The sequence below is a fragment of the Abramis brama genome, assembly GCF_963993115.1.
Source record: "Abramis brama genome assembly, chromosome: 20".
In the NCBI taxonomy this organism is placed as follows: Eukaryota; Metazoa; Chordata; class Actinopteri; order Cypriniformes; family Leuciscidae; genus Abramis; species Abramis brama.
In genome coordinates this window covers 29,000,608-29,068,656 of record NC_139982.1, presented here as the reverse complement: position 1 = coordinate 29,068,656, position 68,049 = coordinate 29,000,608, and the positions used below count along the sequence as shown (strand labels likewise).

General features: G+C 40.8%; 2 protein-coding genes and 1 long non-coding RNA gene across 7 annotated transcripts; 2 read left to right on the top strand and 1 right to left on the bottom strand.

Moving 5' to 3' along the window:
* The first annotated feature begins 17,498 nt into the window (after positions 1-17,498).
* Positions 17,499-32,960, top strand: LOC311070837 (N-acylneuraminate cytidylyltransferase B-like). Its single transcript, XM_084094910.1, has 9 exons — positions 17,499-17,574; positions 17,697-17,906; positions 18,181-18,323; positions 20,102-20,257; positions 20,548-20,681; positions 30,532-30,626; positions 30,699-30,870; positions 31,368-31,533; positions 32,625-32,960. The coding sequence occupies exons 2-9, from the start codon at positions 17,701-17,703 to the stop codon at positions 32,837-32,839; spliced, it is 1,287 nt and encodes a 428-aa protein (XP_083951036.1). The 5' UTR covers positions 17,499-17,574; positions 17,697-17,700; the 3' UTR covers positions 32,840-32,960.
* A 3,838-nt stretch (positions 32,961-36,798) lies between these two features.
* Positions 36,799-46,344, top strand: LOC311071352 (N-acetylneuraminate-9-phosphate synthase-like). Of its 4 annotated transcripts, XM_084095728.1 has the most exons (8): positions 36,799-37,820; positions 38,078-38,201; positions 38,405-42,786; positions 43,394-43,609; positions 44,728-44,827; positions 45,297-45,451; positions 45,570-45,836; positions 45,923-46,344. In XM_084095728.1, the coding sequence occupies exons 3-8, from the start codon at positions 42,655-42,657 to the stop codon at positions 46,109-46,111; spliced, it is 1,059 nt and encodes a 352-aa protein (XP_083951854.1). In that variant the 5' UTR covers positions 36,799-37,820; positions 38,078-38,201; positions 38,405-42,654; the 3' UTR covers positions 46,112-46,344. The 4 variants fall into 4 exon arrangements, with proteins under 4 accessions (XP_083951854.1, XP_083951853.1, XP_083951852.1 ...); XM_084095727.1 differs by having other exon boundaries at positions 38,078-42,786; XM_084095726.1 differs by having other exon boundaries at positions 36,799-38,201.
* Positions 46,345-49,097: 2,753 nt separating this feature from the next.
* LOC311070984 lies at positions 49,098-59,533 on the bottom strand. Of its 2 annotated transcripts, none has more exons than XR_014603732.1 (5): positions 59,372-59,533; positions 50,462-50,549; positions 49,940-49,984; positions 49,568-49,751; positions 49,098-49,233 (listed from the first exon to the last, which is right to left on the bottom strand). It is a non-coding gene; the product is annotated as an uncharacterized lncRNA (long non-coding RNA). The 2 variants fall into 2 exon arrangements; XR_014603733.1 differs by having other exon boundaries at positions 57,010-59,524.
* Between the last annotated feature and the right edge of the window lie 8,516 nt (positions 59,534-68,049).

Here is a 68,049-nt window from a genome sequence, read left to right as displayed (position 1 = left end):
GATTCATCCACCAAGAAAAGTTCCTGTAGGACAAAATAGTTGAAGCGATGGAAAGCATAAACAGAACCAACAGAGTGGGTGAACAGCATGGTAACAGTGGTGAAACAGAACAAGGTAGGCTACGTAGGCTATATGTGGATCCAGAAAACCTTAATAAAGCAATAAAGCGTGAACATTACCCTTTAATGACGGTGGAAGAAGTGGTCTCCAGCATGCCAAATGCAAAGATATTCTCAGTCCTGGACGCTAATCAAGGATTCTGGCAAATAAAACTGGATGATTCTCATTCTTCACTTAATGTATATAAAATACATAACAATTGCACAAGGAAATTTGAGTGAGTGTGTGGTTATTTGGACCTGACAACATTACAAAACTAGTTGTTTCGAATCGCGTGAAACTCAGCACGGTGGTGACACCTGCTGGTCAAAACTGTGTAAATGCAATGAGATCACAGACGTTCACAAAACCACATGTTTTCAGTGTAGGCTATTCTATTAAATATAGTATATATTCGAGACTATATATTAGCTATAGTCTTTAAATAAGTGTCTAGATAATGAAATCAGGTTTTTTTTTTCAGAGTTGGAAGAAGGGATATCAAGAAAGGCGGCTTTATCACTCGTATCAGAGGTTGCCTACTCACGCGCCCATCCCGGGTTTTGACGGCTGTTTCTCACACTGATGGATGGATAGAGTGTGCAATTTAAAAATAAATAAATAATAAGATTATAAAATAAAAATGAGTTAGGCCTATATCAAATTAAATAAGATAATACCATCATGTGTTTTTCAGTCTTTCATTGATGGAATTTGTTAGTTGTTAAAAAGGTCTTAGAATTTGCATTTCAGTTCATTTAAATGGCTTAATTAGTTTAAAAATCCCCACTTTTGCAGTATTAGGCCCTGAGAACACTGCAAAAGTTGTGTTCCAGCACCTCATTCTGGTTAAATTTTGTAAATGCAGGTTAAATCTGCTCATAACCTTGTATGGTTGGGACCCCAGTGTGGTTGTAACATGGGGAGAGTTGTAACACCATCAATTCCACCAATCAGGGATACGATAGGAGTCCTATGACCATTTAAGTGTTTATTTACCCAATTTATACCTGATCCCATCTGAAAGGCTGCGAAGGCTGGAAATAGGTGCATGCAGATTTTACGAAGAAAAAAATTATTTTGAGATAATAACTTTTTTCACCAAAACTATATTTTGTTATTTGTATATTAGATTGAATAGTATTTTCTTTTCTTTTTAAACTAATTTCAAACCATTATGCTTATATGGCTATACACTGGCTGACAGAGGTGTGGTGGGTTGTAACACCTTTAAAAAGTGTTATAACCATCTCCTTACATTATGAGACCTCAGACCATGAAATTGTATATATTGAGCCATTTGGCAACTAAAGTAAGTTGTAAGTAGTGTTACAACCTGGTTGTGGGATTGTAAAGGCACACCATGTATTTAACATTAACTCATAAGGGCTGTGATATTCTTACAGAGGTTTGAAATGGCTTTTGTAGAAAACAAATGTGGGTGCTTTGTACAAGTTTGAGCATTTTTGCTCAAAGATTCAGTTAGTTACAGAGGCTAAAGCAAAAAGTGTTACAACCATACCCAGTCTGCCCCTATATCCCCAAAGGGATATTTGTGTCAAATCTGTTCTTGAGTCAAGCTCTCTTTGAATACATGTCAGTACACAGTTTCTCTATATATCAAACATATTAAGCAATCATGTTGACTGTAAAGACTGAGTGAAGGTACTATTCATGAGAAACAATAACACCTGTAACTACCTACAGTGACACGCCCTCATTATTCTGTGTGTATACACTAGCGCATACAAACATGATTTACTGGTGACTGTGATTTTTAATGTTTTGTAAGCTGTCATTTGACAATTTTTTTTGACAACTGCTTTATGAAATGAACTCATTCAATAATTAAACAATTGATTATCTTTACAATGGAACTGAATCAACACTGAACTGACTTCAGCTGAACAACAGCCGAAATGCATCATTTTCCTGTTGATTTTACTGCTGTGTATTTTACACAATCCCAAAGCTGTAGGCGGTAAGTAGTTTGGGAAGCATTTTTTTGCTCCATTTTGACACTGTCACAGTGTCTGGTTTATGTTCCTTGGGCAGGGACGTGCGGTCAGGGTAGGCAGGGTAGGCAGTGCCTCACCAAAGGAAATGTTGACATTACATTTATTAATTCCAAGAACTTTATTAATTCACCGCATTATTAATTGCATTTATTTTATTCCAAATATTAATTTTTCTAAAAACTATAATTTTCAGGAATACACATATAATATACTCATTTTGCCATTGTTTGCTCCTAAAACCATTGTTTCATGCAGGAAATTCAAGGCCATGGCCATTGAGACAGAGGTTAGCAGTACTTCTTTGGTCCATAGAACGTAGTTTACGTAGGTTTGCGCATGCGCAGTCAGTTCTCATGCTGTCTTGAATTATCAACATTGAGGCAGAGACCGAGCTTGCTTCATGTCACGTGATCCACTCGCTCTCACTCAATCCGCACTTCCCGATCTAGCGGCGCCTAGCGTTGGCTGTCAACAGGCCCGGGGTGGGTAATCGGGAGAATTCCCGGTGGGCCGCTTCACTTTTGGGCCGGTCGAGGATTTTTGTTTTTTCACATTTGTCACGTTAGTTATATTAGGCTACACGCGTTCCGCATTCTGACACCGCAGCGCGCAGCCTCTGCATAGGTTGTACCATGTGAGGGAGTTCTCCCCTCCCCTCCTATAGAGTTGGTTGGGTCCATAGCCCGTCTTTTCCAAAACGTTTTCTCAGGTAACTACCGCAGCACCGCCGGCGCCTACCGATAGCTGGGCCGGCCCGGTAGCTATGCGTCAGGGAGGATGGATGGGAGGAAGAGGCCAGGAGGTATGGAAGCTTGTTTCCGCCACAGAATAAAACATTTTAAAAGATAATTGCGAGTTTACATCTCGCAATTCTGTCATTATTTCTCAGAATTGCGTGAAATAAAGTCGCAATTGCGTGTTATAAAGTCAGAATTGCGAGATATAAAGTCAGAATTGTGTGAAATAAAGTCGCAATTGCTTCTTATAAAGTCTAAGTGAATTATTATTTAACCTTTACATTATTTTTTGAACCATGGCATTAATACAAACTGCACAATAGTGACTAGGCTACTTGTCGGTTCGCTGACACCGCGCCGCCTCCCTCTCTTACTGTGTCCCGCACAAAACATTTGTTTGTTGTATAATATATCTATCATTAGATGTGTCCATTAATTTGATTATTAGATTTGATTGTGCATTAGCCTCACATATGACTTTGCTGTATGCAGGCAGCGATGTGATGATGCCTGATATGAACTTGGGTTGCTTCATTAACTGAATGAATATGAACATATGCCACATTGATAGGTCACAGCCTACCCATGACAAGATTTCACCGCACGTTACTGTCCTTGGGTCACCACTAGATGTCCTCCTTCCCCACGTTGTCCATCACACTCTTGAACTACATCCCCCATGATCCTTGTCTTTTCATTGCACTCAGCTGTCCCTTATCACTGATCATTGCACTCAGCCTGTTCCCCATTAGCATTGTCATTTCCCTGTGTATATATACCCTGTCTGTTTTAGTATGTGTCATGGAGTCCTTGTATTTATCACGCCACTTCTGTTTCTTCTGTGTTCCTGTTTATGTTCTTGTTTTGGATGGATTATGATATCGACTATTGCCTGGACTGGATTATGCTTATGGAATTCCCCAAATAAATAATTCATACTGCACTTGGATCTAACCCCTGTTTCTTGTGTGTGGTTTCGTGACAGAAGGACTCCGTCAACAAGGATCCAGCGGAATGTTTTTTAATGTCTTTTCCCCAGCCATCGAGCGGGAGAGGAGAGAGGGTTTTGAAGGAACCCGTCTAGTCATTTTTCGTGGGACCCGGGGAGGTCGCAGAGGAGTGGTGGGTCGAGAGGGAGTCCAACACCACTCTCCACCATGGCCCCCCTTCGACTCTGGGATGGTGAGGGACGAATTGGAGCCACCGTCGCAGACGGAGAGGGGGTAAGAGACGCACGTCTGCTGAGCCTGTGTCTTCGGACAAGATGGCCGCCGCCGAGCCTGTGTCTTCGGACAAGATGGCTGCTGCCGAGCCGGATAACGTGTCTGCGGACAAGATGGTTGCCGCCGAGCCTGTTCACGTCACGTCTGCCGAGCCTGTGTCTTCGGACAAGATGGCCGCCACCGAGCCTGTGTCTTCGGACAAGAGGATTGTCTCGGAGCTGCCCACCATCAGTCCTGCCACGGCCAGGAGGGTTGTCTTTCTCTTTTACGCAGTGGCGGTATTGCATGCGTGGAAGAGACACAGCAAGTCTGCTGATCCAGAGACTGTTCACGTCACGTCTGCCGATCCAGAGACTGTTCACGTCACGTCTGCCGATCTGTTCACGTCACGTCTGCCGATCCAGAGACTGTTCGCGTCACGTCTGCCGATCCAGAGACTGCTCGCGTCACGTCTGCCGATCCAGAGACTGCTCGCGTCACGTCTGCCGATCCAGAGACTGCTCGCGTCACGTCTGCCGATCCAGAGACTGCTCGCGTCACGTCTGCCGATCCAGAGACTGCTCGCGTCACGTCTGCCGATCCAGAGACTGCTCACGTCACGTCTGCCGATCCAGAGACTGCTCACGTCACGTCTGCCGATCCAGAGACTGCTCACGTCACGTCTGCCGATCCAGAGACTGCTCACGTCACGTCTGCCGATCCAGAGACTGCTCACGTCACGTCTGTCGATGCAGAGACTGTTCATGTCACGTCTGCCGATCCAGAGACTGTTCCTGTTCAGGAGGCTGTACCCGTCAGCCCTGCCACGGCCCAGAGGGCTGTCTTCACTTTTTATTTGGTTGCTGTCTGGCGTGCCTGGGCTGCACACACTACCAAGATGGCAGCCTCCAGTCCGGTTGGAACCCCGGACACTGCGCTGAAGCCGGTGTTTGTTCCTGTTCCTGAACAGGTGTCCGTATCTGTTCCTGAGCCGGTGGTGTCTGTTCCTGTTCCTGAGCCGGTGGTGTCTGTTCCTGTTCCTGAGCCGGTGGTGTCTCTGCCAGTTCCTGAGCCGGTGGTGTCTGTTCCTGAGCCGGTGGTGTCTGTTCCTGAGCCGGTGGTGTCTGTTCCTGAGCCGGTGGTGTCTGTTCCTGAGCCGGTGGTGTCTGTTCCAGTTCCTGAGCCGGTGGTGTCTGTTCCAGTTCCTGAGCCGGTGGTGTCTGTTCCAGTTCCTGAGCCGGTGGTGTCTGTTCCTGAGCCGGTGGTGTCTGTTCCTGAGCCGGTGGTGTCTGTTCCAGTTCCTGAGCCGGTGGTGTCTGTTCCTGAGCCGGTGGTGTCTGTTCCTGAGCCGGTGGTGTCTGTTCCTGAGCCGGTGGTGTCTGTTCCAGTTCCTGAGCCGGTGGTGTCTGTTCCAGTTCCTGAGCCGGTGGTGTCTGTGCCAGTTCCTGAGCCGGTGGTGTCTGTTCCAGTTCCTGAGCCGGTGGTGTCTGTTCCAGTTCCTGAGCCGGTGGTGTCTGTGCCAGTTCCTGAGCCGGTGGTGTCTGTTCCTGTTCCTGAGCCGGTGGTGTCTGTGCCAGTTCCTGAGCCGGTGGTGTCTGTTCCAGTTCCTGAGCCGGTGGTGTCTGTTCCTGAGCCGGTGGTGTCTGTTCCTGAGCCGGTGGTGTCTGTTCCTGAGCCGGTGGTGTCTGTTCCAGTTCCTGAGCCGGTGGTGTCTGTTCCAGTTCCTGAGCCGGTGGTGTCTGTTCCAGTTCCTGAGCCGGTGCTGTCTGTGCCAGTTCCTGAGCCGGTGGTGTCTGTTCCAGTTCCTGAGCCGGTGGTGTCTGTGCCAGTTCCTGAGCCGGTGGTGTCTGTTCCTGTTCCTGAGCCGGTGGTGTCTGTGCCAGTTCCTGAGCCGGTGGTGTCTGTTCCAGTTCCTGAGCCGGTGGTGTCTGTTCCTGAGCCGGTGGTGTCTGTGCCAGTTCCTGAGCCGGTGGTGCCAGTTCCTGAGCCGGTGGTGTCTGTTCCTGAGCCGGTGGTGTCTGTTCCTGAGCCGGTGGTGTCTGTTCCTGAGCCGGTGGTGTCTGTTCCTGAGCCGGTGGTGTCTGTTCCTGAGCCGGTGGTGTCTGTTCCTGTTCCTGAGCCGGTGGTGTCTGTTCCAGTTCCTGAGCCGGTGGTGTCTGTTCCAGTTCCTGAGCCGGTGGTGTCTGTTCCAGTTCCTGAGCCGGTGGTGTCTGTTCCAGTTCCTGAGCCGGTGGTGTCTGTTCCAGTTCCTGAGCCGGTGGTGTCTGTTCCAGTTCCTGAGCCGGTGGTGTCTGTTCCAGTTCCTGAGCCGGTGGTGTCTGTTCCAGTTCCTGAGCCGGTGGTGTCTGTTCCAGTTCCTGAGCCGGTGGTGTCTGTTCCAGTTCCTGAGCCGGTGGTGTCTGTGCCAGTTCCTGAGCCGGTGGTGTCTGTGCCAGTTCCTGAGCCGGTGGTGTCTGTTCCAGTTCCGTGTCTGTTCCTGTTCCTGAGCCGGTGGTGTCTGTTCCAGTTCCTGAGCCGGTGGTGTCTGTTCCTGAGCCGGTGGTGTCTGTTCCTGAGCCGGTGGTGTCTGTTCCAGTTCCTGAGCCGGTGGTGTCTGTTCCAGTTCCTGAGCCGGTGGTGTCTGTTCCTGAGCCGGTGGTGTCTGTGCCAGTTCCTGAGCCGGTGGTGTCTGTGCCAGTTCCTGAGCCGGTGGTGTCTGTGCCAGTTCCTGAGCCGGTGGTGTCTGTGCCAGTTCCTGAGCCGGTGGTGTCTGTTCCAGTTCCTGAGCCGGTGGTGTCTGTTCCTGAGCCGGTGGTGTCTGTGCCAGTTCCTGAGCCGGTGGTGTCTGTGCCAGTTCCTGAGCCGGTGGTGTCTGTGCCAGTTCCTGAGCCGGTGGTGTCTGTTCCTGAGCCGGTGGTGTCTGTTCCTGAGCCGGTGGTGTCTGTTCCTGAGCCGGTGGTGTCTGTTCCTGAGCCGGTGGTGTCTGTTCCTGAGCCGGTGGTGTCTGTTCCTGTTCCTGAGCCGGTGGTGTCTGTTCCAGTTCCTGAGCCGGTGGTGTCTGTTCCAGTTCCTGAGCCGGTGGTGTCTGTTCCAGTTCCTGAGCCGGTGGTGTCTGTTCCAGTTCCTGAGCCGGTGGTGTCTGTTCCAGTTCCTGAGCCGGTGGTGTCTGTTCCAGTTCCTGAGCCGGTGGTGTCTGTTCCAGTTCCTGAGCCGGTGGTGTCTGTTCCAGTTCCTGAGCCGGTGGTGTCTGTGCCAGTTCCTGAGCCGGTGGTGTCTGTTCCAGTTCCGTGTCTGTTCCTGTTCCTGAGCCGGTGGTGTCTGTTCCTGTTCCTGAGCCGGTGGTGTCTGTTCCTGTTCCTGAGCCGGTGGTGTCTGTTCCTGTTCCTGAGCCGGTGGTGTCTGTTCCTGTTCCTGAGCCGGTGGTGTCTGTTCCTGTTCCTGAGCCGGTGGTGTCTGTTCCAGTTCCTGAGCCGGTGGTGTCTGTTCCAGTTCCTGAGCCGGTGGTGTCTGTTCCAGTTCCTGAGCCGGTGGTGTCTGTTCCAGTTCCTGAGCCGGTGGTGTCTGTTCCAGTTCCTGAGCCGGTGGTGTCTGTTCCTGAGCCGGTGGTGTCTGTTCCAGTTCCTGAGCCGGTGGTGTCTGTTCCAGTTCCTGAGCCGGTGGTGTCTGTTCCAGTTCCTGAGCCGGTGGTGTCTGTGCCAGTTCCTGAGCCGGTGGTGTCTGTGCCAGTTCCTGAGCCGGTGGTGTCTGTTCCAGTTCCGTGTCTGTTCCTGTTCCTGAGCCGGTGGTGTCTGTTCCTGTTCCTGAGCCGGTGGTGTCTGTTCCTGTTCCTGAGCCGGTGGTGTCTGTTCCTGTTCCTGAGCCGGTGGTGTCTGTTCCTGTTCCTGAGCCGGTGGTGTCTGTTCCTGTTCCTGAGCCGGTGGTGTCTGTTCCTGTTCCTGAGCCGGTGGTGCCTGTTCCTGTTCCTGAGCCGGTGGTGCCTGTTCCTGAGCCGGTGGTGTCTGTTCCAGTTCCTGAGCCGGTGGTGTCTGTTCCTGTTCCTGAGCCGGTGGTGTCTGTTCCTGAGCCGGTGGTGTCTGTTCCAGTTCCTGAGCCGGTGGTGTCTGTTCCAGTTCCTGAGCCGGTGGTGTCTGTTCCAGTTCCTGAGCCGGTGGTGTCTGTGCCAGTTCCTGAGCCGGTGGTGTCTGTGCCAGTTCCTGAGCCGGTGGTGTCTGTTCCAGTTCCGTGTCTGTTCCTGTTCCTGAGCTGGTGGTGTCTGTTCCTGTTCCGTGTCTGTTCCTGTTCCTGAGCCGGTGGTGTCTGTTCCTGTTCCTGAGCTGGTGGTGTCTGTTCCTGTTCCTGAGCCGGTGGTGTCTGTTCCTGTTCCTGAGCCGGTGGTGTCTGTTCCTGTTCCTGAGCCGGTGGTGTCTGTTCCTGTTCCTGAGCCGGTGGTGTCTGTTCCTGTTCCTGAGCCGGTGGTGTCTGTTCCTGTTCCTGAGCCGGTGGTGCCTGTTCCTGAGCCGGTGGTGTCTGTTCCTGTTCCTGAGCCGGTGGTGCCTGTTCCTGAGCCGGTGGTGTCTGTGCCAGTTCCTGAGCCGGTGGTGTCTGTGCCAGTTCCTGAGCCGGTGGTGTCTGTGCCAGTTCCTGAGCCGGTGGTGTCTGTGCCAGTTCCTGAGCCGGTGGTGTCTGTGCCAGTTCCTGAGCCGGTGGTGTCTGTTCCAGTTCCGTGTCTGTTCCTGTTCCTGAGCCGGTGGTGTCTGTGCCAGTTCCTGAGCCGGTGGTGTCTGTGCCAGTTCCTGAGCCGGTGGTGTCTGTTCCAGTTCCGTGTCTGTTCCTGTTCCTGAGCCGGTGGTGTCTGTGCCAGTTCCTGAGCCGGTGGTGTCTGTGCCAGTTCCTGAGCCGGTGGTGCCTGTTCCTGTTCCTGAGCCGGTGGTGCCTGTTCCTGTTCCTGAGCCGGTGGTGCCTGTTCCTGAGCCGGTGGTGTCTGTTCCAGTTCCTGAGCCGGTGGTGTCTGTTCCTGTTCCTGAGCCGGTGGTGTCTGTTCCTGAGCCGGTGGTGTCTGTTCCAGTTCCTGAGCCGGTGGTGTCTGTTCCAGTTCCTGAGCCGGTGGTGTCTGTTCCAGTTCCTGAGCCGGTGGTGTCTGTGCCAGTTCCTGAGCCGGTGGTGTCTGTGCCAGTTCCTGAGCCGGTGGTGTCTGTGCCAGTTCCTGAGCCGGTGGTGTCTGTTCCAGTTCCGTGTCTGTTCCTGTTCCTGAGCCGGTGGTGTCTGTTCCTGTTCCGTGTCTGTTCCTGTTCCTGAGCCGGTGGTGTCTGTTCCTGTTCCTGAGCTGGTGGTGTCTGTTCCTGTTCCTGAGCCGGTGGTGTCTGTTCCTGTTCCTGAGCCGGTGGTGTCTGTTCCTGTTCCTGAGCCGGTGGTGTCTGTTCCTGTTCCTGAGCCGGTGGTGCCTGTTCCTGAGCCGGTGGTGTCTGTTCCTGTTCCTGAGCCGGTGGTGCCTGTTCCTGAGCCGGTGGTGTCTGTGCCAGTTCCTGAGCCGGTGGTGTCTGTGCCAGTTCCTGAGCCGGTGGTGTCTGTGCCAGTTCCTGAGCCGGTGGTGTCTGTGCCAGTTCCTGAGCCGGTGGTGTCTGTGCCAGTTCCTGAGCCGGTGGTGTCTGTTCCAGTTCCGTGTCTGTTCCTGTTCCTGAGCCGGTGGTGTCTGTGCCAGTTCCTGAGCCGGTGGTGTCTGTGCCAGTTCCTGAGCCGGTGGTGTCTGTTCCAGTTCCGTGTCTGTTCCTGTTCCTGAGCCGGTGGTGTCTGTTCCTGTTCCTGAGCCGGTGGTGTCTGTTCCTGTTCCTGAGCCGGTGGTGTCTGTTCCTGTTCCTGAGCCGGTGGTGTCTGTTCCTGTTCCTGAGCCGGTGGTGCCTGTTCCTGTTCCTGAGCCGGTGGTGCCTGTTCCTGAGCCGGTGGTGTCTGTTCCAGTTCCTGAGCCGGTGGTGTCTGTTCCTGTTCCTGAGCCGGTGGTGTCTGTTCCTGAGCCGGTGGTGTCTGTTCCAGTTCCTGAGCCGGTGGTGTCTGTTCCAGTTCCTGAGCCGGTGGTGTCTGTTCCAGTTCCTGAGCCGGTGGTGTCTGTTCCAGTTCCTGAGCCGGTGGTGTCTGTGCCAGTTCCTGAGCCGGTGGTGTCTGTGCCAGTTCCGTGTCTGTTCCTGTTCCTGAGCCGGTGGTGTCTGTTCCTGTTCCTGAGCTGGTGGTGTCTGTTCCTGTTCCTGAGCCGGTGGTGCCTGTTCCTGTTCCTGAGCCGGTGGTGCCTGTTCCTGAGCCGGTGGTGTCTGTTCCAGTTCCTGAGCCGGTGGTGTCTGTTCCAGTTCCTGAGCCGGTGGTGTCTGTTCCTGAGCCGGTGGTGTCTGTTCCAGTTCCTGAGCCGGTGGTGTCTGTTCCAGTTCCTGAGCCGGTGGTGTCTGTTCCAGTTCCTGAGCCGGTGGTGTCTGTTCCAGTTCCTGAGCCGGTGGTGTCTGTTCCAGTTCCTGAGCCGGTGGTGTCTGTGCCAGTTCCGTGTCTGTTCCTGTTCCTGAGCCGGTGGTGTCTGTTCCTGTTCCTGAGCTGGTGGTGTCTGTTCCTGTTCCTGAGCCGGTGGTGTCTGTTCCTGTTCCTGAGCCGGTGGTGTCTGTTCCTGTTCCTGAGCCGGTGGTGTCTGTTCCTGTTCCTGAGCCGGTGGTGTCTGTTCCTGTTCCTGAGCCGGTGGTGTCTGTTCCTGTTCCTGAGCCGGTGGTGCCTGTTCCAGTTCCTGAGCCGGTGGTGTCTGTTCCAGTTCCTGAGCCGGTGGTGTCTGTGCCAGTTCCTGAGCCGGTGGTGTCTGTGCCAGTTCCTGAGCCGGTGGTGTCTGTTCCAGTTCCGTGTCTGTTCCTGTTCCTGAGCCGGTGGTGTCTGTTCCTGTTCCTGAGCCGGTGGTGTCTGTTCCTGTTCCTGAGCCGGTGGTGTCTGTTCCTGTTCCTGAGCCGGTGGTGTCTGTTCCTGTTCCTGAGCCGGTGGTGTCTGTTCCTGTTCCTGAGCCGGTGGTGTCTGTTCCTGTTCCTGAGCCGGTGGTGCCTGTTCCTGTTCCTGAGCCGGTGGTGTCTGTTCCAGTTCCTGAGCCGGTGGTGTCTGTGCCAGTTCCTGAGCCGGTGGTGTCTGTGCCAGTTCCTGAGCCGGTGGTGTCTGTGCCAGTTCCTGAGCCGGTGGTGTCTGTGCCAGTTCCTGAGCCGGTGGTGTCTGTTCCAGTTCCGTGTCTGTTCCTGTTCCTGAGCCGGTGGTGTCTGTTCCTGTTCCTGAGCCGGTGGTGTCTGTTCCTGTTCCTGAGCCGGTGGTGTCTGTTCCTGTTCCTGAGCCGGTGGTGCCTGTTCCTGAGCCGGTGGTGTCTGTTCCTGTTCCTGAGCCGGTGGTGTCTGTTCCTGTTCCTGAGCCGGTGGTGTCTGTTCCTGAGCCGGTGGTGTCTGTTCCAGTTCCTGAGCCGGTGGTGTCTGTTCCAGTTCCTGAGCCGGTGGTGTCTGTTCCAGTTCCTGAGCCGGTGGTGTCTGTGCCAGTTCCTGAGCCGGTGGTGTCTGTTCCAGTTCCGTGTCTGTTCCTGTTCCTGAGCCGGTGGTGTCTGTTCCTGTTCCTGAGCTGGTGGTGTCTGTTCCTGTTCCTGAGCCGGTGGTGTCTGTTCCTGTTCCTGAGCCGGTGGTGTCTGTTCCTGTTCCTGAGCCGGTGGTGTCTGTTCCTGTTCCTGAGCCGGTGGTGTCTGTTCCTGTTCCTGAGCCGGTGGTGCCTGTTCCTGAGCCGGTGGTGTCTGTTCCTGTTCCTGAGCCGGTGGTGTCTGTTCCTGTTCCTGAGCCGGTGGTGTCTGTTCCTGTTCCTGAGCTGGTGGTGTCTGTTCCTGTTCCTGAGCCGGTGGTGTCTGTTCCTGTTCCTGAGCCGGTGGTGTCTGTTCCTGAGCCGGTGGTGTCTGTTCCTGTGCCGGTGGTGTCTGTTCCTGAGCCGGTGGTGTCTGTTCCTGAGCCGGTGGTGTCTGTTCCAGTTCCTGTGCCGGTGGTGTCTGTTCCTGAGCCGGTGGTGTCTGTTCCTGAGCCGGTGGTGTCTGTTCCTGAGCCGGTGGTGTCTGTTCCTGAGCCGGTGGTGTCTGTTCCTGAGCCGGTGGTGTCTGTTCCTGAGCCGGTGGTGTCTGTTCCTGAGCCGGTGGTGTCTGTTCCTGAGCCGGTGGTGTCTGTTCCTGAGCCGGTGGTGTCTGTTCCTGAGCCGGTGGTGTCTGTTCCTGAGCCGGTGGTGTCTGTTCCTGAGCCGGTGGTGTCTGTTCCTGAGCCGGTGGTGTCTGTGCCAGTTCCTGAGCCGGTGGTGTCTGTGCCAGTTCCTGAGCCGGTGGTGTCTGTTCCAGTTCCTGAGCCGGTGGTGTCTGTTCCAGTTCCTGAGCCGGTGGTGTCTGTGCCAGTTCCTGAGCCGGTGGTGTCTGTGCCAGTTCCTGAGCCGGTGGTGTCTGTGCCAGTTCCTGAGCCGGTGGTGTCTGTGCCAGTTCCTGAGCCGGTGGTGTCTGTGCCAGTTCCTGAGCCGGTGGTTTGATAATAGGATTACTGGTGGAACCATCGACAGTCTTTGCAGTTCTTGCAGGAATTATGGGATCCTTTAAACACTTTATATTCAGTTCTGGAGTCACCTTTTTATTTCCACGAGACCTCAAAGTGCTTTGGGGGAAATTAGAAGAACTTAAATTCTACAGAAGGGTTAGGCCTATCGTAAGATCTGACTAACTCCCCTGATGAAGCCTGGTTCTGCAACATCCACATAATAACCAGCCAACATCTCTGGGACCCAAAACTAGTAGCGCTCTTTCACCCGTTTCACTGTCTTGCCACAGAAGGGGCCTCCGCTTACTTGAAATAAAGCCCCACTGCCCGCCATCATGCAGCACACACACCAGGGTCAGGAAATAACAGGCAAAATTGCCACCAATTCATTTTAAAAAATGCTTCCAAAAACCAAGATCATGAGAAATATCACATGAGCAAAAGTGCTGTTTTCCTGAATATCAGCACATTTGCAAATTTGATATTGATTTTATACAACAATTCAATAAACGATAAGTTAATAGGCTTTCACACCTCACACAGAAGTCATTTTCACATCCAACAGCTGCCTGTTGGTCAACGTGGCGAATTCGCATGAGCAGCTGAACCTGATGGGAAATCTGGGTGGAGAAATCTTTCACTCACATTCCAGATAATAAATAACACTTTATGTGTGTTAATAAATAACACACATCCAGGTCACTTCCCTTGTTGCCATCTGGTCAACACTACAGATCACTGAGCACCAGAACAGCCAGGCACAAGAACATTTTTTTTCCTCATAAACAGTTAAATTACCCTATACACTATAGGCCTACTCATATATATTTAGCATAGGCTACATTTTATCCTAGGCTATTATTTTCAGGGGTGGCCAGGTAAGACCCAGTGATTTCATTGGGGTGGCAAAAAAGTAAATAAAAAAAAAACCAATCAAAATGCTGCGTGAACTCAACCAACCAGCATGTTCAGCGCCCAAGTCCCAACCCTGAAAGTTCCTGAAATTTGAAAAAGTTCTACCTCGCAAGCAGGGACTTTCACAGGGGGACATTTTTACATTTAGACCCTGGTTACTGCGGTCGAAAGACAAGGAGTACCACCCCAAAGATCCTTGTTCCTGGGGAACGTTTTTGCGGTGGAATCACAGCTTTGGAAATGACTTTGCTCCAAAGAGATGAACAACCAACTTGTACTCAGAGATGGGCATAAATACATGGAAATGTATTTAAAATACAAATACAAAATACTGTGTGAAAAAATGTATTTAAATACAAATATTTAGTATTTTGAAAATACACAAAATGCATGTGAAATTGGCCATCCAGTGCAGGTATAGGTCACAGTGAATGAAGAAACTACACAGGCGTACTGACTTTTCATTCCTAACCTCATCTCTGCCCTCTCTGTCATTCTTTCTTTCTTTCTGGCAATTACAAATAAACTTTGCAGCCATTTATATACTTATTTCTGGTTACAATGTAGAATATATTACTTGTGGTGAACACTATTAAAAAATTCATACTGTATGTAAAACTGTGGGAACCTTTTCTGCTATCTAGCAAAGAATATGGATGGGCGATATGACCAAAATCTCAATTTTACTTCACAGTAACAATATCATGGTTTCACAATTCTCAATATCAGTTTTTTATTGTTTTTTTTGTTTTTGTTGCAGGTAGTCTAATACTTTTAAAGTAATTTTATGTTTATTTTATGTAAAGTTTATTTTTTTCTATAAATTTATTAAAATTAGAAAGTGTATCTAAAATATAAAATTAGAATTAATTTAGATTCTCACTATTTACCCATTTTTTTTTTTCATTTTTTTTTTGTACAATAAAACTAAAAGCTGAAGATTTCTATGGTGTATCATTCATCAGTGTTTGTTTTTCCACTCCAACGTTCCAATAATTCCTGCCCACTAAAAGCTGCACAGATAAATTTGCTTACCCCACAAATAGGCCCATCTATGTAAACGATTTAGAAAAAGTTCCATCAATTCAAACTTTATATCATCACTATGATGTGTAGTGTCATATCACCCAGCCCTAACATGCAGTAATGTTTTAAACATATTTGACAAGATAAAAATCAACAACCGGTCAAGACTGATTGGCTTACGCTATTTTCCCACTTGTCTGTGCTCTTTTATTCTTTCATGTTAACTGAAGTGAATTTTATTTTAACTTTAATCAACAAATAGAATTGATCATGACATTCTCACCTTATAAAAAAGAAAAAAAGAAAAGAAAAAATCACTGATCCATTGCTGAATGTTTGAACTAGTTGATGCACAAAATCAATACCCTGATAAAGAGGCTGACTGGCAAAAAGTATTTTATGTATTTTGAAAATACAAAAATACTCATCTTAAATGTATTTAAATACAAATTACATTTGATATTTTCCAAAGGCTTTAAAATACAAAATACAAAATAGTCTGGACCCTGTAGGAGCTCACTATTCAAAGACATCCCTTGGAAACTTGCAGCACAGTCAGACACCTCTCTCAGTTTCTTCTTCTGTGGACGGTACACCTCATTGTGAGGTATATACCAAATTTGACCATCTTGACAACTTAATTGTGATGTAGGCACCTTGACTGTGTAACCTTTGCTTAGCATGTCATGAAGTTTTTGTACTCTTCATGAAAGGAGCGATTTTTTTTGTGTGTAATTTCCTTTCGAGATTTAGTGTTCGCTGGACAGCTGCACTTCGATTGTTAGGCATTTGGACAACCGTTTTCTTGATTGGGAGGTCTTATTTATTTATTTATTTATTTATTTATTTATTTATTTGACAGGGACATTGCACAACAAATGTGTTGCACAGACCAGAGATAGCTGCAAGCTGATTTTCATCTGTAGTCCCTGGGCAGAGGCAAAGTGACAGCAGGTTTATACAGTGGACAATGAGCATTCTTACTGATGAGTTCATTCACAATATAAAATACAGATACAGCACCTACAAAAGGATCACCTCAACTAACATGCAATTACAATATTTGCAGTATTTACAATTATTACAGTTTTTTTTTCCAGTTTTTTTCATATAAAATAAGAATAAGAATATTACCTTCTTACATTTTTAACAATACCCCAATTTACCAGTTTTGTGTTAATGATCGCAAATCTGACCGTCTTTCAACCACTTCTTCAGGTTACATTTACACTGTTGCAAGGTACTACTCTCTCGAACAGTAAATGGCAACAAGTTCCACATTCCTGCAGCTTTCACAGAGAAGCAATTCTGTCAGAGGACCTAAAGATGACATAACAATCTCCTCTGGAGGAGGCTCGCATTGTTCAAATACAGTAGTGGTACCACTACTGTAACATTGTGAAGAAATATAAATTATTAACGTTTGAAAATTTCGTTTTGTTTTCGAATGTTAGTTTAGTATATAAAATTCATCATGATTTGGCCCCAAGAGTGTTTGTGAAATCTTGTGAAGAGGCAGGACAGAACAATGCGAGCCTCCTCCAGAGGAGATTGTATGTCAACCTTTGGACAGAATGGATCACGAACCATCGTGAGGAACTGATTGGTTTTGTAACAGAGTGAGAGAATGGTCAGAAACACTTGTTTTGATAGAGTCAGAAGGATAAAAAAAAAGCTGGTGTTGCTGTTACCTGAAGTTTACGTCAGAGAAGAGGGTGAAGGCCACGGCCTCTGACACTGAACTCAACTGATTCTCTTTCCCATCAGAAACAGCTCTGAGCTCCAGTCCTTCATGTGGAGATCAGAGCAGATCTCTGTCTTTCAACTGCCTCCTTTATTTAGTCAATAACTAAAACTAGCAGCATTAATATTCTGTGCTTTCTGAGAGTATGGATATGACACCTGGATTCGAGAGGAGTATTTACTTAAACCTGTTGTTATAGATTTACATGGTGAACAAAAGTGTGCGAAATGTGTATGATGAGATTCATAATTAAACATTTGCATCTGTTATTAGTGCATGCATCTATTAGAGGATTTTGTAAACATTGTGAACATGCAAAGCAAAAACTCAATGCGTTTATAACTTTAATAACCCACCAAAAACTGCAGGGTGTTTCAATGTCAAAGTAAAAATTATAATGATACACAAATTTTAAGGAAATACAGTAAAATAATAGGGCAAAAGCAAAGTTAATTGATCATATAAATCTGTTTTATTTCAAGCACGTAAACACTGTTCTGTTTTGATTAAGCAAAAACTGTGACAATGCTGCTCTCGTGTGGTGAGTGTGAAATATAAATTATGATGTGAAACAAATATATTTCCCTCTCTCGATAGGGTTTTTGGCCATATCGATGGTTGCACCACATTAAATATGTTTGCTTAGTTTGGGCCTCTGAATAAAAATGTTGTTCTATTTTTTTTCCTCCTGGAATTTGAGCTTAATATTCTCACTATCCTATGGGCCTTGTAGGCTAGCTAATGAAATATGATAGGCCTAGTCTACTTAACAAAAAACAGGAATGGAAACGTTTTAAAAAAAAGATTTTTAGATATTCAACGAACTGTTCTATTTCTGTCAATTATAGCCTATGTCTGGGGCGTTACATGGTTATAATCTTAAAGCTTCCGCTAAGAAACATAGTCCATTACAACACTGCAACAATTACAATATTTGTTTATATTATTATTAATTAACTAAGCAATTAAAATAGATTTAGTAACAATGTTGATTATTAAACAATTTAAGTTACTTGTCTTATATCTTAAGTTCACTCTCATTGTGTCACAGGCTACAGATTTGTTTTTCTTCCTAGGGATGCTTTTTGTTTTCTTGCTTTATCTGGATATTCTTCAACTTCTATAGACTACATCTATCAGGAGTTTTATGTTCACTGTGACAGTTTTAAAACACAAGACATGTTGTAGGCTACGTATAGCCACGTCTCCGTTTAAAACGATCAGAGATCGCGGAGTGATACGAGAGATGTGAAAGTAGCACCGGTCGCTCTGGCAGATAGCCTAAAGACGATCTGTTTGTCAGAGAGGAAGCCCTGTAAAACAACTCTCATCGTTAAGCATATGGTTTTAAAAATATCAAACTAATAATCTAGTGAATATATAAAAATATTATTAGGCTATTGCCAATCTGCATCCCGTGAATCTCACTTCTCAGTTCCCTCACTGCGTCTCAGGGCGATGGAGAGCCACGGGTTCGCTCAGGCTCAGGCTCAGGTGAGTTCGGGTGTCGGTCCCCCGTCCTCTGGACTCCCTCACCGGGCGGCTCTGATTCTGGCCCGGGGTGGCAGTAAAGGAATCCCTCTGAAGAACATCAAGAATCTGGCCGGTGTTCCTCTCATCGGATGGGTGCTGAGAGCTGCCTTGGACTCAGGAGTCGTTGACAGGCAACTACATTTGAGCTCTTCTTAACTATTTTAATATTATGGCTTTAATATGATTTTTGGAGTTCATTATACTTTTTAATTATTTTGTAGGCCTATGAAACAAACTAAAATTAAACTGGTAAATAAATGAAATGGGCTATTGGCCACGTTTATTTACGCTTGTTTTAAATTTAGTCTTTTAACTAAGATAAAAATAGCCTTTTAGTCTTAATTTGTCTTTTGTAAGTAAAATTGAGTTATTTATTATTTTAATGGCTGATGTTATGTGTGGCAGTGTGTGGGTTTCCACAGATCATGATGAAATTGAGCGTGTCGCAAAAGTCTGGGGTGCGAAAGTTCATCGTCGCAGTCCTGAAGTTTCCAAAGATGTTTCCAGCTCTCTGGCGACCATCCAGGAGTTCATCCGACATAGACCCGGTGAGACAGACCTTACTTTCATTTTATGCCTAAAAAATGATCTAACTTGCTGACATATGAGGTTTTGAAATGCCATCTAACATGGAGGAAGATGCCCCTTAAGAACAATGTGGATTTACTTTTAAACTGTGACATAGGTATTATAAGTTTAGTATTTGCTGGAAAATGATGCCTCAGCCAATGTGTTATTATAGGTAATAAATAGAAATATTTGCTAATTTAGTTGTTATAGCACAAAATGTAAAATAGTAAAAGAGGGGTAAGATGGCCTAAGAAGCACCCCCTAAATAAACTTTGACAGAATGTATAAATTACTTTTGATATAATTCTTATTATATAAAATAAACCTATATTTTTCTAAAAGTCTCATTAATGTAAAATACTAAATCAACTATTTTATATAAAATTTTATTTTGACAATTTAGCTGATAATTATTGAATAACCAGTGGCAGACAAAGCAGAATCTCAGTAAAAGAGATTTGTCTGAAAGGTAAAATTACTCTTTACATATATTTAATTGCCCAATTTTAAGAATTAATTTGTATGAAGATATGTCATAATATAAACACTGTGAAATCAAATTGAATGATTTCACTCATTTAATTTAGCAAAGATGTCTGAAATGTACATCTAATTCATGGAAATATTACAAAATAATAACCCATATATAATAATAATCCATAATAACTATGGAACTCCCCCCCCCATGATTTAGGTGCTGAAATTTGTACAGAAAACAGAAGCATGTGAGATAGTAATAGTAATGCTTCCCTTTCTTAAGCACCACGAATAACATAGATTTTTAAAATAATTTAAAAAATAAATAAAATACTGCATGTGTGAAGAATGTATAATTCAACAAATTGTATCATTTTGAAATAAAAATGTCACGTGTAAAATAATTATGGAGGGTCAAATTGCTCAAAATGAGCATTAAATAAATGTTGAAATATTTAATTTATTAAATATATAATTAAATTATTAATAAAACAAAAATCATTCAATACATTTTTCATTTTTTATCATTTGAAACAGCAACAAAAATGTGCCTAAGCTATAAACCTTTCGAAATTGATCTATAGATTTATAGTAAAACACATTTTGCACATCGCAATTATGGATGATCAAGTTGCAGTAAAAGATCTGTTGTTGACCTTTATGGTTGAAGTTATTAAAATGTTGACAACAAAACGAAAAATGTGCCTAGAAACCTTTCAAACATGATCTTTTGATTTGTGTGTACGGGTGTGTGTGTGTGTACGTGTGTGTGTGTGTGTGTGTGTGTGTGTGTGTGTGTGTGTGTGTGTGCGTGTGAGTGTGTGTACGTGTGTGTGTGTGTGTTTGTGTGTGTGTTTGTGTGTGCGTGTGTGTGTTTGTGTGTGTGTGTGTGTGTGTGTGTGTGTGTGTGTGTGTGTGTGTGTGTGTTTGTGTGTTGGGGCCAGTGAAAATGTTAGTGAGGCAAGTAGAAATTCATAGTTTTTGTAATTTTAACAAAAAAAGAATATTAAAATGCTTTATTAATTTATTTTATTTTTTAAGTTTTTTTTGTTTGTATTTTTCTAAAAAAATATTTTTAGGAAGCAAAAATTATAATTTGCAGAGAAAATTATATTTAATAAAGAAACATTGTTGAAATTATGAGATATTTCATAAGCAGCATGAATTTGTGGAACTTAAAGAGGAAGAACTGAAATATAGAGCAATTACAAACAGTTAAAATATGTAAAATATTGAAGGGTTTGCCCTTATTGAAAACTGTTTTGTCGCTGTGTTTTAGAGGTGGACATCGTCTGTCATATTCAGGCTACGTCTCCATGTCTGCACCCTCATCATATCAGAGAAGCCCTACAGATGATCACGGGACAGGGGTGTGATTATGTGTTTTCAGTGGTGCGCAGACACCAGTTTCGGTGGCTGGAGGTGGACGAGAAAGGTACAGTATCACGAAAACATCTCACAAACTCCAATAAGGAGACAATTACAGATTATTGCTTTGTATGAATATAAGGCAAATAAGGACATTCCATTTGATGTTTATGCACAATCCTTTATGATCACTCTTTTTACACATGTAAAGTGTCACATTAAATATACTTTGATATCATATTATATCTCTATGTCCCCTAACCCTGTTTCTATGAAAATGTTTAGTGACAGTCATAATAAAAGCTTGAACTACATCTGAAGGTTTACTCGTTCTTCACTATCTTTCATTGTAATTAGAGGGTAAGAATCCGACTTCTCCGAACATCGATGTGGCGCACAGACCTCGACGCCAAGACTGGCCTGGGGAACTCTATGAAAATGGCTCTTTCTACATTTATAAGAGAAAGGACCTGGAAAACGGCCTTAAACAGGTGGGTAGTTGTTCTTCTCTGGCATGGAAAAGATTTTAATTAGCCTTGAAACACCATGTAACGACATCATATAAATTGTACATGTTTTTTAATTATTAGTGCCTGAAAAGCCCCTTGTCCCCTTTCATTTGGTACACCACTTATGACATTTACAGTTATTTATTTGTTCATTTTTATTACCTTTTTTTAGAAATATATCAGTATATCTGTATCGGCCGATATATGATCATTTCTAATGTTATAGTTATCGACCCAATAAGATAATTTGGCCACTATATTAAAGCCGATAAATAATTTCCTTCAGCTGAGACACTTCAGATGCGCGCTGTTTGCCATGATGGTTTGAATTGCTTGAAATATGATTGGAATCACTTCGAAAAGGAACATTTGCAGTGCAAGTCTGTCATATAGGCTACATAAAATAATAATTAAAACAATACTGTAAAATAATGTTGTGAATTCTTTATACCCCTATGTTTTAGCACGTAGTTACGGGAAGAGCGCATCCACAATGAAGTTACACCTTCATCATGACTATACGTTGGCTTGTGCATTCACAGCCTCTTGTTTTGTGCAATTGTAAATTGTAATATTATGTTTATTTTATATATATATATATATATATATATATATATATATATATATATATATATATACAGGGAACTACACTGCGACCAAAATGGTCGCATATGCGACCTTTTGAAATGCCATTGCGACCCTAATTTTTAATGGGTCGCAAATGTATCACTGATTATTTTTGTACCTATGTTTTAGGCAATATGCTATGATTTACTATGAGCATTCATTAAAACAGAAATGTGTATTTTAAGAATACGTTTTATAACGTGCTCTGAGCATTCAACACATCAAGTTGGCTTCAGCACCGCGACCGTTACTTAGATTAAAACGTACCAATGTATCAGTGCTGCGCGAGCGCGCTCTCTCTCTCAAAACACGGACGCGCGCACACAGAGAGAGAAGATAATTGTAAAATGAAAATTGACGGGCTATAGTTTAAATGTTGTTCTTGCTTGTTTTTTTCTGTCAAAATGTCAGAAAGCATTTTGTATTATCCATCCATCGTTTTTAAAATTCGTTAAATGACGGACGTAGGCTACTGTTAACACGGCCCTCGTTATATGTCGGATTCGTATAACTTATACTTGATATTATTTTTAGAATAAGTGATTCGTTATGCTATTATTGGACTCCTGTCTATTCATTGTCAACTGTTTTCTATAAATATGTTTGTATTGGCTAACATTTATGCATGACATTTATTCAGCTAATGCGTGTCCTGTTTAAAATGTGCAATGTTCAAACGCAAAGACAGCACGTCACAAATAGAAGCCCTTTTCCCGGTATCATATTTGGATATTGGAATAATAAATTAAGTAGCCTATCTTAATTGTACACAATGTTCCTGTTTTTTGTTTTTGTTTTGTTTTTTACTGTTTTCTAGGGGTTTCTTAAGTTTAGACAAGTTGACCAGCACACATTAAATGCAATGCAATGCAATATAATGCATGTGTGTCCTATGTGTGACATATTTTGCACACAGGTAAAGGTGCCCAATATCAGTCATTTCTAAAGTAAAAAAAAAAAAAAAAGTGTTTTGGAAATTATCTCTTTAATTGATTATCAGTAAATTTGTTTTCTATACAGAGATATCGGTATCGGCCATAACAGCAATATTAATATCGTTTATTATCGGTATCGGCCACAATTTTCACATCGGTGCATCACTACTTAAGAGTTCAGGAGTCTGCTCATCTGTGCCAACCATAGCATGTTGAAATCCATTTTGCACTTTATTGTGTAGGCCTACTGTATTTTCTATTGCAGTAAATCTATCCCAACCAATGTTAAAAAAAAACAAAAACAACAAGGCATGTGGTTTAAAAGATGGCAAGTAAAATAAAAAGCACATCTGTATGCAATATAGTTTCATTATTGTTCATTATTATCCAGAGCGGCTTACTATAAATAATTTGTGCGACCAAATCATGTTTTGCGCCAGTAACTGAAAAAGTTAGTAGCGCAAGTGCCACCAGTGGAAAAGGTTAGTGTAGTTCTCTGATATATATATATATATATATATATATATATATATATATATATATATATATATATATATATATATATATGTACATGACCTATCTCATATAGGATGCGTTTGGTTAAGAATTAATGCGTTTGTAAAGCGCACTAGTGATCATCGCTACATATTAATAACTATAACAAACTGTATTGTATGTGTATGATTTATGTTGAAGTGAAGTGGAAGTGCTTAAGACGTGGCTTTTAATGGTGAGCCTTTTGTTTTTGTAATCAGGCTCTCAAAAATGAAATAAAAATTTGGATTTAGATTTACCAGCCTATATATCGGTTATCAGCTTTCAAATATAAAGAAAATGATCGGTTATTGCCTCCGATCAGCCAAAATTTTAATATCAGTGCATCCCTTTTTTTGGAATGTTAAAGGAGAACTTTTTTTTGTAAATTTGGAGTGCTGTCAGTACAGAGAAAAACGACAAAAATCGGTGTTGCCTACACCGTGTTATCCTCTTTTTAAAATTTGCACCCTGTTGACATCAATGGGGCAAGTTTTAAACCTGCTTTTAGCCTCTTAACCAGTGTTGGGAACATTACTTTAAAAAAGTAATTAGTTATAGTTACTCACTACTTGTTCCAAAAAGTAACTGAGTTAGTAACTGAATTACTATCAAATAAAAGTAACTCGTTACCAGAGAAAGTAACTATTTGCGTTACTGTTAAAAAAAAAAGTTGCTATATGTCAAAGAATTTTGATTATTTTTTAGGAGTTTTCACAAGTCAGTTGAAATGAGTAGCACAGACAGGTGTTTGTACATAACTTTCGATATTTATTGCATGTCGACAGACAGCAAGAGGTTTATCCTGCACTTCAAGCATTATCTTTGTAAGAAAAGTATACAGTTACACCATATAAATTTAACTCTAGCAAATTAAATCAACCGCTCTCAACTTTTTATTAAAAGTTTTATTAATAAAGTAAAGGCATAGAACCAGTTTATTTGTAGTGCACTGACAATAGTTTTATATAATTAGTTCATTAATTAAATTAATAAAAAGACAAAAAGACCTTGAGATATGTTTGGTAATTGTACCTGAATGAATTGAAAATTAATTTGCTACATTTCAGATTAATAACGTTATATTTGTTTTCCTTAAAATTTTAATTAGCAGTAACTTAAACACTTTGCAGTTTGAATATCCGTAAACAAAATTACGGAGTATGTTTTTATGTTTCCACTGTTCGATCGCGTCCGCACCTCACACGCACGCATGCACTCAACAAATGTAAACACTTTGCGCCTTTTCGATCGCGCCAGCGCCCGCGCCTCTCTCTCTCTCTCTCTCTCTCTCTGTGGCGCGTGTGCTGCCATGTGTGTAAAAACACTGGCTCTGATTGGCTACCATGAAACACATGACTCTGCCTTAGCCAATCATAATCGCTTAACTCGTTATTAACCCACCTCCTCACTAGCTGTGCGAGCCAGGGGTGCGTTCGGATTACACAGTTTATTCAATCAATGCATAGTAACGCAACGACTTTAAAGTCCAGTAATGTTAACGGCGTTGTAACGACGGGAAAAGTAATTAGTTAGATTACCCCGTTACTGAAAAAATAACGTCGTTACCTAACGCCGTTCTTTTAAACGGCGTTATTCCAAACACTGCTCTTAACATCCTTGATGTGTCATTACAAGTGCACAGCCAATGTGAGTGATTCCTTCAGAGTGAACACGGTGAATCTGACTGCAGTAGATGTGAAAGATATGAATAAAAGTGATGTTAATTCAGCCAGCGCACACACCTGCTCTGACTTCATCTAGATGTTACACTACTCAATGTTACACTACTCAATGCTCGGACTTCATCTAGATGTTACACTACTCAATGTTACACTACTCAATGGTCTGACTTCATCTAGATGTTACACTACTCAATGTTACACTACTCAATGCTCGGACTTCATCTAGATGTTACACTACTCAATGCTCTAACTTCATCTAGATATTACACTACTCAATGCTCTAACTTCATCTAGATGTTACCACAATGGCATCAATGGGATGAATGCCACAAAACAAAGATGGCAGCAGGTAGCGGCAGAGTGGCAGGTACTGCTGTCTTACCTCTCCTAAACCATACTGGGAGACCGCCAGGTTATCATAAAATACGACATGAAACTTGGGCGCCTCGGCGATATAAAAACTTTATTAAAATCAATACGTCCTTACGCCATGTTACCTTGGTGTTGCACCTGCTTTATTTTGGCCATGGGAAATTATGGGAACCATGGGAAATTACTGCTTCACAACATCGTCCTGTGACGTTAAAAACCTTGAAATGGAGACATTCTCTTATCTCCTACCCGTGAAGACAAACACCCCTTTAAACCACACAATCGTAAGATTTAACAACAATAGCAAGCATTGCAGGGGCAAGGAAATAATTAAAATAAGTAATATAAAATATAAAAACCTAAAATGACATAAGTGAATAATAATAATTACAAAATGGTCAAATGATAAAATGAATAAATTATGTAAATCAAATAATAATAAAATGAATTGATGATAAATCAAATGACAACTATGTAAATGACTAATGTTTATAAATGGTTATGAAGTTAAATATAAAAACAAAGAACATAATCTTTGAAATAATAAAGAAAATAAAACACCAATGTATGGTTGCTTTCATAAAGTAAAACAGGTTGATATTGAAAACCCTTAGATCCTTCATTCTCCCCTCTTAATCATTTATGAAAACATTTGATTACATAGATTGATTAAATGCAAGCAAAGCTTTGATCATTATCAAAACGTACTCCGATAAGTATAGCTATACCTGTTCATGCAGAACTTTAGCTAAATTGTAGCTGCTCTTCCAGAGCTGTCTGGGATAAATGAACAACACTCAGTTGCAATCACTTTGCATGTTCCTCACTGGGCGGCTAACAGTATACCATTTTTGTAAAACAACCTTCCACATTACATACAGTTTCAGAGATTGAATTCTTAGTCTGTGTCACAATCCTATCCACTACTACTCACACTGCCAGTAATAGATAAGCAAAGTAACATCTACCTTTCCATCCCTTAGAAAACAATAGATAAGCTTTGTTACCAAGTGTGTGCCATTAGAACAACAAATTCTCATTGTTAGAAGAATTTTATCAAATCTGGAAAATTCACCAGGAAGAATTCCTGATAGAATCAGTACTGTTGTATGTAGGCATATGCCATGAACTATAAAGTTAATGAGAATCATTTCTATTCTAGTGACATACAGTACACTAATCGTGAACAGCTGTTTGTTGTCCTAAGAATAATCAACTACCTTAAAAACGCCTCTGTAAGGATTTGATATTGTCAGTGGTTCAAAATTGTGCATTTGGAACCAGTTTTACCCTGTGATTTAATACAACTGGAATTTCCAAAAGTCATTGTGAAAATCTATTCGTTAACATTTATTGTCATAGAATACCCTTGACAATTTGTTTATCATTTTGATGCTAGAATTGTCAGTTTGAGATGCACAAATCATTCAATGTGTTTCCCAAAAGCATTGTTAGCCAACTATGGTAACAAGTTCCTTCGTTATCAGCAAAGTTCAACAAGCTGATGTTCAATACAATCTATGTCAAATTTCATTCATTTCTTTTAGTTTATCGTTGTTGTATGGGAAACACAGCCTATATTGTTTATGTATGCGCTTGAGCGTGAGGCATATTCTGCCCCCAGTGGCCTATATGTGTCATTGAGTCTGTAAAAAAAATATAAAAAAAACTGGAAAAATAAAACCAAAGTTTTTTAAATATGTAATATGTAATGTAATCTTGTTAAAACGAATTTCATAATATTGATATCGGGAAAAAAATCGTTCAGGAACCGGTATCGAAGTCAAGGTATCAATATTGATATCGAACATTTTTGAGCAATACCCAGCCCTACTTGGCATACCATTGTGAGATTCCAACCATGGATGGAATAAGGAATCTAAGTAATCAATCAGTAAGGAACCAACACAATAAAGCATCATGGCAATATGTTAGGCAACCAGTTAGTGAGATAGTTAACCAGAATTAGACCTGGCTTTAATCTACAGGGTGGGCCATTTATATGGATACACCGTAATAACATGGGAATGGTTGGTGATATTAAAGTCCTGTTTGTGGCACATTAGTATATATTAGTACACACCACCCATCTTGAGGAGTTTGCCCCCTCACATATACTAATGTGCCACAAACAGGACTTTAATATCACCAACCATTCCCATGTTATTACGGTGTATCCATATAAATGGCCCACCCTGTATATTCAGGCTTAAACCCTTTATGACAGCTATGTGATTTGAACTTTAGTACCTCTGTACTGAGTACACATTGTTAGAGTCAAGGTTATTTTCGTAAACGAAAACTGAAACTAAGACTAAAACTATTGGTCAAAAAACATTTTCGTAAACTGAAATAAAATAAAAATTTCAACATAAATGAAATACTAAAATTAAACGAATCTAACAACAGTTACTGAAAAACTAACTGAAACAAAATAACAATTAGCAAAAATAAATAATTGTTTTCGTAATTAATAAGCTCTCATCCCGTACCGGAAAATCACTTTTTTCCATTCCACTGCGCTACTTTATTTTTCAATGACCGTTACGCTCGAGTCTCGTCTTGCATCACGGGCATGACACAATGTTCTAAAAACACTCAAGTTAAAATAAGTTAAACTTTTAAAAGACGTGTATGTATCGAGACCTTTTCTCGATTCCTCTGCCCGCGTCTTTTTTCCATTTTTCAAAGCAAAACCGCTTTCTGTGTGAACCAGCCCTAAGAAGCAGAAATGGACAAATAAGTATTTCCATCATGTCTAGACCTTATGCAAATATAGCTGTACCTTAATTCCAGGTAATATAACCATCTCATGTGAAACTTAACAAAATACCACACATATTAGACAAGATACCACACTGAGCAGAAAACGGAAAAAACAAATAAATAGCATGTCTATAGCCCAGAAATAGACGTACATTTGTCAGAGTAGACGTAAACTAAATGTCTGGTCTGAATAGAACATTTGAATATGAGTATGATTTTAAACGATGCAATAGACAAAAAGCATAAATGGATCAATCCAAGAATATTGTTTGAAAGGATTAATCATAGAAATAACCTTAAAGAATAATCATATCTTTTTCTTATACACCACGTTTAATAAGACATTGAATAATTTTTAGTTGCATTTGTTTGGTTCTTTGGTTCTTCAAACAATTATTTTATTTTTATTATTAAGAGGTTTTCACAAGAGTTAACTGTAAACTGCAAACATTTAACTTTGCTGTCTTTAACTGGAAGTGTTCTGTTAACTCTGCTAAACTATAATTACTAAAACTAAATATATAAAAACTAAATAGAAATGCGTTCACAAAATAAAAACTAAACTAAAACTAACAAAACCATTAATGAAACTAACTAAAACTAAACTGAAATTTATAGGAAATTTGAAAATAATATTAAAATAAAAACTAATTTAAAAATACAAAACTATAATAACCTTGGTTAGAGTCTAACGTAGTCGATCTTCAGGGTGATGTACCCATAAATCATCCTAAACGGATGTAAAGCCCATTGCTTTCATAGCTCTGTCATATGACAAAAATTCCAGTGTCTCTAATTGTGACCTTAAAGCCCAGAATGTCTCTGTTCTTAAAAATGTCTCCATAGCCTGTTAAGTCCATAGTTCTTCCATAAGAACCATCTTGAAATTGAATATTGTGAAGTTTTGTCTCTCTGAAGTTTTTGTTATTCAGATTGCCAGTGTTGTTGCCACAGAGTGTCCTCGGTATAAGGCTTGCTTGTATTCTCAGTGAACTTCTTGAAGGCCGTCGACAGAGAGAACGAAAAACAGACTCCCTTATAGAGATATAGACCGTGTGGCGACTAAACTCCAGGTGGTGTAAGCTACCCATTAGCTCCCACCTGCCATATCTTCACCATTGGGTTGACCCCCGAGTCACTAAAAGACAAGGTTCTTCCCATGAATTTTTCCCTTCGCATTAAATGTATCTAAGGTTTGGGAGTGTGAGCTTATTTACAATGACTAATATGTGTCCATTTAGTGTTGCCTAACAATCTTACAGCTTTTTCAGCTGAAGGGGTGACTAATAAAACTACCCATTCCATATTGGTTTTAAACTTGTACTGTATGCTGCCATTTCTCAATGTAAATCATTTACCCTGGCACAATACCATTTCCATGTCCCCCCTCTGGAGACAATCTGCCTCAGCAAGATCTGTGTCTGGCAATGACATTGGTCAACCTGTGATGATCTTTGAGAGGACTCAGCCCAGTTTCTTTGTTAGGTGATGAATGGATACTACATAGAAACAATGGAAGAGCATTTACTCAGGTTAGTCCTGTCTAGGGATGTGCAAGACTACCGAAAAAAAAAAAAAAAAACTTTTTTTTTTTTTCCAAATTACTGTCATTTTAATGTTACGGTGAAGAGCAGGGCGTGAGCCATGGGGATGGGGTGAGGCCGGTGGCACGAGTGTTAAAGGGTTAGTTCACCCGAAAATGAAAATTCTGTCAGTAATCACTCACCCTCATGTTGTTCCAACCCCGTAACACTTTCGTTCATCTTCGGAACACAAATTATGATATTTGATGAAATCTGAGAGCTGGCTCACTCCTCCATAGGCTTCTATGGGATCGAATCTTGCCGGCCCAGAAAAGTTAGTAAAGACATTGTTAAAATAGTCCAAGTGACTACAGTGGCTCCACCACAAGTTTATCAAGCGACGAGAATACTTTTTGCGCATAAAAAACAACGACTTTATTCAATTATTCATTTTCGTCTGTGTGGGCCTGAATGAGTTCATGTAGTGTAACAGCGCAGCGCTTCTGGTTTGTACGTCACCACGTAGGCTCACTGTTGGACGACGCTGGTCATGTGTGTGATGCGTGTGACGTACAACACAATTATCATAAATACTTTGATTTGATTTGATTGAAGTTTATTTCGAGCAATAAAAAAGAAAAGAATATATATATATATATATATATATATACATACATGTATATTAACACAATATAAAAAAAACAGCAGTTTATCTCCCATATACATACATATACACACATACATATATACAGTATATACACATACATATATATATACACATATACATTACAAATAATAACTATACACATACACATATATACACACACATACACATGTGTACCTGTACACACACACACACACACACACATTACAATTTTGATACACATTTCCACATACATTATTTACACTAATAATAGTTGCTCGAAAGGGAGTGTAAAGAAGTATAACTTATTTGCTCCAACCCCCAATTCCTTCCCATATATTACCCCATATAGCCGCTGCCATTAACAGTTAAATTAATAATCATTTGTTTTGATAATATTTATTTGATATTATATTTTCTTACAGTTACATTATGCTGTCTCAATAACCACAATAATGCTATATGATAATCCTCATTATTGTAAACATTCAAATATGTCCTGATATTTATAATAATCACATCATATATAAAATATAACCATATCCTAGCATATTGTTTAATCACAGTTTTACAAACACAACAGTAATATCAATAATATATAATCATAATCCTTATCATTATTTACTGATAATGATACTTGGCATCAGCTTTAATGGGAGAAAAAGTCAACATGTGTGAAACCTCTCCATGAGAGCTCATGACCTCAATCGCTCTGCTTCGGTTATTTTGATCTGTTCTGTGTTTTAGCTGGGCAAGATCGCTTACTATGAAATGCTGCCTGAGCACAGCGTTGATATCGACGTGGACATCGACTGGCCTGTCGCTGAGCAGAGAGTTCTGAGGTGAGTATTTCATCAAACTCTGTTTGTGACAAAACACAATAATGCAGATATAAATGCTGCCCTGTTCTGCAGGTTTGGCTACTTCGGCCGAGAGGAGAAAGCGGCGGTCAGGCTGTTCCTGTGTAAAGTGTCTGGCTGTTTGACGAGCAGTCAGATATACATGTCGGTTTCTGGAGAGGATCTTGTGGCCTTTAATGCTCGAGACGTGGCAGGCGTACAGATGCTAAAGAGAGAAGATATAGAGGTACAGTTGTGAAGGCTAGGACAAATGATGGGGCATAGTACCTTTACACTGTAAAAAAAAATAATCATTTTAGTAGTATAATACTGTAAAAATACTATGGTAAACACCTGATCATTTATTAATGGGAAGTTCCCTTACTATAGTAAAAACTGTAAATATAACAGGACATTTTAAGTATAATTTTACATTAAAATACTTTAACATGAACAGACTTTGGATGTAAAAACATAAAAAAAATTATCTTATAATTTACAGTAGCCATGTTTCCATCCACCTATTTTTATCAGTGATATGCATAAATGGGATACCATACACTGAAAAAAAAAAAAAAAGTTCTGGCAACCACATCTGCTATTACACCTATGGCAATTCACAAACCATTTCATTTGTTCATACATCTATTATTGTCAGTAGCATGCAACGTTAAGAGCAGAAGAATATGTATTAAGAAAGTAAACAGGGATCATTTTGATTTCATGTTTCCTAACTTTCATCAGGTGATCCTCATATCCAGCGTGAATGAGCCGATGTCCAGGGGTCTCCTGGAGAAAGTGTCCCAGCAGGCCGGATGTGGCCTCAGGATTGCAGAACAGCAGAAAGGGTTTGATGTGGAGCGGCTGATGAAAGAGAAGAAACTGCGCTGGGATGAAGTGGCCTTCATGGGTGAGTGTCATGTTCAAAATCCAGCGAAACCAGTTTTAAGCAGGTCAAGTAACATTTATTTATATAGCACTTTATATGCAATACAGATTGTTTCAAAGCAGCTTCACAGTAATAAACAGGAAAAAAACAGAATTAATGAGGAAGACTTCATCAAATATTAGACAAATTCAAATTGTGCTAGAAAGACAATAGTGTCATTATTCAACTCAGTTTAATGTTGATTCAGTTCAGTTCAATGTCGATGTTGCAAAATCCATCAAAGTTATCATGAAATCAAATATACAATTCTTATTTTTATTGAACATCATTTATTAAAATTGATTTTTAAGGCAAGATTTTAACTCTGACTATATTAGATGTGATGTGGCAAAATCAATAGTTAACAAACAGCATCAAGGCATAAGAAACATTCAGAGTCAAATTGTATTAAAGAGGAAAAGGTTTATTCTCTTTAAGAGGTTTGTTCACAAAAATACCGCGACAGCTACCTCGTGGTAGGAACAAGACCTAATCACACAGAAACCAGACAGTCTTTTATACAGTCTCTTCTCCTGTAATTTTCCTGCTCCCCCCGTAAAACCAGATCGAGACAATGGTTCTTCAACCCTCTCTGTCTTTCCTGAATAGGAACTCGTTCATGCCAGGTGACATACATGCACACTGAGAGAGAATCACAATCTAAATCAAAGGAAAACCCACACAATATCTGAGAAGTAAATGGGAAAGAGTAAAATATAAAATTTCCATAACAGATGTATTGTATAATTTATTTTCATTATGAGCTCCTGTATATTCAAAAGACCTCAAGACGTAATCTAAAAAATAAATAAATGCATTTTACTCTGCCTTGTATTGTATGGTATAACTATGGTAATATTTACATGTGAAATTACTAAAATAAATTGTAGCTCTTTATTAATTAATAATCTAGATTTTAATAATCTATGTATCATAAAGCTTCGATCTAGAGCATTTTACAGTGTTTTACACTGGAAGACACGGGAACGTCCAAACGAATGTGTAAATAAACCTGGAACCACATGCAAAATAATATTTTTTTATTGAGCAGTCTGTGATGTTTTCCCTCACAGGTTCAGAAGCTGAAGACGTAGAGATCCTGTCTCAGGTGGGGCTGAATGGCGTCCCATGTGACGCACCTGTGGCAGATCTCATCGCAGCGAAATACACCTGTCAGAGACCCGCCGGCCACGGAGCCGTTCGAGAGTTTGCCGAGTACATTCTGACAATGAAGAAAAAGAGCTCGTCACACGTGAACCAGGATCGCAATGACAGGGCTCATTTTTAGAACGTATTTCAGTTTCAATTTTAAACAGTCAGTTTGTGTTTAACATGACATTTGATCTAATTTGAATTAATAAAACACCTGTGTGTGTCTGTGAGCAATAAAACAGTTGTGTTCTACTTGACCTTTTTACTTGATCTCTCTCTATATATATTTACTCATTTCTTCAAATTCAATATTCATTTGCTTATTGCATATCATTTTATGGTTTAATGTTTAATCTTCTGCTATGTGATAAGGAAATGTCCTGTCAATGTTATCAAGGAGAGTGTTGTGCAGACATATAGTTTTGAGTCACTTATAAGTTTTTAGTTGTTAGCCGTGTGGAATCCACGTGTACCAGATCCTGGCCAACACTATGATCCCTGTTCCCAGAGGCTACACGACATGCAAATGTTCTACTTCTAATCAAACACACCTAATTTATTGTCTCAAACTTAGGGAAACATTGGATATTTGTACTATTGCTGTGTCACCAGGAACAGGGTGGGCAAACACTGCAGCAAAAAATTGCGGCCCACTGTTCCGGATGTGTGTGTGTTCTCTACTCACTGCGCCTTGTGTGTGTGCACTCATTTGGATGGATTAAATGCAGAGAACAATTTCTGAGTATGGGTTACCACACTTGGCCTTCACATGACGTTATGAGTACAAGACAAAACACTACAGGCAAAAAGGTTTTTATGTAGTTTAAAAAAAAAATGCTTAGTATTTGAAACTCAAAAGATTTTGTAGTTGCTTTATTTATTTATTTATTTTTCTTTACAGTGTACATATCTTTAAAAGCCGTTTTCTCAAAATGAGTTTTTCTTTTGCACTGAACCATAAATCCACTTCAGCAGCACTTACATACATTTTTATTCCTATTGCTCCATTTAAAAAAAAAATGGGTTTGTTCATATATCATTTGTTCAATTTTAACCCTTAAACAGGTAAGAGTAGAAAATGATAAGCAAAAAATAATTTCATGTAATTGTTTATATCATCTGGACTTAAGTAAAACATATTCAAAATAATTTTTGAAATATTTGATATATTTTGGATTTTATGAGTTGTGACTCCCAGGTCACGTTGCCTGATTAGGGTATAAAAAAAGGACCAAGTCATTAATCTGTTAACTGTTACTGGCCCACTTGCCACTGCATAAACAAATGCAAAACAAATTTAAAACAATTATATCCTATACTTCTTCTGATCTAATGTTGACAAATTATATATCATTCAAAAGCTTACAAACTCAAGATTCAGCCTGTGAAAACTGTTTTGAAATCGGATATAAAAAATGGTACTTTAACCCCTTAACTGTCACCCCCTTTTTGAGAATGGACATTAAAATGCACTATTCAAACTTAAATGGTTGTAATTCGAGAATGCTTTTGGGTTTGGTCTTGTTTAAAAGAAGATACTCATCAGATTATTGCTGAAGTGAAAGCACTTAAAAAAAATTAAAATATGAAAAAGTTATGGAAGTTTAAATTTACAGTAAATCAAATATACTGTACTTAATATTCTTTTATATAAAATATCTATTTTACAAAATATTGTTTACTCTAAAATTGATATAAAATCAAAGCCATATATCTAACCAAGTTGTGTTCCAAATTTGAAGTTGATATCACAAAACTTGAAGTTCCCATGAGATTTTGTTTAGGCGTAATACCAGAAATAGCCACCGGGTGACATACATTGCATTGAATTTAATTGTATGCATTCTGCCGTAACAAATTAATCAATTTCTGTCCAAATATCACTTCTGTCACAAAATATCAAACCTTGAGACTCAGACCTTTCTGACAATATTTTGTCAATATTAGAAAAGGTTTTGATCATAAATTATGAAACATGATTACGCCCAAAAGAGGTGGAGTCAGATAAAAGAATTTAGAATACCGTTTCTATGGTAACATAACGTCCAATTTCAAAACGGTTTTCACAGGATGAATTCTGAGTTTGTAAACTTTCAAATGATACCTAATTTACGATAACTACTAAAATATGTGATGTAATAAAAAGGCGATAAAAAAGATAATATTATATTTTAGAGGATAATATATATATATATATTATACTTTTTAGAGGATAATATTATTTTATCATTTTTTATTGACATACTAGTTTATGTTTTATTATGAACTTTTAGCATGAAAACCAAAGTTTAAATTATTAAAAGTGTGTGCATCGACTTTTTGTGACAAACGCCAGAACTCCTGTTATGATGTAAATTTTTTGAGGTGCACTCCACTCTTGTCATAAATTCATCTATTACTGTTCCTACATAATTTGTAACAAAAAACAGTGCTATAATATCTATTTAGGAGTCTTAGACCTTTCCAACGATATTTAGTTTGTCATTATTAGATTAGGATTTAATTGTAATATAGTGAATTAAAAATTAAAAATACAAAGATGGTCAAAATTAGGGTTAATCCCTTTTTTATACCCTAAACAGGCAACGTGACTCAGGAGTCACATATATTTCAAAACGTGCTAAATAACAACATGAACAACATATTAATACATTTTCTTCTTCAGCACCTTAAGACAATGTTCACAATTAATATTAGCAGTATTATTATTATTTTTCCAGAAGATAAGTTTAACCTAAATATATTTACTTTCCTCAAAATCTGAATGTCCTCCACCACCAGTAGCCATGTTGGATTTAGGTCAGGCTGACTAATTTATCACACAAAAATTGAAGCAAATCATGTGACCAGCATACTCAAGACAGACCACGCTGTGATAAATGATAAAAGGATTTCATGAAGAAATCATTCTTATGCCCCAAAAAAGACAATAAAAACTATGTGACTCCTGAGTCACGTTGCCTGTTTTAGGGTTAAACATTTTATTCATTAAAATGTTTTTTTTTCCTCTACGGGCTGTTGACAGAATTTTCTGATTTACGAAGTGATATCAAAAGAGATATAAAAATACCTTCTGTAAAAACCTTAGTATCAACAAAATTTTGAACCTGGCTTTATCCAACATTCAGATTTCTGTTTTGGAAAGTATGCAAATTAGTGCAAATGAATGCGCATCTGCACATTTAAATGTAACATTTCAGAAAAATGTTTTGCAATTCTTAATGCAATCAATCAACTGGGGAAGTATGATGATATTATTAGTATACTTGAGCTGTGCACTCAATAACTGATTATGTTAATTATAACTCAAACATGTGTGTTACAACAGATTTCTATTTCCCAGCATGCATTGCTTAACTCTGTAAGGAGGGTAAAATTTTTGAAATTATGTGTTTTTTTTTATATTATAGTTTTTGCACAAGATCATTAGGGGGAGATCTGTTATTTTTAGAATTTAAAAGGGTTTCTGTTTCAAATGTAAGATAATTTAGTTACATATTCTAAATTTAATGGTTTTAATTAAGTTTCAGTTTCTTTTGTACTTTTATTTCACAGTAGGCTACTCATAACGTCATGTGAAGGCCAAGTGTGGTAACCCATACTCAGAAATTGTTCTCTGCATTTAATCCATCCAAATGAGTGCACACACACTCGGTGCAGTGAGTAGTGAACACACACACATCCAGAACAGTGGGCAGCCATTTTTTGCTGCAATGTTTGCCCACCCACAGCAACAATAAATGACACAGCCATAGTACAAATATCCAATGTTTCCCTAAGTTTGAGACAATAATTAGGTGTGTTTGATTAGAAGTAGAACATTTGCTTGTCGTGTAGCCTCTGGGAACAGGGATCATAGTGTTGGCCAGGATCTGGTACACGTGGATTCCACATGGCTAATAACTAATAACTTATAAGTGACTTAAAACTGTATGTCTGCACAACACTCTCCTTGATAACATTGACAGGACATTTCCTTATCACATAGCAGAAGATTACATGAAACCATAAAATGATATGCAATAAGTAAATGAATATTGAATTTGAAGAAATGAGTAAATATATATATAGAGAGAGATCAAGTAAAAAGGTAAAGTAGAACACAACTTTTTGCTCACAGACACGCACAGGTGTTTTATTAATTCAAATTAGATCCGGGGCCGGTTTCACAAAGCTATTTTAGACCGATCTATAGTGTTAGACATGTCTAAAATTTGCTCATAGACTAGTCTAATGCAAGTTAGACTGTTTCACAAAAATAAAGACTGACTTAATTTAGACCAAAAAAATTAGACACCTTACCCCCAGGCTAACTTAGGTCTAAAGGGGGTCGCACACCGGACGAGAAGCGCCGCGTCGCGTCTAGGACAACTCGAGGTATCGCATACCGGACGCGCATTTTCTCAGTTTATGGCCAGTAATATTGTTATGTGTAGCCAAGTCAATAGGGGGCGCTGTAGAGGGTATCTGCAGAGGGTGTAATTTCCCTTTAAATATGCCACTTCCTATGAGTGGAATGGTTGCAGTGCCTGAATTGTTCAGGGGGGCAGGGTTTCATATTATTTTGAAGTTTCCCCGGGCGCCGCCATTGATTAGCGGACCATCACCTGCTGTTAGCATCCCATTGACTCCCATTCATTTTGGCGTCACTTTGACAGCGAATAACTTTATATCTGAGGCGTTTAAAGACTCCATTTGTCCATTATTTATTTCTAAAGAAACACGAAAATGTATAAAAGGCTCCATTACCTTGTATCTTACGTTATGGCCCCGTAGATGCAGTTTTTGTAAAAATAGGCTAACGATTGTGTCATAACCACGCGACTCTCTGTCGCACAGAAGAGAGATTACCGTATGGACAGGAGGAGAAGCTCGCACGTAATCGGGGGGACGTGGAGGCAAAATGACAAAATAATTAATCAGAATACTTTGCAAAAGTTTATCCTGCTCCTAGCTCATGGACAGCTCCTACTCACGCTCTCCGTCTCTGCAAGTTTCGGAAGGGAATGATTCAGATTTCTCTTGGCACAGCTACTAGAAGACAGACGGGTTGCTCACGTCACATCTACGTCGTCAAGCTCAGTTTGAGTCTGCGCAGTACGCTCAGCCATCAGGAAGTGAGTGCTTCTAATTGACTTCACTTTTCTCCGTTGAATCCAATGGGGTCGCTGTGTCCAGTTTATATACTGTCTATGGAATTGTTTAGCATGGTCGCTGGAAGAACAAGCTCTGGTAGTTTATTTTAATAGTGTTATGAGAAGAGTGTTTTAATGCTCATTTATGATGTTTTGTGATCATCTTGATGTGTTTTTTTAGTGACTATGTTGATTCAAATGGTCCAGGTGTGGGTAATCAAGTTGTTGTCTTTATGTAGTTGGTTTGTTTTAGACGTGTGGTCTAAATGCCCTAATGCTGGTAAGGTTTGACTGGATGAGCGATGGATACTAAAGACTGTTGTACTTCCTGTGGCTTTTGAAATCAGCCAAAAGGCAACTAAGGTATTTATTTTTATTGATGTAATGCTGGAATAGCTAGCATATTTTAACGTTGTTGATTTGTATTAAATATATGGACAGTGGTTTCTAGTTGGAACTAATATTATGATGTGGTGTTAGTTTTCAATGTTATGTGTAGATATAATAATTACAGTTGTTTTAATGTGTGTATTTTTGCTTTATTTACTATTGTCTTTTCTTTGTAGAATTTGATTCGTCCTGTGCAACTGATCGCTGTTTTCCCTGCCTTTATTTTGTTTTTTATGGTTTTGTGATTTATCTTTATTTCTTTGTTTTTTTGGCCCAGACATTAATTGGTTTGTATTTATATTTTTCATAAGGTTTATTTTGTGAATTAAAGCTAGGTCGTTATTTACATGTTCCATTATTGTAACTAAGGGGGGAAGATACTCACTTTGATTCACCAAGTGTGATGTGGAAAGAGTTTTTGTGTGTAATGGTGCATTAAGTTTGCTGTGTAGGAAACTTGATTTCTTTTGGGGTTATTGTATTTATATATTGGTTGTGTATATTTTCTTTATGAAGTGTTGTTACCCTCCTGTGCTAAGTAAGTGTGGCCAGCTTTTGAGTGGAATCAAATGAGACCAGAATTCATGTATTTAATAAAAACTATGTTTTGATTTGATCGTCACTTTTGCCTTAAGTTTATTCATTTAATTCGATAGCCTAGCGGGGAACCCCGTAGTGATTTGGGATCTCCTACCCAACCAAAATTGGAGTGGCGTAGTCAAGAGCAGTTACAAGCACCCTTATTGCCCCATCACATTTGGCGTAGGCGGCAGGATTCCTTAAAGGCTTTATTGTGATTATTTTCTTTGTTTTGATTTGCTTTATGACTGTCTGGGCCTATATTTCTTTTGTGTAGTTTTTTTGTGTTTTGAAATGTGGGAAAACAGTGGTCAAGGAATTCCAGTCATCAGTCATCGAGGTCAAGCCTGAAGACGAACTTCCTATAGTTTAGTTTTTGCTTGATTGCTTTGTTTTGAGTAAACTTTTTTTGTCACTTTTGACTTAAGTTTATTCATTTAATTGGATAGCCTAGCGGGGAACCCCATAGTGATTTGGGATCTCCTACCCAACCAATATTGGAGTGGCGTAGTCAAGAGCAGTTACAAGCACCCCTATTGCCCCATTACATATGTTTAAGGACATTATGGAATTAAGATAATGTCTGTATGCTATGATTGTACTGTACAATTAAATACAATCGTTGCAAACTAAAGTCTGCAGTCTGAACACTTTACCTCAGAGCGTCCGTTAACTGAATGAATTGAGAATATCACCTGAAAATCCGATAACATCAGCAGTTTTCATCCACGCAGCTGATTTCTGTAAATGAATGTAAAACTAAATGTATATTGCGGGACAGGGTGAAGTCAGTATATACAGTTCGACGATTTGAGACAAAAATGTAAATGACGCTCTGTGGCGCAGCAGGATTTTGAACAAGGTCCTGAGCCATTGCTGGGCGCCGCGGACAGACGCCGAATGGCGCCGCCGGTTTGCACTGCGTTGATATTTTATGCAACAGGAACTTTTCTGAATGCTGTTAAACACAGTGGGTCTCAGCAAAGCTTCTGTGTCACGGGTGGTAACGTTATACAGGGTATCTTGTACCATGTTTTTGTATCTTTTCTATATGCCTTTAACGCTCCGCTCAACAATCGGATTAACGCTGTTAACTGTCATAGCAATCTTTTTCCAAATGAAAAATTTCTTCATGTTACTACATTCTCCTAGTGGCAGCTAAATTTATTTTGCAGCCAGGGTAGTCTAGCAACTCTCTGTTGACTTTCGGAGCTGTAAAAACCTAAATTGGGTCAGGCCAATCACATCGTGTAGAGTAGGCGGGGCGGGCTTAACATAATGACGACAGAGTTGCGACGGTCCCTGCTACTTGAAAACAAAGAATGGCTGATGCTGGCGAACAGTCTTTCGAATCGGCTTTGGCCGCGACTCTGGAGGACTTGGAGTTAGGTTTTTCTTTGAGAAAAGAGCAAAGAACGGCACTGAAGTCATTCTTAAAAAAGGAAGATGTGTTCGTAGTTTTGCCGGCCAGATTCAAAAGTTGAATCTATCAACTAACGTTAGCTCCGCTGTTGGGAAAACGCTCTGGTTGGTTGAAGCGCTGTCCTATTGCGTGCAGAGGGAATTTGAAAGACAGCCGTTTATCCCGCCCCTCGGATTGAGCCGTGTCTATGGTGAGTTGCCAGACCTAACATCTTGACCCCAGAGTGCATTCTCCACTAAATTTCCCAAGTAAAATGTCCTTGTAACTGCTATACTCCTCCAACAAACACATATTTTCCACTGGGGTAAACTGCACTGAGCGGTTGAATGCGCTTACTCGATCCGCCATGTTTTTTGTTTTGAAAAGTGTCTTATTTTACCCAGAATGCATTGCAGTGTAGTCCTACTTAAGATAGTCAGAGTCTTAAGTGCTTTGTGCAACGGTCTGATTTAGATGTCTATCTGAAGTCTGACTATCTATATCTAAGCCATAGTCAAAGTCTATCTTTGTGAAACTGGCCCCAATGTCATGTTAAACACAAACTGACTGTTTAAAATTGAAACTGAAATACGTTCTAAAAATGAGCCCTGTCAATGCGATCCTGGTTCACGTGTGATAAGCTCTTTTTCTTCATCGTCAGAATGTACTCGGCAAACTCTCGAACGGCTCCGTGGCCGGCGGGTCTCTGACAGGTGTATTTCGCTGCGATGAGATCTGCCACAGGTGCGTCACATGGGACGCCATTCAGCCCCACCTGAGACAGGATCTCTACGTCTTCAGCTTCTGAACCTGTGAGGGAAAACATCACAGACTGCTCAATAAAAAAATATTTTGTATCTGGTTCCAGGTTTATTTACACATTCGTTTGGACGTTCCCGTGTCTTCCAGTGTAAAACACTGCAAAATGCTCTAGATCGAAGCTTTATGATACATAGATTATTAAAATCTAGATTATTAATTCTAGAAATTCTAAAAATTCTAAATTCTAAAAATAGCTCATTGGCCTCTGTCCATCATGGCCTCCTAAATCATCCCCATATATACTGATTGGCTTCATCACTCTGTCTCCTCTCCACCAATAAGCTGGTGTGTGGTGTGCATTCTGGCGAATCAAATAGGTGGATGCTGCACATTGGTGGTGGTTGTGAGATTGAGTACCTAGAAAAGCATTATATAATTTTAACAAATTATTATTACTTTACTCTCAACAGGTGCTTATGGCTAATATTAATACAGTACTACAGTTCAAACGTGCTGCGTAACACAAGAATGAACCTCATTGGTTCTTGCTGAAGTTCAAATGTGCTGAGTAACAGGAGAATGAAAAAGATCTTCACTGTGTTCTGAAGATTTGACGGGTTTGGAATGACATGAGTAATAAATTAATGACAATTTTCATTTTTGGGTGTACTAACAAGGCTCAACAGTGTGAGCATTTCCCTTGCATTTGAGACTAAAAATAGATGTGTGCGAACTGTAAAATGTATTTAGGAGCATGAGTGCGAATAAAACTTCTTGAACATCTAAAATGGTAGATAACAAGCATCTTATTTCAATTTCAGTTTTCAATTTGGTTATGGAAAAACATTGATAAAGACAGCAGCTGCGGTTACTTTCAGAGTTTTGCGATATTTTTTTATTGTACATTATTAAAATCTAAATTTAAATATGCTAATATTAATGGACTTGAGCTAACAATGAACAGTTGTATTTTTATTAATTAACTTATAATAATAACTATCAAATGTGGCTATTGCCCATTGTTGATGTAAATCTACTTAATGCATTAACTAACGTTAACTAATGGGACCTAATTGTATTACCTATTGTTCTTTATAGTTCTTTAATTAGTTTGTCACACTAATTTGCTTTATACATTTGTGTGTGTGTTGTTTTATTGTACATTTAAAGGTTCAGAGTTCTTTTTATTTTAAGAAAAAAGTTATTAAACTTGTTAGGAGGACAACACTTTATTCTAACCTAATTCAATACGTGATAATACCTTATACAGTGATAAAAGCTTTCATTAAAAAAATGTTCAATTATCATTAAATGGAGATTTGATACCGTCACATGCCTATTTACAGTTTAAAGTAGGACTATAAATAGCCTAATTACCATTATTGAAAACAGTTTGAAGCAGCAATATTTAAAAACCTTGTGTAGGCCTACTTTTTGTATTCTTCTAATAATGTCTCTTTATATCCTTCTTAATCCGGCTTAACATCTATATAAATGTATAAATATATATAGGCTATTTGAGATATGCGTTTTGTGGGTGGGAGTTGGCAACTGTTAGGGTGGAGCTCTTTTCTTTAAATGGCAGTGTGACCTTCTCTCCGGCCCCTTTGCTTGATGCCAGAACGCTAGTGATCACATCTCCAGCCTCTTAATCATTAATCTGTTAAACAATTAGTCTATAAAATGTCTGCAGAGTTTGAACTTTGTCCTGGAAGAAAAATCGGGGGCTCCAACCCCTGTTTTATCATCGCTGAGATTGGACAGAACCATCAGGGAGACTTAGAAATCGCCAAAAAAATGATCCGAATGGCAAAGGTAAAGTACAGCTTTATCAGATATGAAGTTTGATACCGTGTTGATGTCAGTTGTTTTCATGGGATGGGGGGGTATAGATATCAACGTTAGTGAGAGCAGAGAAACCCCAAAACCAAGGTTTGCATATAGAAAAAAATACAAATTAATTAAAATTTGAGAAAATAGTAAAAAAAAAAAAAAAATGTATTAATAACTTTTTTTCTAAACAGAAGAAATGACTGGAAACAGGATAGAGAAACATCCTGAGGGCCGTTCACACAGAACAAGTTTTCCATTCCACTGAGCTACTTTCCCTTTGTTTTTTTATTTAAACACGACGGACATGTTTGACCATTTGCAGCGTTTTTAACCACAAAAACATGTTCTGTGTGAACCGGCCCAAACTTCGAACCCTATCTCTTTAGTAACCATGGTAATTTCACTCCAGAAATAGATTTTTTTCAAATATCAGGTCAATAATTAAGAGGGGACGTTTTTATAATACAGCTCCTGAGCTAAAACTCACACATTGTATCATATTAAATTAACTTTTAGATTTCTTATATGGTAAAAGTCATTTTTGTTGTCAACCAAATCCACTTCTGCTTCCTACTTTAACTCCACACAGGACTGTGGAGCTGATTGTGCCAAGTTTCAAAAGAGCGAGATCGAACACAGATTCACCAAGCTCGCTCTGGAGCGTCTCTATACGTCCCCTCACGCCTGGGGCCCGACCTACGGGGCTCATAAACACCATCTGGAGTTCAGTCACCAGCAGTACAGAGAGCTGCAACAGTTCGCCAGTGAAGTTGGCATCTTCTTTACTGCATCAGGGATGGATGAGGTGAACAGATGAAAGAGGGTCTCAACGTTTCCCTTACGAAAAAGTAGTATACTTCAAGTTCATTTTATGAAGTATAGGCTACTTAAGTAATGTTCAAGTATATTTTTAAGTATACTTTTTTGTAGTAAGTATACTAATATCAATGTGTACTTGTAAATGTACTATTTCAATACTGCTTGGCCCACTTTTAGTATATAAAAGTATACGTTTAAGTGTACTATAAGTGTAAGAGTATAGTAAACTACTTAGTTTACTATTTTAATACAAGTAGTAAATTTTTTAGTTTATGAAAGTACACACTTAAGTGTAGGCCTACTCTCAGTAAACTACTAGTTATAGTTTTACTGCAAGTATACTTGTAAGTTACGCTTCCTTTCATTTGGTAATATTAAGCAGTTTTGATTTACTCACTGTTTAATGTTTGATGATCACGTTATTTTACATTTGAGTGAGCAATCTTCTATCACTTGTTTCAGCTCCTTCTCCTGTATTTTGATCCAGAGATTCTGTACTAAAAGATGTCATAGCGCCCCCTACCGTATAACAGTGAAAACATGGATAGCTGGTAAATTTAGTCAATGGTGGGGAAAGAGTAAAGTAAATTCCTATGTACACTACCAGTGGACTAGCCTACACAAAAATTCAGATACGCAGAATTAGAAACATATCTGTTTTATATCAATATTCTAATCAATATTTTCAAATAAAGTTTTTCATATGTCTTATGAAACTTACAATGTAAAAAAAAGTATATTTAAAAGGCTACTCGATCAAAACAGTTAACGCAACTACAAGCCAAGTATACTTTGAATACTTAATTATACTTTTAAATATATATATTGATCAAAAGATTGAGTAGGCTACAAGTACAGGCCAAATATACTTGGACTTTTCTCTCAGTAGAAGTCAAGTACATTGAATTATAAGTATATTTTTGAGAAGTATATAAAATGTAGACTGAAAGTATACTTTTTTATTTTTTGTTTAAAAGAAACAACTAATAGAACACTTGAATAAACTTATTCGTAAGGGTTATTATATATCAAGAGAATATGTGCATATTAAACCCAGTAGATTGAAATGCATTTCATAATTTTTCCTCTGCCTACCTCAATCAGATGGCTGTAGAATTTCTTCATGAAATCAATGTGCCGTTTTTTAAAGTTGCCTCAGCTGACACCAACAATATCCCTTACCTGGAGAAAACCGCCAAAAAAGGTAAAACTCACTGACGTTGACACACATTTCAAATGAAAAGTCCAGAAGCTGTCGTTACATTAACTTTAAAGTGTTGTTGCTGAAAACTCGTTCTATGTATTTGTCAGATTCACTGCCAAGGTCACAATGTTCCTCTATTTACACAACATTTATCAGACACTATCCAGTGACTCGCAAATGAGAAAAGTACAAGCCCAACCGAGAACTGAATCTGAGAAGCTTCTCTTGTGCACTTGAAGTCAGTTATTCTGGAGCATTGAGAAATTAGGTATTGACAGTGCTGATTGGCCAGAGAGCAGAGCCAATGAAACCTAGAAATCCTGGTGTGGATTTTCTGGAGTTTCATGTTGCTGGCTTTGAGTCTAGAGAATTTGGCATGTGTGTAATGTGATAATGACTAAAACTTTGACCTGATTTTCTCCCAGAAGCTGCCATGTCTTGAAGCTGATGTTTTGGTGTATTTGTGTAGGTCGTCCCATGGTGATTTCTAGTGGAATGCAGTCTATGGAGACCATGCGCTGTGTTTACCAAACCGTCAAGCAGCACAATCCCAATTTCACGTTCCTGCAGTGTACCAGCGCTTATCCGCTGCCAATAGAGCACGTCAACCTCAGCCTGATCCCTGTAAGACATAATCACTCGCATCTTCATAAACTCCATAAAATGATTGTTTATGAAGGCATTTTTAGCTGAGTAGTTTCGGTTTGGCTTAGAATCTTTCGGTTTCCTTTTTCCTACGCAGGAGTTCCAGAAGGAGTTTCCGGACATTCCCATCGGCTACTCTGGACATGAGGCGGGCATCCATGTGTCTGTGGCCGCTGTGGCACTCGGGGCAAAGGTCCTGGAGCGTCATGTGTCCCTGGATAAGAGCTGGAAAGGCAGTGACCACGCAGCATCACTGGAGCCGGCGGAGCTGGCGGAGCTGGTGAAAGCCATCAGGACGGTTGAGACGGCAATGGGTTCGCCGGTCAAACAGATGCTGCCCTGTGAGGCTTCCTGTCACAGCAAGGTCAGATAAAACGCTCATCCTGACAGATTATAAAACCAAAAAATGATCAAACGTCATTCAACCAATGGTTATGTTCTTTCTTGCAGTTGGGTAAGTCAGTGGTGGCACGGAAATCACTGAAGAAGGGTGAGACATTAACTCTCGACATGCTGACAGTAAAAGTGGCCGAACCGCACGGCATGAGACCAGAGAACATCTTCAAACTGGTTGGCAAGAAAATCACTGTGGACCTCGAGGAAGATGCCACCATTACTGATGCCATGATAAAAGACTGATGATATCTATCTATGCATCTTATCAGTCATTATTAAAAACTTTTTTTAATTGCATTCTTATTGTTTTGACATCAGAAATATGTAAAATGACATCTTGTATTGATTTTGCAAATGTCTAATGTCCTATAGGTTTGCTCTATGTTGTAACCTGTCTCACAGACTATTGCTTTTGGCATTGTTGTGAACAAACACTTTGTCCAATAAAATGTTTCTCTCTCAATTGATTTCAGCTCAACTTTGACTCTTGGGTCTTTGTTCATATTGGTCTCTCAAGCTATATTTCCCAAAAGCAAGATGTTTTGTCCTACAATTAGTTCAAAACACATAATGCCTGTGTAAGACTTGAGAAATTAGGAAATTACCATTTAAACTCACCATTAGAGACAAAAGTCTCACCTCCGAGTTATCCTAATCTACATTTCATTCCCTCATCCCTCACCCCCTCAATTCACCCAAGAAAATATATGGTTTAACGTGAATGGTTATCATCGAGTATTATACATATTTAGTATCATTTGAAATGTCTCAGTGCGACTGGTGCAAATGTCTCATTTCCAAATAAGTAAAACAACAGGTAATAAGGTTTTTAAGAGTTTAGAGAAAACTGGCACACAAAGGAAGGTGGTCTCCTGGCAAATGGTCTCATACCCCTAAAAGGTGTAACCTCTGAATGCAAATTTCCATTGTTAGCACATGTTTCCATGTGAAAGAGGTTCTGTCTATATAATGGAATGCAGCAAAGGGTTCGGGGCCTTTCTGTATTTCAGATTAGCGTGTGTATGGCTGAGAGTAAGACTCTCAGTTTCATGTATAATGTTGGGTTCGCATCTCTTCTCTTTATTCCAGAGCATTTACCTGACATAATAAATTGTTACATTTGATTATTCTAACTGACTTTCACATTATTTTCATTAAAGAGTTAAAAGGAATAGTCAAACATTTGCTCACATTTAATGATGCACAGATATCATTAAAACCTTTTCATTTATGAAATAACGAGAAAATCCATATTCAAATGTATTGCATTTAATCAAAAAATACTTTGCCTCGAGAAAAGACAGAAACACGTAGAGACCTTCCGCGCTGATCGGATGCCGGTTTTGGGCCGATCGAGGGCGAGCTTACAGGATAAATCATTTTTTATTCAATGATAGCCTTCCACAATGCCCTCCGGATACATAGAACATATTTATACTAATTGAAAAAAACTGGATATTGCACTTTGACATTTTTGAGCGATGTGCTGAAAGTCACACAGACAAGAACTGTCTCAAACAGGAACAAAACTTGTTATCAGCAGTATGCAAACTCAAATGGGGTGACAGACAGGCAAGAAATGTTAACAGAATTCTCTGCCCAAGTCCGACTGGAGCCTGTTTTTCTTTTCTTTTTTTATACCTCCACATTAAACAGCTTTTTTGCAGCCATTAAAATAGCTCGGTTTTGTTTTTAATGGCAAAGTAGTTATATGACCTGTCTCGTTTAGATATGCATTTTTCATCAGAAAAATCATCAATGTACTCTGGGTCTTCCCACTTAAAAGCATTTGGCTGATCTCTACTACCATCTCCTGTCCTGTTCTTGATGAAATATTCTTAATAGTTAATAATAGTATATAATATAATAATATTAATAATAGTTACATCATCCCCCACCGTCATCAGAGTACGGTCTTGGGATGGTCAAACCCATCAAATTCTAATATTAACAGTTTTTCCTTAGTTTTAATACAAATTTGACAATAATTTGGATGGCCAAATAGTCTAGACCAATTATCTCTTGGTTTTACGGCTTTATGTGTTCTTTTAGGTAGCCTATAAAGAGATCTCTTAAACTTTCATAATTCTTATGGCCAACATTGTCAACAATTTCCAATTTGACAAATAATCAAAATGATTGCGTGTTCTTGACATTGAGGACTATAGGGAAACCTTAATATTCTCCCCTTTACAGGAATAAAATTGATGCACTGAATATTGAGGGGAAATTATCCCTTTTTTGTTGCATGTACATTTTGTGTCCTTGAGCACTGGAAAGGCGCTATAATAAAACTTTTGTTGTTGTTGTTATTATTAAATTCAAAGAATATTGTGAGCCCAGAAAGAATCTGACGTACATTCGCCATATGTATTTTTTAAGAGAGCACAAAGCTCCGAAGAAAAAAATTATGCATAGCCTACCTCACAGATCTTAAACACAATTGCATTTCCCAAACGCATTGTTTAGCAAATTATGGTCGCAAGTTTGCTAAACATAGTGGTTTGAGGAACTGCCCCTCTTCCCTCATCGGCTGAGGTGCCCCTCTCGCCCCCTTCCCTCACCCCCAAGATGATTCCCATAAAAGTGTTCTGTTATCGTCCGCTAAAGATCCACTGATTCCACTAATCCGCTCCGTGTTTTCCCGCTCGCTCCGCAGCATCACTCGCAGTCTGGGCTCGCTCTCTGAACAGGACAGTAGATTACAAACTACAATCCACATTACAGAAAGTGGGTGATTCGCGGAATTAGTAATTTGGTAGGCTAGTTTGTTTTTGTATTTCCACAATGAATATCTTATTATTCCTAGATGATTGTTAAACGTAGTGTTTGGTCCGAGTCCACCTTTGTCGAGTCCGAGTCGAGTCCAAGTCCTTACCAATCAAGTCCGAGTCCAAGTCCGAGTACAAATGGGCCCGAGTCGGACTTGAGTCCGAGTCCTTAACATCCGAGTCCGAGTCGACCCATAAGAAATTTTACCATGGTATTTGTACCATGGTAGTACCATGGTACAAATACCATGGTACTAGTACCCCGGTATTTTTGACAGTACCATGGTACATGTACCATGGTAATATTGATGGCACCATGGTACATAAACCATGGTATTTTTAAGAGTACAATGGGACGTGTACCATGGTATTTGTACCATATCTACAACTGTCAAATGTACATGAATTTAAATATTTAGCTCAGGCAAATAAAAAGACAGTAAACAAAAAAATGTTTTTTCCATTTTATTTTATTTTTTCCATAGATTTAGCATGATTGTCTTTTTATGATCTTGGCCGCATTTGACAACTTCTGGCGAATGAATCCCTTAATTTCAGCATCTGACTTTTCTGGGAAGACAGATTTAACTTCACCTAAAGAGAGAAAAGAAGGGAAGGAAAGGAAAGGAGAACAGACACGTTACAGATAGATACATAGACATTAAGTACAAATAGGTACATATACATACACAGATATTACAGATACAATGACAAACTATTGAGAGTGAAAGAGTAACAGTAAGGGCAACACATACCCACGCCTGCTTTGCAAAATACCTGGTTACCTTAATTTCTTAAGTCTGTATGGCTTACTCAATGTTTTCTAATGTTGTGAAATGATACAACACTACACTACACAGTGCGGCAGGCATTTGTCACTCTTTACGGACGGTACATTACTGACTGTCACTGAAGAACAAATACTTACCAACAATCTTTTAAACATCTTCAGTGGGGAGTGATGGTCGTGTCTCCCCCTTGCATGATAACCCAAGCCCAGTCACACTGTGAGATGCCATGAATGCAGTGGTGTACAGGCCATGCATCAGATCGTTTGTATATTTGGCTGCTGTGACCTTGTTGCAGCGGTCCCTGATTGCCTGTGGAATATCCTAAGAACATAAATTGGTATCACATTGGGTCATATTACCAAAAGCTTGTTATGAAATAGTCGTGTTGGGGTTCAAAGGGGACAACTAAAATAATTTTGTTATCTTCCTATTTATCTCAGATTTCTATTTGCAGAAGTTCCCTGGTCCCATTTTATAGTACACTTCTGTTATTAGTGAATATAACTTACCAGACAGACAGAACGGTCATCCACAGGCAGCTGTGTTCTGGAAGACTGCATACAGCATTTAAAAAGCACAGAAGAATGTACAGTATGTTAGCCTACTCACAAGAAACCAACAAGAAGACAGACAGACAAAACAGTAGGGCTGTAATCAACATAAGAAAATCTTGGTCGACTGAAGTCCTGAAATTTCTGACAGCGTTGCATCACGTGCACCTGCACAATATCATATCAAATATAAATTTGCATTTGACTTTTTCCCCGTTTACTATTTAAAAAAAATGCTGCCACGCTGTCGATGTCTTTGTTGGCATGATAGAAGAGGACTGATTATAAATTAAACGCTCTGACAATTAAATAAATAGTATACAGTGTGTGATTCAAAACATAGCTTACTATCAATTATTGTGCCAAGGTACTTGTATTCTTGTACTATCTCAATAGGTTGGCCATCAATGATAGTGAGGGAAAGAGGGGGGCTCTGTTTCCTAAAATCAATAATGAATTCTTTAGTTTTGGATTTCCTACCAGTATTTCCTACTTCTCCAGCAGCAGCTTTCTTCAGAAATGTTGAAGTCGTGGAGCTTTCCCTCTGTTATGGGTTATTTTGTTGCTGCTGAAATCACAGAACATTTTTTTAATCAATATTTGTTTACCACTGAGCTAACGTAGTTTCAACCAATTTTCTCACTAAATGTAAGTGACGTCACCGATAACATACGTTATGTTTAAAGTTACTTTGTGTAAAATAAATTAGCTCACTTCCAAGGAAAACATATACACATAAGAGGTGATTAAAAGCCCAAACTTTCATAAACAAAAGCTCAACCGAGTTAACGTTAACTTAACGTTAGTTTACCTCTTCTGAAAACGGTTGAGATGCTAACGGAATTTTTCCGAAGACACAAAACCATGTCTATAAAAGTAAATATTCAACAGAAGCGTATCAATTACTGTACAAGTAAGAGAAGTGTCAAGAACAGTTGTGTGTATTATTCTTGTGATTTTAGAGACTAATATCACCTGAAAGTAGTGAAAACAACAGCGAGAGAGGGAGTTCTCTTACGAGAGTTCTCTCGTACTGCGTCTTAGCTAAGACGCTGCGGGAAAAGTCTCTTTTCACGAAATACTGAAGCAAAAAATTATCCTTAATTTTGTAATATTGTAAAGCGCATTTGCAGCAGCATACAGCCATAGGCGAGACGGCTCGCTCGCTCATTGGCTGCTCTGCGGCAACTGCATAAGCCTATCGAGCGAGGGCTGATGCAACATCAACATCAGAACCAACTTCCCGCCGAAACGGGCGTGGCCTAGCCTTATAAAGGTAGCTCGAAAAGGCTGACTCACTTGATTTTTCATCTCTTCAGCGAAGCTCACGCATCGTTGGATCACGAGAGAAGCAACGCGTCGTCTGAGAAGCAATTCAGCGGGACGAGCCACTTGAAGCCGCTGGCCAGCGCCGCCTTCCACTGCCGTACCTGCTGCGCATTCCGGCGCCTATATCCTTCTATATATTTTCTGTGTATAATGTGTATTATGTATGTACATTTTACACTAAAAGAGCCGGGCGTCTTTTTCAAGACGCCCCCCTTTCCTAGAGGATCTCGCAGCTCTCGCGCTCGCTGACGGCGACCGCCCTCACTCCGAGCCGATTGCCTATGGTGACTCTGAGGACTCACCTGGCATCCTTCTCCGAGGCTGCTCCTCCTGGAAGCGGACGGTCGGGGTTAGTTTTTCTTTACGTTACAAGAAAAACTACCCTGCCTCTGCGCGTCATTCACCGGCGAAAGGAGAAAAGTGTGTTCGTAGTTACTGGCCCCTTTTCTCTTACATTTCCCAGTTCCCTGTCGGCGACTGGAAATGTCATTTGCAGCAAGCGCACGCCTGCCAGCAAACGCCGAAGAATACATGTTGACGCTCAACGCATACCAAAAGCCTGTATCCCCCTGTGGCTCAGTGGTGGAATGATAGGTTTTAACGCATGGGAGACCGGAGTTCGTTTCCCGGTCTTGCGGCATATATTTATGCCGCCAATGCTCCGCTCTGTCAGTCCCCCGGGGGCGACTGCAGAGGTGTATTTTTGCAGCCAGCAAGCGCGTAGTACCCGCTTGCCTGCAACCGAACACCGTTTCTACGGTTCCCGTGCGTCACTGGCGAAAAGAGAATGGAGTGTTTTAGCCCCGCTGAAACCGGGCGATATCCACTCTTCTCACATTCTGACACTTTTCAGGCGTCTGAAAATGTCAGTATTGCATGTTGTACTACACACATGCCTGCAACAAACGCTCTGTGGTCCAGTGGTAGATTCATAGCCTTTCGCGCAGTCGACCCGGGTTCGATTCCCAGGTCCGACGGCAGAAAAATTTATGCCGTCACATACAATTCGCTCTATCAGTCCCCTGAAAGGCGACTGCAGATGTGAATTTTTGCAGCCGACGAGCACATGGTACAACCCGTGCCCGCTTGTCTGCACACGAAAGCCGTTCTACGGCTACCTAGAAAAATTCCATTGGGTGCCCACAAACACTGTTTTTGCATGCCTCATGGTTTTTCTATAAAAGAAGCCTGTCCGCATTCGCTCTGCTCAGGCAGACAGTGCGCTCAATGCAGTAAATGTGTCCGCTCTTCCGAGCCCACATTCACTCACAGACATTACATGTCCTACGGGACTCGCCCAGCCCTCCCTCACTCGGTTAAACACCGTGGCGAAGTCGAGTGCGTCTGAAAATGTCGATATTGCATGTTATGCTACCCGCATGCTTGCAAATGCTTGCTTGAAAGTCAATGTGTCTTCCACTGTGGTCCAGTGGTAGATTCTAAATCTTTCGCGCGGGCGACCCGGGTTCGATTCCCAGGTCTGACGGCAAAAAGTTTTTATGCCGCCAAATACAAATCGCTCTGCCAGTGCCCTGAGAGGCGACTGCAGATATGTATTTTGCAGCTGACGACCACGTGGTACAACCCATGCCTGTTTGCCTGCACACAAAAGCCGTTTTACGGCTACCCAGAAATATCCCATATGGATGTATTTTCTGGTGTCCCGGCCACGGCCGATGGTGCTATAAATGTAGTGCTGATGCCCACTGCCCAGTGCCCATCGCTACACACAAGCACAGCCCCTCACACGGGGCTTGCGCCCATAAATTCGACTCAGGTCGATCGCGCACCCAACATAGTAAATGTGCACATTCCCCAGTGCCACAAACACTATGTCACACGTGTCACGTGGTTTCTGTAAAACGAAACCTGTGCACACTCGCTCTGCTCAGGCAGACAGCGCGTCAAAAGCAGTAAATGTGCCCGCTTCCCGCCCACACTTACTCACAGACAACGAGTCCCACGAGACTCGCTCAGCCCTCCCTCTCTCGGTTAAGCACCGTAGTGGGGTCGAGGACGAGCGCTCTGCCCGCTGTGATCAGCGCGCTCCCCGCCTCGAATGTCACAGGCATAACGCCTACGTTACAGCACGCCCGAAGCACCTCTGTCGCCCAGAGGTTTCGGAATGGGTGCTAGACATTATAAGAGAGGCTACTCGCTACAGTTTTGTCGACGCCCTCCCCGCTTCACAGCGCGCGTCGAAACTACGGTGAATTCAGAAGTAGCACACCTACTTCGTGCCGAAATATCAAAACTGATGAGCAAAGGGGCTATAGAGCCTGTATCTCAAGCTCAAAGCGAAGGGGGGCTATACAGCAGATACTGTCTGGCAAGAAAGACGGGGGTTTCAGACCCATACTGGATCTAAGACAGCTGAACGAAGCATTAGCGAAACGCAGTTTCAGAATGCTTACAACCAGGAAAATCCTCGCGCATATTCGCAGAGGAGGCTGGTTCATGTCAATAGATCTGAAGGACGCGTATTTTCAAATACAGATAGCGTCATGTCACAGGCAATACTTGAGATTCGCCTTCGAGGGCCAGACATACCAGTATAACAGTCCTGCCGTTCGGCCTGTCCCTGGCGCCTCGTACATTTACGAGGTGCATGGACGCAGCGCTCGCTCCTCTCAGACTCAGAGGCATGCGAGTGCTGAACTATTTGGACGACTGGCTGATTCTGGCTCAATCACGATCAGAGCTCGTGGAGCACAGGGCCATTTTACTCGATCACCTCGAGAAACTTGGTCTCAGAGTCAACTGGACGAAGAGTTCACTGAACCCCAGTCAAACGATCCCGTTTTTGGGTATAGTTCTGGACTCACAGTCTATGATGGCGCGGCGGTTGCCACAGCGCGCGCTGGACATTCAGCGCGCAGCGAGCTCTCTCCGCTGCGGCGCGACCTTCCCGCTCAGGGAATTTCAGAAGATGCTAGGTCTCATGGCCTCAGCATCACCAGTTCTTCAGTTAGGCCTGCTCCGCATGCGCCCCTTGCAGTTCTGGCTGAAAGCGCGGGTACCGTGCAGAGCGTGGGTATCCGGTCGGCTGCGTCTCAAGGTCAATCAGAGCTGTGTTACAGCTCTAAAACCTTGGACAGCGAACGACTGGTACCAATCAGGTGTAAGCCTGGGGACTTCCTCGAGAGTGAAAGTGGTGTCGACGGACGCCTCCACCTCGGGATGGGGAGCGCTGCTCGAGGGCAGACCGTTCTTTGGCCTGTGGTCAGAACGAGAAAAGCTCCGACATATCAACTGTCTGGAAATGCTGGCAGTGGAAAACGCGCTGACGCGCTTTCGTCCCCGAATCAAGGACCATCACGTCTTAGTCCGTTCGGACAACATGTCTGTGGTGTCCTACATAAATCACCAGGGCGGTCTCAGATCCCGAGACCTGTACAGGTTGGCGGAACGCCTCCTGGTTTGGGCTCAGCACAACTTGCGCTCGCTGAGAGCAGTTCATGTGCCTGGGCTACAGAATCTGGGTCCAGACAGACTGTCCAGAAACAACATTCCCACGAGCGAATGGTCTTTACACCCACAAACAGTCCAGCTGCTGTGGGAGAGATTTGGCAGAGCGGAAGTGGACCTCTTCGCGTCCCACGAAAACGCTCACTGCCCCGTGTTCTTTTCCAAGAACGAAAGCGCGCTGTCCCAAAGGTGGCCTCGCTGTCCGCTCTATGCTTTTCCCCCCGTCTCCCTCCTTCCTCAGGTGATAGAACGGGTGAGGGAAACGAAATGCTCAGTGCTGCTTGTAGCACCACTTTGGAAGAACCAACCATGGTTTCCAGATTTGATGCAGTTAGCAGACACTGCCCCGTGGCCAGTGCCGTTGAGGAGGGACCCCCTCTCGCAGGCCAGGGGCTCGATTTGGCACCCTCGACCAGAGTTGTGGTCCCTCCACGTGTGGGCGCTCAACGGTTACCCGCTGATCTCTCAGTGGGAGTGCTAAATACTATCACTCAGGCTAGAGCTCCGTCGACTCGACGGCTCTATGCTTCAAAGTGGTCGGTATTCTCCAGCTGGTGCACAGCTCAGGGATGTTCACCCCTCGATTGTGAGGTGACGGAGGTTCTCTCCTTCCTACAGGAGCTGTTGGATAAGGGCAGAGCCCCCTCCACGCTCAAAGTTTATGTGGCGGCTATCGCAGCGTTCTCTGAAACAACGCATGGTCAGTCAATAGGAAGGAACGATTTGGTCATCCGCTTCTTCAGGGGAGCTAGGAGGCTGAATCCTCCCAGACCTCCCTCAGTCCCTGTATGGGACCTCTCTACGGTTTTGGAGGCCATGAAAGGTTCCCCTTTCGAGCCCATCCAGACGATTAGCCTCAAACATCTGTCATTTAAGACAGTGTTCTTGCTGGCTCTCGCTTCAGTGAAGCGCATAGGTGACCTGCACGCGCTCTCGGTGAGCCCGACGTGCTTGGAGTTTGGGCCTAATGACTCAGGAGTCATACTCAAACCTCAACACACCGTTTCGGGCTCAGGTTATTTCCCTGTCTGCCCTGCCGGTGTCGGAAGAGGAAGGAGACTTAAGTTCTCTTTGCCCTGTTAGGGCTTTAAGAGCTTATGTGTCTCGCTCTGCTGTCTTCAGACAGACTGAGCAGCTGTTTGTCTCGTTCAGTGGACGTTCCAAGGGAATGGCTGTTTCGAAACAAAGCCTATCCAGATGGATAGTTGACGCCATAGCGTTAGCTTACACTTCCAGGGGTCTTCAGTGCCCACTGGGTGTCAGAGCGCACTCCACGAGAGGCGTTGCCTCGTCGTGGGCCTGGTCTAGTGGGATATCCTTACAGGATATATGTATGGCGGCAGGTTGGGCCTCGCCGTCTACATTTATCAGGTTTTATAACCTAGAGGTTCCCGCCTTACAGGCTAAGCTGTTGTCGGTGTAGCTGAATCAGTAGTCTGATTGGAACACTGAGATCGCAAGCGCAGCGCGCTGCCGACTGTCATATGGGCAGTATTGCGTAAGACCCACATTCCCACATTAGTCAGGCTCTTGCCTTGACTATGTGATGTCATATTATCGCGTCTGCGGACGCTGCTATATATGGGGACGGAGGGTTCCCCCTCCTGTTCTAGGACTCTCTGTGAGTCCCTCTAGTGATTGTGCACTGTAAATCCTGGGCTTCGCTTCCAGGTTTATTGGTGTTTCATCCCTGCACGCACGGCGTTTTACATTGGGTTCCCGCAGCGTCTTAGCTAAGACGCAGTACGAGAGAACTCTCGTAAGAGAACGTACTCGGTTACTAACGTAACCTCGGTTCTCTCTAGAAGAGGGAACGAGTACTGCGTTCCCCGCCGTGCGTACGATTCACTCTGGTTCGCTTCGGCGATGAAATAAATCAAGTGAGTCAGCCTTTTCGAGCTACCTTTATAAGGCTAGGCCACGCCCGTTTCGGCGGGAAGTGGCAAGGAGGGCGCGAAGCGCCCTCATTGGTCTGATGTTGCATCAGCCCTCGCTCGATAGGCTTATGCAGTTGCCGCAGAGCAGCCAATGAGCGAGCGAGCCGTCTCGCCTATGGCTGTATGCTGCTGCAAATGCGCTTTACAATATTACAAAATTAAGGATAATTTTTTGCTTCAGTATTTCGTGAAAAGAGACTTTTCCCGCAGCGTCTTAGCTAAGACGCAGTACTCGTTCCCTCTTCTAGAGAGAACCGAGGTTACGTTAGTAACCGAGTACGTTTTCCTGCTTACCAGTCGCAGTGGTCCAGCGCCGTTTCCATGGCAACTCTGAGCCGCGGCCGTTCCAGTGTTTGAAAGCGACATGAAAGTTCAAAGTTCACGCGCACGGCCATTGATTAAACCACGTCAAAATCATGCAGCATTTACAAACATCTAGAATTAGAACATTACTTAAATAAAAATCTCATTAATATTAAATTATGAATTTAAAACTGATTTTGGAGATCTATTCATAGACCAAATGGCCTATGCCCACACTACTGCAGTCACTCACAATAATAAAAAAAAAAAAAAAAAAATATTTGGCTTAGTTATTATTCATTAGTTATTTTTATTTTTTGCTAAAGTATAAGCCTAAAGTGTTAATTCCTCTTACCCCGGGCTTAAAGTAAAAAGATGTCTGTACCATGCGACCATGCAAAGTACCATGGTAATATTTGAGGTACCATGGTTATATCTGAGGTAGTATGTACCATGGTAATATCTGTACGGCAGAATGTACCATGGTTATATCTGAGGTACTAGGGCATGTACCATGGTAAATCTGAGGTACCATACTATGTACCATAGTAACATAGTACTGTACTGTACAGTATATACAGTGTATATAGTACTTCAGATATTATCATGGTACCATGATAATATCTGAAGTACTATAAAGTATGTACCATGGTTATATCTGAGGTACTATGGTATGCACCATGGTAAATCTGAGGTACCATACTATGTACCATAGTAACATCTACAGTACCATGCAATGTGCCATGGTACCATGATAATATCTGAAGTACTATATAGTATGTACCATGGTTATATGTAAGGTACCATGGTACTACCATGGTACTACTATGGTATACCATGGTATGTACTATAGTACATCATGGTAAAATTTCTTATGGGGAGTCCGGCCGAGTCCACAAAGATTTCAATGATTTGAAATTGACCTTTCACAAAGACCCGCCCCTCTTAGTTACTGTTGCTACGTCTGACAAGCCATTCTGCTCTCAATCCACACAGTGTTCTCACACAGTGAAAAATTTATTGCGGCGCAAAGAGGATACTGACAATGCGCCAACAGACAAGACAGAGCAGGGTCCTTTTGGTATAAAATAAAGTCTCAGCTTTAAAATTGAGTAATTTTGTGAAATTCAGACAATGAATACCATTTTGTGGCGCTTTACTGTATAGTGCCTTAGTTCAAGCAGCATGTGAACTGATCATCTATTTTAGTTATAGCACGATTTAAACATGAATGAACATTAGAAATGCAAAAAGATGTCAATACACACCTTTTAGTTTTGATTTGGTTTGTTTGTCAGACAAAAATGGTGGATATCTGCTTTATGATTGGTCACATTATTCAGAATCTGCAAGGTAATGCTCAAGAATATGCAACACGATGCATTAAGAACCAGGGGTAAACGTTTGATCAAGAAGATAGTGATATGTACATTTTTCTTATTTTCTTTTATGTTAATATCGTATTTAGCCTCTGAAGGGCAGTATTAAATTAATTAATGAATTTTTAAACAAAATATGAACAATTTACACCAATTTACACGCCCTGGCTCTGAATGGATGTTTCCTTCTTGAGCATCACTGAATGTTTTCAGTGTTTGTAATACCAGTAGTTGTGTATGAATCCCAGTGTGAAAAGATGGATCTCAAAATCATACAATCACTGCTAGTAAAGAGTCAAATATACAGAAGATGCTGGAAAAGCAAAGAATGTGCAGGAGCTGGAGGATTTTTCTGAAGACCATTGGGCAGTTTAACTGTTCGGGACAAAGGGATTCATGAACAACCATTACAAAAAAAAACAAAAAAAAAAAACAGTTGTGGATCATTCAGGCAATGACACACAGTATTAAAAATCAAGCTTATGTAATTTGTCTTGTAATTTGTGTTTGTATTTTGTCTTGTGGACTAGGCTATAGCCTAGGCTACTTAAACATCTGTAATGTGAAAAAGCTTTTTCAGGGCAGTAGGCCTATAAAAAAATAAAATAAAATAAAAAGTTTTTATGATCCGTATTATTAAAAAATAAATAAAATAACATTTTAGAGGTTCTGCAAGGTGTATGTAAACTTATTACTAAAGTATAATGTAACAAAAATCATAACATTATTAGACCCCAAAATGTTGCAATGGTTATCACGTTCTCATGTTGCTATGGTTACTATGTCAAATCATCGCAATTTCATGACTCACAGGACTATAATTTAGCGGGTTCACTCGCACATTTAAATGCTGTTATCACTCCTCAAACTTTACAGTGTGAATGTAACCACTGGTCCTCTAGAAGCATGAAAAACAAAACTATTATTTAGATCGTCAATAGCGCTCCCTTTAAGCCATCACTTAGGCTACTCACCGCGTTCTTCACTCTCACTGAAACTCTCATCATAAACACTGAAGTTGTCCGCACTGCAGTGAATCTCTTATTTACATCGCGTCTAGACTTTGTTGTTTATAAGGAGATTTTTGCGAAAGGATAAAGCTCGCGCTGATTCTGAACATTTTGAGTGAATTCTCCGCATGGTGACTAAAACGCCTCTGATTTGCCACTGCGTTCCTGCGCGTAATATACATGTCTGTGATTGGCTACAATGCTCAACGCTGAAACAACACTACGTTAGCTTCGTTTCGTTTTTGAATAATAAAATATTGTGTCCTCCAGTGGCCGGACTCGACTGTACTCGGCAAATTTTCCGAGTCTAAAATGTCCGAGTCCGTGACAAGTCCGAGTACAAATTCACCCGAGTGCGTGACAAGTCCGAGTTCATTCAAAATTGGACTCGAGTCCGAGTCCGAGTTCGAGTACCCCAACTCTAGTTAAACGTAACTGGTATCATTCAGGGGCGGTTCTTAGGTCGGATATTCAGGGCTTTAGACCAAAATAAAACTGGGTATTTTTATTTAAAGGAATAACTGAATAAAGAAAAAGAAAGCCTTATTGAAATAATTTTAACTATTTGCAAATAATATTTTATTTTTTTAATTATGCATGCATTCTCTCTAAATGAATCAAGGAAATTATAGCATATTTTCACTTCAAAAAGGCAAAATTTAATAAATAAATAAAACAAGTTGTGTAATTTGCGTCACCGGATACTGTCGGTAGTTGAACATTTCTATTGTAAAGCAGTCAAATATTAAAAGTTTATCTACTTACATTTTACCAATCATTTTGACATTGATGAGCTAGAGGGGCGTTGTTAGACATAAAGCTCTACTGGGGCACAGGTCCCCCATTGTTTGTCTGAGATAGCAACAGTAACTAAGGAGGCCGTGGCTTACCGATAGGTCAATTAAATATAAATTTAATATCCGAAAGAATGATTCATTGTTATCGCAAACAATCAAAGACAGTAGTACAGAACACAACAATGTGTTTATTTTCTGTGCTATAGTGCTGCAGGCAGGGGCGTTTGTTTCAAAAACACCAGGCTGGGTAGTTGGGTAACTTAGGGGGGTTGGGGCGCATGCTCCCCTGAGAAAATTTGGATTTCTTGGACCTACATATGTGTATTTTAAGGTGTTTGAAGACCAGAAAATTGGATGACAATAGCTTTAAAAGCGTGTTAGTGGGCAGCAGTAGCATAAATGATTTATCGAGCAGATAACAGATTCTTAATCATGAGAATGAGGATAAATATTGCAATGAATGATCCACACTACAAAATGTTAATGTGTATTGTCAACATTCAAAACTATTTTAACTTTAGTTTTTGCGTAGTAACTCTACACACAAACATAAAATGATTAGCCCACATACACACCAAACTACACACAGATATGAATTATGTAAAACACTATCTTGTGTCTTTTGATTGTTCAGTGTGCAGTGGAGTGTATATGAGTTTGTCACACGTACATGTATGTGCACAAATACACTGTATATACTATACAGTATGTTTGATGAATATTACAGTTATTGAACTGAACTGAATCAACACTGAAGTGACTATTAACTGAATATTGACACTATTGGCTTGTTGGCCAAGGCGATTTTTTAATTTGTTACTATTGTGAAGCTGCTGCGAAATGATAACAGTGCTTGCTTATTTAGCTTCCCGGCTTCCAGAAATGAAATATGGACTTGTTTTGTGTTTGAGAAAGGTCTTCAACGTGTTAAAACGTATAGGGGTCATTGAAGCCAATAGTTTAAGGGAACATTTCTTTGTTAAAGCCTTACTTTCCAGTTAGACTACACAAGTGTAGCTCTCCATGAGAGAAAGAATGCATTATCTTGATGTTTTGAGACGACTCTCCTGTTTATAGTTAGAGCCTGGCCAAATCCAACCTTGGAAAAGCTGTGTGTCAGTGTGTTAGTCTTCTTGGTTACAGGTTAAGGAACCACTGGCATTATTGGAGATTGACTGAGTTATTGTTCTGGACATGCTGGCGCCCAGCAACCCAAATCTGGAAAACTTCAGGGTCAGAGTGTCAGCTGCATAATCAATGGAGAAATGCTTCAGTCCATCTGTATATGTGTGTAAAATTACTATGTTTATCAATTTCTTAGCCAATCAGAAACTGCAACCTGAAGCAAGGACGTAGCTTAGACCTTGGTGTAGGGTATAGCTGTGTGTGTGTGTGTGTGTGTGTGTGTGTGTGTGTGTGTGTGTGTGTGTGTGTGTGTGTGTGTGTGTGTGTGTGTGTGTGTGTGTGTGTGTGTGTGTGTGTGTGTGTGTGTGTGTGTGTGTGTGTGTGTGTGTGTGGTATAACTGCTGTGATCTCTGTAACTGTAAGCGGGCCGGCCTACGAACTCCTGTGTGAGTCTTGAAGCTGACTTCTGCTGATGAAACTGAAAACTATCTTCAGTAAAACATTTCTTCAATTTATTATAATTCTGACTCCGGGTCTTCTTTCAAACATCTGGTCCTTGGGTCCTAAACTGTTAACCCCTAACAGTATCTATAACATACATCATATTTATAATATTTTATTTAGATCATAGGCTATACATAATAATAAAAAAAAGGTACTATAAATTTTCCAGTAGTATCTTAGTATAGAATATGGTAGGCCCACTAGGGGGCTAAAGGCACACGCTAAGAAAAATTTACTTTTTACTCCCATGATTGCAGAAAAATATATGCTTTTATTGAACATTGATGGAGCAACAGATTTTGTGTTAAAAAAAATTGTTTAAAAACGCAGACACGGGGCAAAAGACACAAATACTTCAGCTAGAATAATATGTTTTTAATAATGTCTAAGTTGATGCTTGTTCAAAACAATCACTTTAGCAAAGTTTATACTATTTTTGGTTTATTTTGATGAATTAAATAATTACTTTTATTCAATAAATATAGGCCTACTGTCATTAAAATACAAGACAACACAGTCAGTTATGTTTAAGTGAACGTAAACAGTTGAGAAAGAAAACGCATGTGTAACACATTTTTAAAAAAATACAGAAACAAAATTATATAAAAAAAGTAAAAGTAAAAAAGCAAGATTCTGAAAGCACTGAATGAGATCCCATAATAATTTACAATAGGTTTACAGTAGTAACAAATAAATATGATATTTTATTATTTGATATGATTAATATCATGATGGTTTCATTATAAATGGGATTATCTCTAAGGTGGACACACGACTACATAAATTGAATTAGACAGGTACAATATGATTGTAAAAGGTTTGTCATTCATTTTCTATATATTAAGATGATAGTGCCTCAGAGTCAACCCCCTTATAGAGCCCTTTTTTTTGGTTTGGGCCACTGCCCCTCAAAATATCTGTGCACGGCCCTGAAGATTGCTGTGAGAGGCAGACCCCGTATTAGAAAAATGTCAAATCGGATAAAGAGTTGAAGAAGATGTGAACAAAATAAGCAGTGTCAAAAACACACAGACAAGAGGAGGCAAAATAGTGTGAAGTGAGAAAAAAAAAAGTAAACCGCATGCAATGGAAAGTCACTTGATGTGCATATGTGAAATGTTCAAGATGTGGTTACCAACATGAATATAAAAAGTGCCCCGCTAATGGACAAACTTGTAAGGCATTCAACAAATGAAACCACTTTTGTGAAAAATGCAGGTCTCCACCAAGAAAATACAGGCAATAAAACAAGGGGAACACAGATGATTTCTTTGTTGGAACCACTGATATGCAAACAGCACAAACAATGAAAAACGTGCAAACACTGAAACAAAGTGAAACAGACAAATGGCCTGAAAGCCTGAAAATGAACAACAAGAGCGTTATATTTAAATTAGACACAAGGGATGCATGTAATGTAATACCCAATGTGTTCAAGTCACTAGAGACTGAAAAAAAAAAAAAAAAAAAAAAAATCACCTTTCACTTTAACTACATATTCTGGCCACAAGATGTCACCTGTGGGACAAGTTCAACTTACCTTCACCTACAGAAACCAAAAGCACAATATTCAATTTCAAATGGTTGACGGCAACGAAGCCTACCTGCAATTCTTGGACGCGCAACCTGTGAAAAAGGGATGATAAGAAGAGTAGCCTACCTAAATGAAATAAAGACTAAAGATGACACATTAAACGACTTTGTTTGACGACCTGTTTTCTAGCCTTGGTTGCTTGCCAATTGGGCATCACATCAAAACGGCCCCCAGTGATTCATCCACCAAGAAAAGTTCCTGTAGGACAAAATAGTTGAAGAGATGGAATTGAAAGCATAAACAGAACCAACAGAGTTTGTGAACAGCATAGTAACAGTGGTGAAACAGAACAAAAGGTAGGCTATGTGGATCCAGAAAACCTTAATAAAGCAATAAAGCGTAATGACGGTGGAAGAAGTGGTCTCCAGCATGCCAAATGCAAAGATATTCTCAGTCCTGGACGCTAATCAAGGATTCTGGCAAATAAAACTGGATGATTCTCATTCTTCACTTAATGTATATAAAATACATAACAATTGCACAAGGAAATTTGAGTGAGTGTGTGGTTATTTGGACCTGACAACATTACAAAACTAGTTGTTTCGAATCGCGTGAAACTCAGCACGGTGGTGACACCTGCTGGTCAAAACTGTGTAAATGCAATGAGATCACAGACGTTCACAAAACCACATGTTTTCATTGTAGGCTATTCTAGTGATGTATGTCTCGAGACCGGTCTTGGTCTCGAGACCACTTTTACGTGGTCTCGGTCTTGTCACGGCCTTGACGGTCTTTGGTCTTGGTCTTGTCTTGGTCTCGGACCTCTCGGTCTTGTCTAGGTCTCGCTGTCTCAGACCGACATAGTGGTCGGGGGATTTAGCAATACAATACTACAATATCCACGACGACACAACGTTCGATAATGCAACATTATTATCCGCAACGGAACGGATTGAAGCGCGCGTCCGAGTGAAGACAGTGCGGCGTGTGCGCCCAATACGAGAAAACACTTTATCCGCGCCACTGATCGCAGCGGCAACGAGCACTTTGATCACTTGATTTAAAAAACACATATCAGTGACATGATGGGTTTTAACTTCATTCAGGAGATTTTGGGCAACTGCAGAACTGACAGATGACTTTGAGCGCACCGCCAACTACACACTGTGTGTGTGTGTGTGTAACCATAGCGACAAAACGACCAACTTTAGGATCCTGCACTTAAACCTATAATTTTGTTTTTAAAAATGTAATTATGTATTTAAAAGTTGCAGAATGGATTCATTTGGAGACTCCGAAATCGGCAGAGATAGGCAGGCATTTGCTTAGATGAATTTGTGTCTTTGATATCTCTCTCTCTGTGTGTGTGTGTGTGTGTGTTGTTTGATTACAGTATTGTATTTAAGATGGTGTTAGACTAAATAAATGGTCTTTCAAATATCATATGCATATCTCCGTTGTGTTGACTAAACATTAGGCCTAATCCAAATTTATAATTTTGTATCTTTAATTTGATGTTACGATTTCATCTACACATTAAGTATAATTTCAATTGGTTACATATTTCTCATTCTTTAGACAGTTGTTGGAGGAGCAAGATGGTGTTGGAGGTGTTTGATGTTTTGTCAGATGAACCAGTCAGTACCAGTCATGTCAGTTCTCAACAGTAGTTAAGGGAGTCTCAATCCTCTAATAGTGCAGTAACAGCCGTCATGCGATTGCTACACATAGTTGATCTCACCCAGTCTACAAAAACACTTACAGTGAGCTCACAGTCACACACATGACATGGTCTGTCTCTGTATTGTTCTGGCTGTGTAGTTGAAGTAATACCATCTAATATGTATTGAATGTAAACTGCGGCTGAACCCTAGTATGCTGCTGTTCTTGAATTCATACAAGTTATTGCTTAGCTTCAACACTAGTCTGTTTTTTTTTTTCCCTCCGGTCTCGACTTGGTCTCGGTCTTGGTCTCGACTTGGTCTTGGTCTTGGTCTTGACTTGGTCTGTCTTGGTCTTGGTCTTGGTCTTGTCTTGGTCTCGATACCCTCTGGTCTTGGTAGTGTCTTGGTCTCGGTTTAGGCGGTCTTGACTACAAGTCTAGGCTATTCTATTAAATATAGTATATATTCGAGACTATATATTAGCTATAGTCTTTAAATAAGTGTCTAGATAATGAAATCAGGTTTTTTTTTTTTTCAGAGTTGGAAGAAGGGATATCAAGAAAGGCGGCTTTATCACTCGTATCAGAGGTTGCCTACTCACGCGCCCATCCCGGGTTTTGACGGCTGTTTCTCACACTGATGGATGGATAGAGTGTGCAATTTAAAAAATAATAATAATAAGATTATAAAATAAAAATGAGTTAGGCCTATATCAAATTAAATAAGATAATACCATCATGTGTTTTTCAGTCTTTCATTGATGGAATTTGTTAGTTGTTAAAAAGGTCTTAGAATTTGCATTTCAGTTCATTTAAATGGCTTAATTAGTTTAAAAATCCACACTTTTGTAGTATTAGGCCCTGAGAGCACTGCAAAAGTTGTGTTCCAGCACCTCATTCTGGTTAAATTTTGTAAATGCAGGTTAAATCTGCTCATAACCTTGTATAGTTGGGACCCCAGTGTGGTTGTAACATGGGGAGAGTTGTAACACCATCAATTCCACCAATCAGGGATACGATAGGAGTCCTATGACCATTTAAGTGTTTATTTACCCAATTTATACCTGATCCCATCTGAAAGGCTGTGAAGGCTGGAAATAGGTGCATGCAGATTTTACTAAGAAAAATTTGATTTTGAGATAATATAACTTTTTTCACCAAAACTATATTTTGTTATTTGTATATTAGATTAAATAGTATTTTCTTTTCTTTTTAAACTAATTTCAAACCATTATGCTTATATGGCTATACACTGGCTGACAGAGGTGTGGTGGGTTGTAACACCTTTAAAAAGTGTTATAACCATCTCCTTACATTATGAGACCTCAGACCATGAAATTGTATATATTGAGCCATTTGGCAACTAAAGTAAGTTGTAAGTAGTGTTACAACCTGGTTGTGGGATTGTAAAGGCACACCATGTATTTAATATTAACTCATAAGGGCTGTGATATTCTTACAGAGGTTTGAAATGGCTTTTGTAGAAAACAAATGTGGGTGCTTTGTACAAGTTTGAGCATTCTTGCTCAAAGATTCAGTTAGTTACAGAGGCTAAAGCAAAAAGTGTTACAACCATACCCAGTCTGCCCCTATATCCCCAAAGGGATATTTGTGTCAAATCTGTTCTTGAGTCAAGATCTCTTTGAATACATGTCAGTTTCTCTATATATCAAACATATTAAGCAATCATGTTGACTGTAAAGACTGAGTGAAGGTACTATTCATGAGAAACAATAACACCTGTAACTACCTACAGTGACACGCCCTCATTATTCTGTGTGTATACACTAGCGCATACAAACATGATTTACTGGTGACTGTGATTTTTAATGTTTTGTAAGCTGTCATTTGACAATTTTTTTTGACAACTGCTTTATGAAATGAACTCATTCAATAATTAAACAATTGATTATCTTTACAATGGAACGGAATCAACACTGAACTGACTTCAGCTGAACAACAGCCGAAATGCATCATTTTCCTGTTGATTTTACTGCTGTGTATTTTACACAATCCCAAAGCTGTAGGCGGTAAGTAGTTTGGGAAGCATTTTGCTCCATTTCGACACATAGTAGAAACAGGTCTGTCAGGTTAATGATGACGGGAACTAGAGAAAGGTGTAAAATCATTCTTATATCCTGTCGAGTACTTGAACTTCAAAACTGTTTTTTAAGGTCCTCTTTTGTTTTGATAATAGGATTACTGGTGGAACCATCGACAGTCTTTGCAGTTCTTGCAGGAATTACGGGATCCTTTAAACACTTTATATTCAGTTCTGGAGTCACCTTTTTATTTCCACGAGACCTCAAAGTGCTTTGGGGGAAATTAGAAGAACTTAAATTCTACAGAAGGGTTAGGCCTAACGTAAGATCTATGACTAACTCCCCTGATGAAGCCTGGTTCTGCAACATTCTTATTCACTTGAAACAGGTCTTGCCACAGAAGAAGCCTCCGCTTACTCGAAAAAAAGCCCCACCATCACGCAGCACACACACACACACACACACACCAGGGTCAGGAAATAACAGGCTTGGGGCAAAATTGCCACCAAAATTAATTTAAAAAAATGCTTCCAAAAACCAAGATCATGAGAAATATCACACAAGCAAAAGTGCAGTTTTTCCGAATATCAGCACATTTGCAAATGTGATATCGATTTTATACAACAATTCAATAAACGATAAGTTAATAGGCTTTCACACCTCACACAGAAGTCATTTTCACATCCAACAGCTGCCTGTTGTCCAACGTGGCGAATTCGCATGAGCAGCTGAACCTGATGGGAAATCTGGGTGAAGAAATCTTTCACTCACATTCCAGATAATAAATAACACTTTATGTGTGTTAATAAATAACACACATCCAGGCCACTTCCCCTGTTGCCATCTGGTCAACACTACAGATCACTGAGCACCAGAACAGCCAGGCACAAGAACATTTTTTTTACTCAGGCATATTTAGCATAGGCTACATTTTATCCGTATTCCCTTGCGGGGCGTTGCCAGAACTTTTTTCAGGG

Coding starts and splice junctions, on each gene's coding strand:
- LOC311070837 (XM_084094910.1), top strand. CDS start 17,701: ATGGAGAGCCACGGGTTCGCTCAGGCTCAGGCTCAGGTGAGTTCGGGT. Junction 20,258..20,547: donor GCTGGAGGTGGACGAGAAAG/GTACAGTATCAC, acceptor CATTGTAATTAG/AGGGTAAGAATCCGACTTCT. Junction 30,627..30,698: donor GCTGAGCAGAGAGTTCTGAG/GTGAGTATTTCA, acceptor CCTGTTCTGCAG/GTTTGGCTACTTCGGCCGAG.
- LOC311071352 (XM_084095728.1), top strand. CDS start 42,655: ATGTCTGCAGAGTTTGAACTTTGTCCTGGAAGAAAAATCGGGGGCTCC. Junction 45,452..45,569: donor TCAACCTCAGCCTGATCCCT/GTAAGACATAAT, acceptor TTTCCTACGCAG/GAGTTCCAGAAGGAGTTTCC. Junction 45,837..45,922: donor AGGCTTCCTGTCACAGCAAG/GTCAGATAAAAC, acceptor TCTTTCTTGCAG/TTGGGTAAGTCAGTGGTGGC.